This window comes from Centroberyx affinis, unplaced genomic scaffold, assembly GCF_046629955.1.
Source record: "Centroberyx affinis isolate AG114_WGS23_722 - 3 ecotype Tasmania unplaced genomic scaffold, CSIRO-AGI_Caff_v1 ptg004578l_1, whole genome shotgun sequence".
NCBI classification, from domain to species: domain Eukaryota; kingdom Metazoa; phylum Chordata; class Actinopteri; order Beryciformes; family Berycidae; genus Centroberyx; species Centroberyx affinis.
Window position 1 is genome coordinate 1 of NW_027282201.1, and position 72,089 is coordinate 72,089.

A 72,089-nucleotide genomic window follows, 5' to 3' on the forward strand; every position below is an offset into this window, starting at 1 on the left:
TAAATGAAATATAAGGCAAAGAAGTCTTTTTAAAAAGAAAGGTATGGAATTTTTACTTTATTTGAAAATGCAGCATGCATTTGAGAGAAAAAAGAGGGGATAATGATAAAAAAGTATGATGATCATGAGCCAGATTCAAAACCACACAACATCCTAAGCAGCTGATTTGAGCATTTGCCCACATTGACCCACATCTCCCGATACAATACAGTTGGAGAAGCCAGTCAAACTTCACCTGTAGTTGAATTTGCTATCCTTTGTCCAAATCAAGATGCTTTTTAGGCCCAGTATGGCTCAAACCATTTTATATCTAAACTCAGGGCTTATCCCAGGAGAAAGATATAGTTTTTTCTAGCATGAGTGATACCTGTAATATCAAGTCTTCCCTGATACTCCGCTCACTCTATCATAGTAGTCTCCTGTTCTCTAAAGCAGGACTCCACCGATCTGGATTTCTGGATTCTGGATCTTTTAGAGAACAAACTGGTTTTACAGACTGTTTTCATGCAGCTGTGGCTAGGGAGGAACCTCCGTCTTATCAGAGGTGGACGACTTGACTGACCGATATGTGATATTTAATGAAAGGCCAATATCGGCAAACCCATACATCAGTCTAACCCTACTCCTAAAGCAGTGGACTCTTTAGCATTTTCATGCTGTGACCCCAATGAGAAACTTAGACTCTAGTCCTCTAAACATGTTTCTCCTTGTGTTTTTCTTTTCTATTTCCTTTGTCTTCTCTCTGTTCTCTATCTGTCTCTCTGTTATTTTTCCATCTTTCTCTCTCTCTCTCTCTTTTTGCTGTCCTCTCTCGCCCATCCCGTCCATCCATCTCTCTCATTGCTTCTCTCCCTGAACTTTACCCTCTCCTCATCTCTCCTCTCTCATTCTCTCCTCTCATTACCACACAATGACAGGAGAGGAAATGACAGCAAAGCCTGCTAGGAGGCAGCATCAAAATTCATGACTCCTGCAGTGACCTGGTGTGTGTGTCTGTGTCTGTGTCTGTGTGTGTGTGTGTGTGTGTGTGTGTGTGTGTGTGTGTGTGTGTGCGTGCTTGTGTGTGGCCTTAAAGGCTCGCTGAGTCGAGATCCATTCATCCATCCTGAGTGACACAAAAGCAGAACACAGACAGATACCTTTTACGACAGTCTGATGAGCAGGTGCATAGATACATAGTGTGTGTGTGTGTGTGTGTGTGTGTGTGTGTGTGTGTGTGTGTGTGTGTGTGTGTGTGTGTGTGGGCCACCAGGCGTCAGAAAGCCCTGCCTGAGGAGCTTAGACTGGCTAAATCATCTAAGTCATCCTTTAAACCACTTCTCAAGCCCCATTTGTATAAAAAAGGCCCTTTCATAAATTGTCTTGCACATGACCTAAATAACTGTTTTTTTGTGCTATGTTTATTTTTTACTGCCCATTTGTTAAAGCTGCACTAGGCAGTTTTGCACGTTGGCGGCCCCAATTGGCAATGAGAGGTAACTGTTTGAATTTTGCAGAATTCAATACCCAGAAATCCTGTGCAGTGAGGTCAGTAAACGTCGCACGGCTCGCTCATGTTTCCACGTTTTTCCACACTCATGTTTTCATGTTTCCACCAGTGAACACATTTGACACCGGAATTTCATTTCTACAGCATTTTAATTTCGAGGTGATGGGATCCTCTTCTCTCTTGTAGCCACACTTTGTAATTTAGACAAATAAAACGGGTGTTATTTTACACTAAAATCTTTCCTAGTGCGGCTTTAAGCACGTTGTGGTTTCTGTTTTGTAAAGTGCTATATAAATACAGTTATTTATTGTTATTATTATGTGCCTATGTGTTAGGAATCAGGCTGAAATTGGCCCAGACTCTGACAGAAATCAGCCAGTCTGTGGTTCGGAGCAGAGTCGAGGCCCATACTGGCCGAGCTGATGACTTCAATATGGGAGACAAGAGGGTTTTAAAGAGGAGGGAAGATGAGGGAGAGTGATAGAGGGAGTTTTCTAGGGGGAAGAAAGAAAGAAAGAACGATTAAAAGTGAAAAGGGGAAAAGCAGACTCTCAGCCTGCCAACTGTGAGGTGTAATATAATAAAGAAGGCTGTTTCTACTGAAAGACTTTATTGTTATGGCTGACCGCGGAGTCCAAAGTACTGAAAGAGGTGTGTGTGTGTGTGTGTGTCTCTGCAGACTTAGACTTTATAATACACAACATTCATATAGGTTTACAAACCGGTGACCTCACTCCAGATCCTGTGGCAGAGTCGTGGTTTACAACAACACGCTCACAACTGAGGCTCGGTGTTGTTGGGGATTTTTCCACACTAGTAACAAATCTGTCACTTTGAATTTGACACCAGTTCTTAAATGACTTTATAGATCCCGCACTGAATGAAAGAACAATTTATTGTGTAACTGAGTCAATTATTTGTACATATTGTATACTTTTCTCCAGTTTTTTCTACATTTCCAGACCGCGCTCAGTTGATTTTCCTAACAGTAGATCCCCATCAACACTAGAAACTGAGATTATAGAGCCGACATACAAACAAGATTATAGAAATCAATATGTTGAAGCTTTGCATCATTTGCAATACCATTTAATAGTCAATATTGACACCAAACATCAGTGCAAAACCGATAGTTATTGCTTTCTGATACTGGACCCAGCTCACACTATCACCTAATAACACTCTATTATGCACCCATCCACTCACTCATCCATTCATCCATCCATTACACTATTGACTTTTGGCTCATTAGTGCTCAGCAATGGAGAGAGAGTGAGAGAGAGAGAGAGAGAGAGAGAGAGAGAGAGAGAGAGAGACAGAGAGAGAGAGAGAGAGAGATGAAATGAAAGAGAGGAAAGGGAGCAGCCACTCTGACTTGGCAGTGCCACAGACAGGGAGCTTGTGCTTGGCTTGGCAGTGGGCATGGCATGGCACTAATCCACTATAGCATATCTCTATCATACACACACACACACACACACACACACATCAGTGTTGACCGTGTGTGTGTTTGTGTGTGTGTGTGTGTGTGTGTGTGTTTTGGACCCTGTCCCCGGGTCTTGCTGTAATGTGAAGTGATTATAGTGTTGTTGCCATAATGGAGACTGGCATTAACACAGCCTGGCAGGGGCATCAATCTGGCTCTGACTAAATATACCTCCGACGCCAGGGGTGTGTGTGTGTGTGTGTGTGTGTGTGTCTGTGTGTGTGTGTGTGTCGCGTCCTGTCACAACAGCCCAGCTTGCTTGTTTTCTAAACCCTCTCTCTGTCTCTCTCTCTGGTTTTAGGCCTCTGTGCCCCCATGCGAAGTTCCTCTGCCATCTTGGAGCAGAGAGCTGAACCAGAACCCTGGAACCTGCCGGCAGAACGCTCCAGAACCACGGAGACCGCTACAGAGACTAGACTGACTGTTCGGCATCTGACAGGACGACTGGAAGAGACGTCAACTGGCAAGAACTGAACTCTCTGCTAAGGCAAACTGCAAGAGGGAGAATCAGTTTGGGACTTACAGAGCTGAGCTGATCCTGAATCCCTTGCCAAACAGGACTAGATCCAAACCAAACCAAGCCAGTCCAATAGGCAGGTGGATTCTGACTGGGTCCAGAATAGAGACAAGACCTGGGCCAAACTAGGCCAAGAAGAAAAAAGTTGGGTATTGGATTAGCTGAGACTAGAATAGGGCTAAAAACCACAGACAGATTTACACTAAGTAACTCCAGTCTTCAGCTGTGCCAAGATGATGACCATGATGATGATGATGGTGGCCATGATGGTCACCTGCAGCTCTCTGTTACTGCTGGGGCTGGCCGCCGCCCACGCTTCCTCCAGCGCCATGCCCCGCCCCTCCTCTTCATCTTCATCCTCCTCCTCCACCTCCACCTCTTCCTCCTCCTCCTCATCCTCATCCTCACCGCGCATGAAGCTCTCCTACAAAGGTAAGAACTGAAGCTTTGAAGAAAAGAAGTTGCAGTTTGTCTTACTGAACCAGGCGAATTTGGCGTGGTGTGTGTGTGTGTGTGTGTGTGTGTGTGTGTTGGTTTGTCCGTGTGTGTGTGTGTGTGTGTGTGTAGGTGTGTGTGTGTGTGTGTGTGTGTCTAATCCCTTTTTGCAAACAAAGTTACCCTTAAGGAAAGAGGAAAGTAATGAAATATCTTCTTCCACAGTTCCCCAAACTCTCCTCGCTCCAGCACACATAATAGCTATGAAGTTATACTGTTTTTATGTGTGTGTATGCACGTGCACACACACACACACACACACACACACACACACACACCATCTTGCTCTGCTTCATGTGATACTCAGCCATATCCTTTTCACAATAAACAGTACTGAACAGTAGCCAGCTGTAATTTGTGGTTGCTGTTATTCTTGGCTAAGTTCACAGCCACACACACACACACACACACACACACACACACACACAAAGAGGCACGCATGCAGGCGCTCAGACCAAAGGAAGCACACTTACATGCAAATATAAACACATGCAAACACACGCTCATGTACCCACACACACACACACACACACACACACACACACACACACACACAGCTTAAACACACAGCGGCAGGGTTTTTTCATGTCTTAGTACTGTAAGATATAAGATGGCAGCTCATGGCCCGACACAACCACAGAAACCGAGGATCCGTTCCATCGGCGAGAGCCAACAATTACAGCCTTAACAAACTGACCGAGGTCTTTAGGCTGAAGGCCGGCCGCCCAGCTGAGATACACTGTATGTTCCCCTTTAATTTACACAGTAGGTCATTTTAATGATTGCTTGACCCATCAATGCCCATCAAGGGACTGGTGTTGGAAATTAGCTTTGGCTATACACACGTGTACAGCACATCGGACACTGCTTCTGCAACTGTCAGTGTTTCTTTGTACTTGCGAATAAACAAATAAACTTAACTAAACATGTAACATACAGACTGGAGGGCAGGAGCAGGATATTTTAGCTTTAGATGACACTGACCAAGGACTACAGATATTCTGAACCACTGAAACATCCTTTGGCTTTTATTTAGACAGTAGGTAATGTAACATACAGAACATGGGAGACAGCAACAAGCTACTTCAGCTTTAGTTATTGATGACTGAATGCATTCTGACACATTTCTGAATAACACCACTGTTCACTGTTCACCACATATCACTCCGCAGTCAAGAAGTCCCCTCCATTTTGTCGATTTCTAATCAAATTAACGAGCGACACCTTGTGCCAAAGAGACACTTAGCTAACCGAGGATAGAAACATGGAAGACTTTTACCATATTAGGTGTTTTTCATTTATTGGGAGAGCATGAAACATTTGGTTTTTGGTCACAAAGGCTGAACAGCAATATTACCGGACTTGCTTGCCTTACTATGGTTACAGTTCTGTTACAGAGCAGCCATGGATGCTATAGCTACAGACGTTTCTATGATTGCAATCCTGCTGAAAGACGCTTGTAAATTACTTTAGCTTGTAATGAAATTATAATCAAAATTTTGAGTCAAATGATTAATGTCTTTAGTAAGCAGCCTTGGAATAAGCGGACTAATGCGAGACGTCATTATTGCAATATAAGGATCGACCGGGTGAATCAAGACCCAGACATGAAGCAAAGTGACAGATATTGTATAGTATCCATCACTTAACACTTCAAGGATTTAAGGCTCTTTCAAGGCTGTCTACTCTACTTCAAAATACATTCTTTCCCTATTATTTTGACAAAGAACCGCATGGGAGCGACACATAAGAGGAGAGACACAAGAACAAAGTGATTTAGCCTTGACCAACAGAGGAGTATATTCTGCCTTCATTTGTTAGAGAGCACATGTGTCATTTTCAACAGTTTGGGCCAAAACAGGTTTGGGTTACTTATCAAGACCACATGCTGTAGGTTAATAACAAAATTACAAAATGACCTATTGGATCCAAAATAACAGCAATAGGCGATAAAGTCTCTGATGGTTTTGGCTGGTGGATGGCGTCAGAGTCTTATTAACTTTAAAAGTGCATATTAGAACAATAGTAGACCAATAAAATCATTCTTTAAGTGAAGAGGGCCTTGGTCTTCTTGTTTTTAAGGTTCTGGTTCAAGCCAGCCCAGTTAAGGAACATGCAGTTCCTTAACTACTTTAACTTCTCAGGCCAAAGACCCTGTTTTTTCCACTGGCTTGGGGTAACACTAACTATTATAGCTTAAGTTTACAAATACAAGTTGATCTGTCCTGGGCACTGGTTCCACCAGAATTTGTTCTTGGCAGTTTGGAAACACTTCTGAAACAGCAAGGACACTCAATTTTTCCATTGAAACCAATACAGTTTCATTGCTTTTAGATGGAGTGCAGATCCTTTAGAGGAGTGACTTGTCCTGCCTGTTCACTGGTTGGCCAGTCACTGACCGTACTCAAATTAAGTGGTAATCCTCTTTTTCAAGCACATGGACTTGTTGCAGAGTCACTGTGGTGGATGTGAAGCAGAGCTTTGAATAAGATCCTTTTTTAGCATTGATACTATGATCCCAAAAGTCTTTCTTGGGCCATTTTTACTGTTATCTGTCATCTATCATTTTGACTGGAGTTACTGATAAAAGGGGGGATGGTGACTATAAAAAAGTGACAATAAAAGTTTTTTTTTTATTGTTGGCTCAGCTGCTGACAGCACAATACTGGGCAAAAGAACTATCAGCTTTTAAATCTAGCATGAAACAGCCAATAAGGGCAATTTCAGCTCATTTTTCTATACAAGAAAAGAACAGATTTTTAACATCAGTAACTTAGATTTGTCTGTTAGCCTGCAATAAAGAGGTCAAACACGGGTCGTCAGGATTAACAATCTGATTTTTATGTTCTCGTATAAACCGTGCTTTACAAACCAACTAAGCTTGGCTGGATTCTTACAAAGTTGTCTCAGTTTTAATTGAGTGTTTCTGGACATTTTCAAGACTTTTTATATGGAGATACAAACAGACACACACACACACACACACAAACACACACAAACACACACACAGACACACACACTTCAAGTCCTTTGGCCAGGCAGGCAGACAGATCCTGCTGAGTGGAAGTCCCAGTTAAGCTGGAGAAGAGCATTGTAACAGTAAAATCACCATAGAAATGCATTAACTGAAAGGGGTTGTGTGCTATTAAACTATGGGATGTCGCCTTCCGTGTCTCCCAGGTAACAGAGGAGGGACTGACAGGCGCCACCCCCTGTTTCGTTTCTGTGTGTAGTTTGTGTGTCGCGTCTTTCTCCGTGTCTGTTTGTGAACGTGTGTGTGTGTGTGTGCGTGTGCATGACTTTGTGTATGCGTCCCATGTTAGAATTGACACTTTTTAACAGTTCATCCAATCCTGTGTGTGTGTGTGTGTGTGTTGCTCCGCCTCCAGAGCTGCAGCAGTTCCACGGCGTGCGGCGGTTCGAGCTGGAGCGCTCCTGCTGCTTCAGCGCTCTGCTGCTGGACGAGGAGCGGGGCCGGCTCTTCGTCGGGGCGAGGAACTTCCTGCTCTCGCTCTCGCTGGACAACATCGCCAAGCAGGAGCACAAGGTTGGTCGGAGCCCCTGTCAATCAAAGAACCGATCGCTCAAGTCAGTAGAGGCAGTGGTGGAAGAAGTACTCAGATCTTTTACTTAAGTAGAAGTAGAAGTACCACAGTATAAAAATACTCTGTTGCAAGTAAAAGTCCTGCATTCAAAATGTTACTTAAGTAAAAGTACAAAAGTATTAGCATCAAAATATACTTAAACCAACAAAAGTAAAAGTACTCATTATGCAGAATGACCCATTTCAGAATAATACAGTATATATTATATTATTGACTTATAATTATTGATGCATTAATGTGTAAGCATCACTTTAATGTTGCAGCTGGAAAAGGTGGGGCTGATTTCCACTACTTTATATACTGCTGGGTAGCTTACAGTAATCTATAATAATACATCACAATTTATTAGTTGATTATATTTTGTATTAATAATTTGAATCTGCAAAGTAACTAGTAACTTAAGTTATCAAATAAAGGTAGTGGAGTAAAAAGTACAATATTTCCCTCTGAAATATAGTGGAGTAGAAGTATAAAGTAGCATAAAATGGCAATACTCAAGTGAAGTACAAGTACCTCAAAATTGTACTTAAGTACAGTATTTGAGTAAATGTACTTAGTTACTTTCCACCTCTGAGTAGAGGTTATAATAAGTATGAGAAAAACTATTCGTGCACAAAATCTTAAAGGGACAATAAGTACAAAGCACAAAATAACGATAATATATCCTGTGGTTCATAGATTATCTACTGCTCCTTTAAAAATGATTGAATTACATCCTTGGTGAAGCTGTCCACTGAGAGCTGCGTGCACATGTGCAGAACTATGACATAAAATTATATATGGACAAAAAAAAAATGAAGAAGTCTTGGTTTGGATCAACTTTCTATGGGAGAGCAGCTGAAAGTAGAGAGATTTATGATAAAGTGAAATAGGATGAGATATACTGAGAAAGGTATAGAGAGAGAAATATGGGAATAATAAAGAGAAAGGTAAGAAATTAAAGAGGCGGAAAGAGATGAAAAGAGAGAGGATTTATCCTAAAAAATGCTATGATGATTTTGATGGATGCCTTTGACTTTGGCTTATGGCAATATATCTGACAGCCTAAATTTAGAGTTACACACACTCACACACACTTGCACACTCCAAAACACTCTTAGTACACACAGACACACACACAAAACCATAGCTGCACAAACAAAATACACCCTGCAAACATCGAGCCGCAGCTGTGCAGAGTGAATTACGAGCTCGGTGCGTTGGATTTGATGCCTCTGTTGGTTTTAGGTATATGGGTGAGTTTGATTTATGAACTGGCTGTGCACAGTCCAGATTCACTGTTGCTGAAGATGTTTTGGCTGTTTTTTTCACTGTGGTGGAGTCACAACTTCAGTGGGGAAATGTAGAGGAGAAAAGAGAGGGGGGGGGGGGGGGGGAGGAGAGAGAATGAAGAGAAACAGGGAGGTGGGGAAGGGGGAGGAAGGTGAAGAGAGGAGGGGAAGAGAGGTATGGAGAGGCTGAAGGGAGAGGAGGTGGAGGAGGGAGGGGTAAATTAAGGAAGGGAGCGTTTGAGGAGAAAAGGAGAGAAGGGGAAATGCAAAAAAGATGTGATAAAAATGGAGGGAATCCTACTTGCGTCCATATTGCTTCTTCTCTCACAGGATATTGTGGATCTGAATCCGGTGCATGACTTGTTGCAGGTCATCCCTCTGTCACAATTTCCTGTCCAGCTCAACCAATAAGGCAAAAGAACTTAAATATACACAGTATGTTAAAAATGGATGAGAAGACGAGAAAGAATAGGGCAGGGCAAAGAGAATAAGAAGAAATTGAGAGTAGACGAGGATGAAGACGGACAGAAAACCCAGAGGGATCAAAAGTGATGGTGCTAAAAATAGGAAATGAAGTGATGAAAACAGAACAGAAGATGAGAAGGAAAGGAGGATCAACTGAGGATGAGTTTCCACAGCATGGCCATGAGGATGAAGGACAAAGTCTGTCCCACAGTCTGTTTTTTTTTTACCCCACAGACCCCTTTTTAAATCTTTATTTGCCCAAGATTATAGTAACAGAGATTCATTCCTTTCCCCACACTTTCACTCTCTTTGTTTTCCTCCTCCCTCCATCACTCTCCCTCCATCTGTCCTTCTCTCTCTGTCTTCAGTTTTTGTAAGGTTAAATTATATCTCAAGCACACTGTAAGGTATTCATATTAATCAAAGTGTGTTGTTGCTTCACATGTATTGTCTACTGGCACATCTCTATGTCCATATTGATATCTGGCAGTATGGATGATCTGACCTTTGCCCTCTGTGTTTCAGATCTACTGGCCCGCTCCTGTTGACTGGAGGGAGGAGTGCAACTGGGCCGGCAAGGACATCAACGTAAGTCGACCTCTTCTCTTCTCTTCTCTTCTCTTCTCTTCTCTTCTCTTCTCTTCTCTTCTCTTCTCTTCTCTCCTCTCCTCACTTCTTCTCTTCTCTCCCTCCTCTTCTCTTCTCTTCTCTTCTCTTCTCTTCTCTTCTCTTCTCTTCTCTTCTCTTCTCTTCTCTTCTCTTCTCTTCCTCTCCTCTCCTCTCCTCTCCTCTCCTCTTCTCTTCTCTCCTCTTCTCTTCTCTTCTCTTCTCTTCTCTTCTCTTCTCTTCTCTTCTCTTCTCTTCTCTTCTCTTCTCTTCTCTCCTCTTCTCTCCTCTCCTCTTCTCTTCTCTTCTCTTCTCTCCTCTCCTCTCCTTACACAAACACAAGACCTTTTGTCAAGACTTTAGAAACCTTTTCAAGTTGTCAAAGTACGAGTCAAAGTCAAGTCTCAAGTCTTCTCTTCATGCATCAAGTCAAGTCTCAAGCAATTAAAATTGTGACTTGAATCTGACTCGAGTCCAAGTCATGTGACTTGAGCCTGTGACCTGATGGTTGCAGGACAGTCTCTCCAACCGCAGAGCCATCCTGCCACTTGGCCCATGTGACCAAGATCTGGTCTTTTCATTGGTTGGCAAAAAGGGAGAAAAATCAGGCCATACAGGATTAAATATCAGATTTTCTATTTTGATATACAGTAACTATGCCTTTCTTTTTTAGAAAATGTTAAGTCAATACAGTATGCGATGATTATGTGTCTAAATGTGATGCTCTTCATGTGGATGGAGTCTGGCAGGGCAGAGGAGCATGGGCTCGGCTTCACTGACCTACATGTAGAGGCCACCTAAGAGCCAATAGACCACCCAGGATTACATTACACACAATTATCTATCTCTGGATATGTGCGTGTGTGTGTGTGTGTGTGTAGGTGTGTCTGTTCATGAGTGTGGACGTGTGTGTGTAAAACAGAAATCCCTCATCAGTGCATAGACGTGCACGCATAATATGTATATATGTATTTGTGCATATATGTGGGACAGAATGTGTGTGTACATTTATGTATGTGCATGTGTGTGTGTGTGTGTGTGTGTGTGTGTGTGTGTGCGTGTGTGTGTGTGTAAAACAGAAACCCTTCATCAGTGTGATTACACAGCTGTAGCAGACAGACAACGAGCTCCATTCATACCGCACAACACTGGCTCCAGTTTCACCTGACCAGGAGTCTGTCTGATTGTGTGTGTGTGTGTGTGTGTGTGTGTGTGTGTGTCAGCGTATGTGTGCTCAGGTTTCTGTGTGTATGTGCCCTATATGTGTGTGTGTGTGTGTTTGAAAGAGAGAGTAATAGTGGAGACAGGGAGTGGTGAAGAGAATTAGTGAAATTGCTCCAGCGGAAGGGAAAAAGAGAAAGAGATAAGAAAATAAAAGAAAGGTTTGGGGAGTTTTGAAGACAAATGTTACATTGAAAGGAGTTTTCTCCTGGTGGATTGCCATTTAGTGCCTTTTTGACCTTTAAAATATTTTTATACTTTGTTAAACACCCACTCCCCACTGTATTTTCTGGTTGAACACACACCCACACCCACACACAGAGAACTGAGCTGACCTCACACTATTGACCCTAATTATAGAGCAGTGTGTTTCTCTGGAGGAAGAGACTGAAATCTCTCTCTCTCTCTCTCTCTCTCTCTCTCTCTCTCTCTCCTCTTCTCTGTCTCCTTTTCTCTCTCTCCCAGTCCTCCCTTCTTCCCATGCTCTCTCTCTCTCTCTCTCTCTCTCTCTCTCGCTCTCTCTCTCTCTCTCTCTCTCATGCCTTGTGTTGTTTGCTCTCTGGGAACCAGAAGTTTCTCATGTTGTTTACGACCCCTCCATCCCTCCCTCCTCTTTCTGTCTTTGTTCGTTCCTCTCCATTTGACGTCTTTGTCTTTTTAATCTGAATACAAAGTGGCCGTCTTTCCATTTCTCTCTTTCACAGGCTGTCTGTCTCTCTTTGTCTCTGTCTCTCTCTCTCTTTCCACGTATTATAACCTCTGTACTGTTGGGTCATTGGCATCGGTTCAGCTCATTAGTCTTTTTACACCTACTGTAAACATTAAACAATCACATGAACTGCACATGTGAACACTCACTCAAAAGCATACTTATACAAGTATTGTTGGGGAAAGTTACTTTTAATAATAATTAGTTTCTTTACTTTGTCATTTACCTTAAAAAGTAACTAGGTACAAATTACTCTTTATTAAAAGTTACTACTTTTGCATTATCCACGTCAAAAACACACTGTAAAATCACATCACATTACATTACATTACATCATTTAGCAGATGCTTTTGTCCAAAGTGACTAATAAATACTTAGTATTTTCTCACCAGTTGTCAAACTGACCATATATCACAGTCTTCATCAGCTAAGCCTTCAATAGGAATAAGTAACAATAGGATTGTTATGAATGTGTTTAATAATTGTTTCAAAATGCAATGCAAGATTATTGCTCTGTTTTTCAGTTACCAGCATGTTGTCGGCATGAGATGCCAAAGGATTGTATTAAGTTTGCTCTAACAAAAAATAAACAATATGCAAGAAAAATAAAAGTAACGACATTCTACTTTTGAAAAGTAACTAATGACCGACCACAAGAACTGAAAAACGAACGCCACAAAGGAGTTATCTGATACTCTAACGTGTCACAGAGCAGCATGTTTCCCCAACGCTGCACAAATGCACACAAACACACATGATAGATGCACAGTCACTCACATAAAGACAGGTGATAAACACCTCATCTCTCACACACACACACACACACACACACACACAGACTGCAACAAAGCCACATAACACAAACACAGACACACGCATATAAACACACAGCGGCAGTGGCAGTAAACAGTTGACACTTGACCCAGACAGTCAGTCTGCGTCACTGCAGAGCTTCAGCCACATTCACTCCTCAGTGTTTTAGTTCTATAGCAATATAGAGAAAGTGATGTATTGTGTTTACACTGTCCTGGTAGCACACACATGCACACACTCAACAATGTCACTCTCACCGCTCTATTTTCAAGGTCCATTAACAAACCATCCTCTGGTAATAGTAAGTAAGTAGTAAGCAGAAAATGGTATATGACATATTATTTTCTTTGAATTATTGAGTTGAAAAAGCACATTTTTATTAAACTCTTTATGATTTAAAATAGGTCCCTTTTAAAGCCTGAATTCAGTATAAATTCAGTATAAATGTGTGGAGCTGTGTGAATGTGAAGCAGGATGTTCCTAGAAAACAGCAAGCATGATCAGGCAATTTTTCCCTGGCTAAAATTATTGTTTAGATTTTAACCATATCATCAGCGTGTGGGAATTTGTTTTTCCGGTCAAGACCTGCATTCACACACACAAACAATACACTCTACAACAATTGAGCATTTCCATCCCGTAAATCGCAGAAGGAAATCCCATTCTTCCTTGATGGATTCGTCTCTGATGTTGTTGTACAGTTTGTAGAAGGTCAGAGGCCAGATGGTTTCAGAAATCAACCCTTTTCAGATGAAATATGTCAGATAAATGTCAGTGTTGTCACATTGTTCTGTCCAACAGAAGCGATCAAAGACATTCCTGGGCTATTACACTGTGCTGTCTTGTGTATCTAATGGTTGTCTACTGTGCGCTCCCATTCAGTGTGTTCAGTTAAAAGCTCTTAGCTATTAACTTTATTAAAGGAAGTTTCCTGGATCACTGGCGCTCTTTCCTCACTCGCTGTCACACACAGTCGAGGCAGAGAAAGAAAGAAAAACAGTAGCTATGTTTCCATCCAACTGTGAAGCAAATTTTAAGCAAACTTTTGAAATGTTGCAGTAACAATCAGGTGGGTTGAAGTCAGTGGTGGAAAAAGTATTCAGATCTTTGACTTAAGTAAAAGTAGCAATACCACAGGGTAAAAATACTTTGTTACAAGTAAAAGTCCTGCATTCAAAATCTTACTTAAGTCAAAGTACAAAAGTATTAGCATCAAAATGTACTTAAAGTAGCAAAAGTAAAAGTAGTCATTATGCAAAATGGCCCATTTCAGAATCATATATATCATGTTATTGGACTATAATTATTGATGCATTAATGTGTTCATCACTTTAATGTTGCAGCTGGTAAAGGTGGAGCTAATTTTAATTACTTTATATACTGCTGGGTATCTTAACCTATAAAAATATATCATAATTTATTAGTTGATTTAAATCTGCAACGTAACTAGTAACTAAAGCTGTCAAATAAATGTAGTGGAGTAAAAAGTACAATATTTCCCTCTGAAATGTAGTGGAGTGGAAGTACAAAGTAGCATGAAATGGAAATACTCAAGTAAAGTACAAGTACCTCTAAATTGTACTTCAGTACAGTACTTGAGTAAATGCACTTAGTTACATTCCACCACTGATTGAAGTCAATAAGTAAGCTTCCTGGATGCAAAAAGAAGACACCGGTGAGAAAAATGGAAATAATGAGTATTGGGGATTTTATCCTTTAGTATCAGCTCATTTTTGACATATTTCATGTTCTCTGAATGAAATAAAAACAAAGAAATGCACTTGGCAATATTCTAATATCTAATCTAATATTTCGGGATGTCCAAAGCCACTTTTGAACCATTTTGCATCGATTCTGAACCATTTAGCGGGCCAATCATGCCAAGCCTATGTCATTATATATTCAACACATGTGTTTGCATCAAATTTATTGCATCATTTCTTCAGCGATAAAACATTTTCCAGTTCAACGGAGCGTGAAACCTTTTTGCAATATAAAGGAAATCTTATGGAAATATTTCATTTGCATTCAGCTTTTCTTATTCATCTTATACATCACAAAACAATACTTAAACCCAGCTTGTGTGATGGAAAATGAGAGAAAGGGGAGAGATGGGAGAGAGAGAGAGACAGAAAGAGGGAGGAGGATGAACAGATAAAGTGAGGGAGAAAAATGAGGGAGATTGGGTTAATCATTTTCTGGGTTGAAAAAGAGAGAGAGAGCGGGAGAGAGACATCCACACAGTAACAATACCACTATATAAGACATGAAGACCTGCAGCTCAGGCCGTGGTGAGGTCACAGCCTGCGTTTTAACTAATGAGCAAGTGGTGGGTCAAAGGTTGACTTGTGAACCCACTGACACACACACACACACACACACACACAGAGGAAAATATCTGTGAGCGCTGACACAATGCACCTCCCTCGTCTTCGTCCTCCTCCTCCTCCTCCTCCTCCTCCTCCTCCTCTCCGGATCTTTTAAAGGTCGTTCAAGCTTCTGTTCTCTCCGTACCTTTTCTTTTCCGTAGCCTCCCGCTCCCTCTCTCCTTTTTCATCCCTTTGTCACATCAAAGAGTTGACTTTGTCAGGCCACCGCTCCGCTGACTGCCTCACCTTCCTCTGCCCCCGACATGCACACACACACACACACACAAACACACACACACACACACACTAAGGGTTTAAAACACAATAGGGGTTAGATTGAGGAGGAGGGCTTGCTTGAGTACACTGGGAATCCTTAGAAAAGGGTTGATTGAAGTTGGCAAAATCTGGCACGGGTGCATTTTATCAGAGGAACATGGTGTGTTTGGAGGGGTGAAGCTGTAGGAAGAAGGGGTCAGGGTTCTGGGAGGGGGTCCAAGTTTTAGGTGGTGATAGTGTGTGTGTGTGTGTGTGTGTGTGTGTGTGTGTGTGTGTGTGTGTGTGTCCATAGGAGGTGTGCGTGTGTGTGTCAGCCTGAGGGTGGAGGCAAAATTGGGGTGTGTGCCCCCTCTTCCTTGGAAAACAGAGGTCTCCTCTGTTTTTGTCAACAGCTTAATCGGCCGGTCGATTGGTCTAACACCTTCTCACACACACACACACACCCACAGACACATACACACCCACACATGTACACAGAAACACACAGAAACACATATGTATTCACACACCAGCAACCCCAACTCTAACTCCCTGGTGGCTTTCAAAGGCTGAAAGGCAAGCCTTTGTTCTAAAGCACTGAAGGGTGTGTGTGTGTGTGTGTGTGTGTGTGTGTGTGTGTGTGTGTATGCATGTGCGTGTGTATGTGTCAGGCCTAATGAGCCAGATCTCCACTTGTGTCAGTAGTCAGTACACAAACCTGGCCTGTCTCTCTGTCTGTCACCCTGGGGTGGGGCTGAGAGAGAGAGAGAGACAGACAGACAGACAGAGGGACAGAGAGAGAGAGAGAGAGAGAGAGAGAGAGAGAGAGAGAGAGAGAGAGAGAGAGAGAGATGAAGACAGAGGGATTGGAATAAAGAAAGGAATGAAGGTGTATGAATGAGTGAAACCAGCAAACAGACTTCCATGTGCTGACATTACCACAAAAATGTTAATGAATGAAGTGAGAATAAAGAGATGACTAGAAACAAAGGGAGGAAGGTGAATATGTTCAGACACAAAGAGAGGAGAGAGATGGGGAAAACAGGCAGACTAACATGCACAAACACACACACACAAACACACACACATACGCAGGGTGGTTATGCATTATCTCTGTCTCCAGCTCAGGGTCAGATATACGTCTTTATAAACCTCTCCTCCAGTGGCCCCCAGGGGTCCGACAGTGTGTGTAACTTGAGCACTAGACAGACAGATGTTACAATGGTCTGTCTAGGGACAAACAGGCAGGAGAGAGGGAGGGATAGATTAGAGATAGGAAGAGATAGAAAAAAGAGAGAGAGAAAGTGTGTTGGCAGTGGTGTGTGAAGACAACAGTAGGCTATCTTATTGAATAGACTAACAAGATGAATTCCTGCCTATGACCCAACAGCGTAGAGAAAGAAAAGAAAACACCAAGTATTCAGACATCAAATTCATCCAAAGTTGACTAGAAAGTACTAGAAAGTAAGTAAGTAAGTTGAGTTTTTTATTATATGTCCTGTAGATTCATAATTTAAGATGGGATTATCGTTAAAAGCTGATGTAGGCAGGTAGGTTATTTCTTGAAACTATTCCAGGTGAGCAGCCATGTATCCATCCACTGCGTAGTGATTTGGTCTCCCATCACCCACCACCTTCACCTCATATAGAAACAGAGAAAGTAGTCCCTGCTAGTTCAAAACAGAATGTTATATTATTTTGTGTAAACTTTACCAATCTCCTACACAAAACTGCCAGACTTAATCGCATATCATTTAAGATTACTCACCATTTAGTTTTAAAGCTGCTTCAAGTTATTATTTTCTCACTTTTGAAACTCCCCAAAACTTCCTTGTATGTGTATTCCCTTAATATGAGGACTATAGCTGGAAAAGGACACAGAAAGTGGACAGATGTATACAGTGATACAGTCTGTTTAGTGTACAGTAAATCTCTCCTCCAGCAGTCCCTTGAGATCCAGCACACTGCAACCTGACTCCAAGATGGACAGATGTGTCAGTGGGTCAATAGTGTCTAGGGAAGGAGAGGAGGGAAGAGAGAGAGAGAGAAAGGGATTAGGATACTGACAATTTCGAGGTTAGGGAGAGAGATAAAGAGGGGATGGGAAAGTGCTGTGTTGTAGATAGAGGTATAATTAAATTGGCCTATACCACTTTTCTCTTCTTCCTGTTTCTGTTCTCCACCTCTTACTCCTCCGCTCTTGTTTGACGTCAGCTTGCTGATTAAAACAAGACTCAGTCTAAACTAAAGTGAGAGGGTCGCCCTGTAACACAAACATGATAGTGAAGCGTGGCAGTTTATGTGAAGAAGTAGTGAAAAGAAGTGGATGTGTATGTGTGTTTCTATACAGTTGCATGTGTCTTTTTCTATGTCTGTTTATGTACTGAGATTAAAGTTGGCCTTCACTACGGGTGTAATTGTTTTAAGTAGCTAGAGATAATGCACAGCAAACTAAAAAAAAAAGAATACATGATTTAGGACAGTGATTCTCAACCTTTTTCATATCAAGGACCCTAATTTAGTCCACATTAGAACCACGGACCCCCATTTGATGAGATTTTGACTGTGACCCAAATCTGAGAATATTTTTATTGTTAGATATGATTTTGTCCCGAACTCCATGACTATAAGTGTTGTAGGTAGAGAGACATCAGAGAAACTATGATCAAAATAGTCTTTAAAATAGTCTTTCTTCTACATTCTCTAACTGTGTTAACTTCTTGTAAATGAAATAATAGTGAAGTTTAACAATTCATCAGTTTGCTGGGGACCCCCTGGAACCCCCTCAAGGACCCCTGGTGCTCCCCGGACCCCATGTTGAGAACCACTGATTTAGGAGGATATAAGAACAGTCACTACACTTTTGACTGTTGTGTAGCTTCATGTGAACATTTGCTGTCCACACACACATTGCAGGCATGTGTGTGTATAGCAAGGACAAAAAGGCTGTCATAACAATGTGTTGGACTGAGTTGGGGACTCTGTAGTGTTGTCCCAGACAGACAGGGAGAGAGGAGCTATGTGAGGAATGTACATCACTAAAGAGAGAGAAGGGGGGGAGAGAGAGAGAGAGAGAGAGAGAGAGGAGGTGATAAAGTCTATGTTTTGTTAATGGAGCTTGGAAATAGGGGGGTGAGAGTGTGTGTGTGTGTAGGTGGGTGGGTGGGCGGGGGGTATATGTGTGTGTGTGTGTGTGTGTGTGTGTGTGTGTGTGTTTGTGTGTGTGTAGGTGGGTGGGTGGGCGGGGGGTATATGTGTGTGTGTGTGTGTGTGTGTGTGTGTGTGTGTGTGTTTGTGTGTGTGTGTGTATGTATGCATGCTAACAGGACGGTCCCAAAGCATATGACACATCACTTTCATCTTTGTTCCATTTTTCAGAGGGAGTTTTTTAAGAATATATACTTTTGTAGTGCTTTCTCCGAAATAAGACGATGTTTGCTGGATATACTTCATTTCTAATATATCACCCTTCATATTGGCATTCATAGGCCTGACTCTCTCTTTCGTATTTGTGTGTTTTTCAGACTGACTGTGTGAACTATGTGAAGATTGTGCACCACTATAACCGCACCCACCTGTACGCCTGTGGGACCGGGGCCTTCCACCCCACCTGTGCCTTCGTGGAGGTGGGACAGAAGATGGAGGTACTGGAGAACTGAAAAACAGGCACACACCCACTCACACACACCTCAAAACTAGGCCATTCTTGTGTCTTTGTGGAGGTGCGACAGAAGATGAAAGCAAGGAGCATACAGACACCGTGTGTACATTACATGCAAATCTCCCATGCATCAGCAAGTTATTTTGCATTAAGCGGTAGACTAACTAGTTATATGAATGTATCTAACTTTTCTCTTAGGGTACGTTCACACCAAGCATGTTTGGAGCATTTACTCCTTTAGTTCAGTTCGTTTAGCCAGGAGAGAACGATGCAATCCGACCTCTGGTGGCACCAAATAACGACATTGAGACGCCTGGAAATCCCGGTCTTGGTCCTCCTCCAACAGAGCTGCAGTGTGGTTCATTAGGAGTGAGAACGTAATCTGAACCAACTATAGGAAGTGACCCCAAAACATAAGAGTTTATGGGTAGGAGAGGGATGTTGACATCTGATAGCCAGCAGTTCCTCATGCTTGGAAAGCCTAGCATAACAAAATGAAGCGAACTGCAAACCACAGTCTCAAATGGTCTGGTATGAACACCAGAGAAGGTAAATTACAGCAAAGAGCGCAGACAAGTCCATTATGCTTAGCTGAAGTTACAGGGACGGGAATCAGATTTGTTTTGGCTTTCCCTGATGCCAGAATCTCAGGATGACAGGTTACCAAAACCCTGTCCAATAAACAAGCCACGTGTCAGTCCATGTCACTTTTATTTACAGGCACTAGTTTGTTTGTAATCGGTCAGTGTAAACCTAAACAGAGCAAATACAAAAACGCAACAAAATAAACATTTCCACCATGATTCAGACCAAAGAAAACAAACTGTAGGTATCATTACACCATTAATGCGTTTCCCCCTCTCTCTCCCCTGTCCTGCCTCTGCTTCAGGACCATGTGTTTAGGATCGACCCCTCCAAGGTGGAGGATGGGAAAGGGAAGAGTCCGTATGATCCTCGCCACCCTGCTGCCTCTGTGCTCATCGGTAACTCACACCACGCTCATAACCATGAGCCTTTCCCCCAACAACCTATATGCTTTTGATGAGATTTTGACTGCTATAAGCAATGTTACACTGTAATTGTTTCAGTGTACGCCAAAATTGGGTCTACAATGCCTCAAAAGTCAAACAATGACGTGGCATTTGTATTGTTTTTTTCTGTAACCCACTAGGTAAACAAAATAGTTTTAGACAACAATTTAAAGTACTATGAATCTTTTATCTTTTAAGATTATGTTTATGGGGTTTTAGTAATAAAATAGTTTGACAGCATAGTTGTTTTCCTGAGGTTATCTAGCATGGAATCATTTGAACTAATTTGTGGACTGTATGACAAAGGAGCTAGTCATCAGCATAGTATGTTACATGACCAATCAATCAATGATTGGTGAATTCTGTCTCCTAGGCGATGAGCTGTATGCGGGCGTGGCCACAGACCTGATGGGGCGGGACTTCACCATCTTCAGAAGTCTGGGGAGACGCCCCTCCATCCGCACCGAGCAGCACGACTCACGCTGGCTCAATGGTCCGTATGTGTGTGTGTGTGTGTGTGTGTGTGTGAGAGAGCGTTTGAGAGAGTATGTGTGTGTGTATGGGTGTGTCAGGGTACAGGTCAATTCACTTTCTATTCAATTTATTCAGGATGTTAATCTTCTTCAAAATTCAAAAGCTGGAAAACTTTTTTTTCTCCATGTAGCAAAAAAGTAAAAAATGATATTTCTCTGTGTGTATTATGCTTTCTAAAACAAGATGTGTGTGTTAGCTGTGTGTTACTACATATGTACCTGAAGCTTCACTGGTTGTGTTTTCCAGTTCATTAGAACTATCCTAAATCTGTCAATTGTATTGTTTTTTTTTAAGCAAAATTCATATCTTAAGAGTAGAAAATATAATTGATGTCCTTCCTCTTTGTTTTCATCTACTAGAGCCAAAGTTTGTCGGTTCCTTTTGGGTCCCGGAGAGTGAAAACCCTGACGATGACAAGATCTTCTTTTTCTTCCGGGAGACGGCGGTGGAGGCCCAGGGCCTGGGAAAGTCCACCTACTCCCGCATCGGACAGCTGTGCAGGGTGAGAGATTATTTGGCATTGATGTCCAAGTTTTTTAAAATAAACAGGGTGTAAAACTAACACCAGACACAAGCCAAATACTGGTCAAGTTTGTCTACTGTACCAGCCACTTTGGCAGATAATCAACCGAGGCCTTTTTCTATTCTAAAAATAATATTTGGTGAAATAGTGGCTGGTGAATTGTCTGCCCAATTTATGACACTGCTGTTGCTCCCTTCCTTCAGCCTATAAGAATTGCTATTCGTTTTCTTGTGCTCATTTTCAGTTGACCAATTCTTGATTTGTTTTTCTTTAACCAGAATGATATGGGTGGTCAGCGAAGTCTGGTGAACAAGTGGACGACCTTCCTGAAGACCCGTCTGATCTGCTCTGTCCCAGGAGCCGACGGCAGCGACACGTACTTTGACGAGCTGCGTGAGTTCACTTTATACACTCTCAGTAGAATAGAATATCTGTTCGGCAACAGTATTTACCTTATTTTTGAATGAATTACATAAATCAGCCTCAACAATTTATAAGTAAGTGGACTCATTTATAAAAACACGCTTTAAGGGGAAAACATCCTAAACACCACTTGAACTTCACAGGCAAAACCTGGTGAAAGACTTCATAGTGGACTAAAATTATTAAGGTAAAAGTGTGATGTAATGTAACTGGTGTTTGAAGAGAATGTCCTGCAGGGAGCTTCAGTGAAAGTGGTCAAAAGTGGCCTTTTGATCTTGGATTGGTGAAAGCATAGTGCCAAAATTTGTCCCAATTTGACCTCACTCTGGGCCCAGCAGATGTCCTAATACGGTTAAGGAGCGCACTTTTGTCTCAACTCAAATAGCAAAGTGGCAAAATAGGTCCAGCTTTCTTATTTTCTGACCCCACCTTGGGCTACATCTGTCCAGAACATTCCATAGTGAGATAAAGTAATCAGATTTTTCTGGAGTTGGAAAAAGCAAAACTAAGTGCTGAAATTGGGCTGATTTTCCAACCTTTCTTTGTTCTTTGGATTTTTATCGAGCAGCACGTTCCCTGATTTTGTCTCCCTCTCGACCCAGAGAAAGCACAATAAATTAACCAGGACTTCTGACCTCAATTGTAGATTACCGTTCAGCTCCACATTCCTGTAGACTTGGAAAAAGCGTGAGTAAGAGATTAATTGGTAATATTTTCTAACCAGATCTGAAGCCAGTGTTTTGGCTATGGGTTGGGATTCAAAATGAGTTCCAGGCCTGTTTCTGGTGAGTCGTCACACGACAGAACGCGCTAATGTGTTTTCATTAGACTGGGTCCAAGGGCGAGACTAAACCTCTAAAGTTTGGGCTGTGAGCAGAGGAAGTTTTATGATAAAGATAAAGAAGACATAATTTAGTTCTGAACTCGATCTGATTGATCTTCAGACTTCTGGTGCCAGTTCAGTTTATTTTGTCTACACTCATAAATACTCATAACGAAGCGATACATTTTATCTGTGTATAACTTTCTAAAACATTATTTATGCTGTAAAGAAATAGGCTTTCATCAAGGAAGCATTGCTAGTCTTAAAGAATCAGTCTGAATCTTCTATCTATGCCTCTGCTCTAATAGCACAACATATCCCCTAGTTTAATAAGGGAAACCATGTCAGACAGATCAGGAGAAAGCCTTAGTTTATCTATTGTAATAGATTTAAATACACCTGTAGGCTATAATGCAATCTGTCCATCAGATACCTTGGCCTGATAAAAGGATTTAATCCAGACTTGGAGTAATCATTATTAAATCAAGAAAAGAAAACAATTGAAATTAAATTTAGAAAAGAATGCACATATTCTTGTTCACACTAATTGTATTTTTTTTTTTTATTACACAGTGGGTTTTAAAAGGGTTCAAGGAAACTCCTGAAACTCACTCGACACATGACCATATAAAGTTTCTAAAAGGAAAACACCCAAACTGCAGTCGCTGGGTTTCTCCACAGCAGCTGCAGCAGCAGTTCAGCTCTGAAGATATTTCTAATTGATCTGTCTGACTCTATCTGTGGGCTATAATACGATCTGTCTGTGTGCTTCTGTCTTAACTCAGCGAAAGTTTAACTAAGTGGAAAAATTTGTCTACATTTCCAAACCTACCTTATATTAGGCTATATCCGTCCATCAGGTTCCCTCGTATGAACAATGAATCTTTTATCTTGACCAAGATTTTTCTGACCAACCTGAGGCAACGTCTTTCCAAAAGATCCCCCTGTAAAAATAAATCTTTTGATTTTTGGATCTAGAGAAAGCAGAATTAAGGGTTAAATTGGCCTGAATTTCTTGACCAAACCTCAAGCTTTAAGATCACAACTATTCTTGAGGAATCCACTTCATCTAGACAGGGACAGCAGAACTATGAAAAGTTGTCGTCTTTGTTTAGTAATTCAACTCTCACAAGTGTAGCAAAATCTTTTAATGAAACAAAATCTTGTTAAATTTAGTTTAGTTTATCAAAGCTCTGCTGCAGGCTATAATGGATTTTGTCCAGCGAGTTATCAGTGAAATGTCTCTTTAAAGTGGTTAGACATGGCCATAGGGCTTTGTTTATCTTTCTCTCAACCTTTGACCTCTCAACTGTCACCTCTGACCTGTGTGTGTGTGTGTGTGTGTGTGTGTGTGTGTGTGTGTGTGTGTGTGTGTGTGTCCATCCTCCAGGCGACGTGTTCCTGCTGCAGACAAGGGACAGGAAGAACCCTCTGGTCTACACAGTCTTCTCTACTTCCAGGTCAGAGTTCATTCATACGTGTATGTGCATGTGCATGCGTGTGTGTGTGTGTGTGTGTGTGTGTGTGTGTGTGTGTGTGTGTGTGTGTGTGTGTGTGTACGTGTATGCGTGTATGCATGCATGTGTGAAGAGAGAATGTGTGAGATTAGGCAATGTGCTTGTTTGGGCAATGAGCTTGCATGGGAAGTTGGATTTCTATGTGTATAGTTAGGTTGTGTGTGTGTGTGTGTGTGCGTGTGTGTGTGTGTGTATGTGTGTGTGAGAGAGAGAGACAGATTCAGAAAGAAAGGGAGAGAAACAGAACTTGAATCACTATTGAAACTGTCATTCTGCTCACCCAATCCCACGTCATCAGTGTGTTTGAAGGGTTAGCAGTGTGCAGTTGTCCTTGTGTTTTAGTGTGTGTGTGTGTGTGTGTGTGTTTGTGTGAGAGAGACATAGAAAGAGAGAGGGAGAGACAGAATGTTTGTGTGAGTTCTCTAGCTAAACCGTTAAGTTTTTGTTTTCCCTTCCTCTGCCCCTCTGTCCCCCAGCAGCAGTGTATTTAAAGGCTCAGCTGTGTGTCTCTACACCATGAATGACATCCGGAGGGCCTTCCTGGGGCCCTTCGCTCACAAAGAGGGGCCCAACTACCAGTGGGTCCCCTTCCAGGGAAAAGTGCCCTACCCCCGGCCTGGCATGGTATGTCATTGATCAATAGATTAGTGTTAAGATCAATAGAGCAGTTCTCTGATGAGCATGATAGTTTTAATGATGTAATCGTGTTCAGGGGCCTTAAAGCAGCACTAGGCAACTTCGCACTTTGGCGACCCCAAGTGGCAGCAGGAGATCACTGTTTGAAATTTTGAAAGTTTGAAGGACTTCATTACCCAGAAATCATGTAACATGATGTCAGTAAACCGCACTCTCGGACCTAAATTTTTCCGCTTAGTGTGTTAGTGGATAAAAATATTTTGCCAGCAGGTTCAGCCATCGTTGGTGAGGTCAGATTTCTCGCGGCTGTTTAGGAGACAGCTTCGTATTCCACTCTAGTTTTGATTCATCGCTTTCTGTGTGCCAAGAAAATGATCTGAAATGGAAGAAAATATCTGAAATTAAATTGGGCAAACAGGGTGACTCCAATGTGTCTCAATCAGGGCAGATGGGACGCTCTTCTCTGTTGCAGCCCCACTCAGTGATTTAGGCTGATATATATATTTTTATATCTAAGTCTTATCTAGTGCAGCTTTGAATATATGCAATGAGTGTGCAAAATATTGGGAACACCTGCTCATTCTGTGAAATTGACCAGGTGAATTCAGGTGAAATCTCGGATTATATTTGAAATCCACTTCAGACAACTGAGACATTGATTGTGCAAAACAAGGCGTTCCTGTTTTTTTTTGTACATTCAGTGTACTGTATGTGTATTTGAATCTCTCAGTCAGATGGGAGAGGTTTCTCAATGTATTATACTTGTAACAGCCACACTGTACATTCACAGTCCTCTTTACTTTACGAGACCTCAAAACCTCCACACAATCCCCCAATCCTTGTAATATTCGGTTATTAGGGTTCTTACATTCTGCTAAGCACACAAGCGTAGCGTCAGCAGGATTTGTTTTACAGTGATTTAGCTGTTGCTGCCATAGCAGAACAATCCCCATTGTATGACTGCAGAATAGTAGTTGCATTTGGCCGACAGTAAACCCTTTCTCACGCCATCGTCACCTCACTGGGCGGTAACATTAGAGGAACAAATGAAGTTACAAGAAAAGAGAAAGAAAAAATCATGCTCACAAGTGAATTATGTAAAATAAAAAAGATAAAATTTTTCAAATGCATAAAACAGTAAAGTTTAACACTATATGAGCCAACTGTTTGCTAGTGCACTGTATTCTACTGTAATATATTGCAATGTCTTATCATTGGTTCAAACCATAATCACCTCACTACGCTGTCAAATAGAAAAAATAAAAAAGTCCTAACACTATTTTAACAAAAATCTATAAATAGCTTGCATGATAGTATATTTTAGTACCATTTTAGTATCCTGGTTATAATGTCCAGGGATGGAATTTTAATTACAGAAGCTGACTGTACTTTGACCTGAAGTAAATCTCTCTCACATCCTAAGTTGTGACCCATCACACCATAATCACCTCACCATGGCCTGCTGGACTGCGGTTCAGTGCCTTGTGGCTTTGTTTACCTCAAGACAACTGAACTGTTGACAAGTCAAAGATTGTATTCCAATCTGCACGCGATGCAAACACCAAAACAAATTTACCCGTCCATTACGAGTCATTATGGGACGTTTTACTCCAAATGTGGTCAAGAGAATCTGAGAGAAGCCTGTGCTGTTTCAGTGTTGAGTCCAGTGGTGTAGCGCTGTCATAAATCCAGTACAGTAGAATTGGATTCACTGAAATTTTTTAAATTCTTTGGTCAGTGGTCTAAATCCTATTTAAAATGTAAAACGTGCATGATCACATGTTCCAGATTGTCCAGTATGGCCTAATTTGCGATCAAAATCGTTTGTCTAAATGACAATTTGGCTAAATTCAAACAATTTCATCCTATTTGTGGAATGTATTTTCAAATGTTTGCATCATTTCAGTCAATATCTCCATTTCATTAACAGGTGAATTGGGATTTCTGAGGATGGGATAAAAGATTGCATTCATTTGTGCTGTTGTGCATCAGTTTACTAAGAAGAGCACAAAATAGCATCTGCAAAATAGCTGCAAATGAAATGTGAAGTGGGACATCTAATGACAGTAAATGATATGTGATCACTCCTCTACCTCTAGGAAATGGGAAATAGAAGCAACAGTTCGCTATTTGCAAGTTTATTTTTGTACTGTATCTCTTCATATTTTATGTTTGAGTGGATAAGAAGTTTCGTTTTTATCTTCAAGTCTGTATAAACGTGGACCTAACATTGGCTAATACATTGAATTTCTCTTCATCAACCCCCATTAGTGCCCCAGCAAGACGTTCGGCAGCTTTGAGTCCACTAAGGGTTTCCCTGACGATGTGATCCAGTTCGCCCGGCACCACCCTCTGATGTTCAACCCGGTCTACCCTCTGAACCGCCGGCCCGTCTTCCTCAGAACCAACGTGGACTACAGCTTCACGCAGATCGCTGTGGACCGAGTCGGTGCTGCAGACGGACAGTATGATGTCATGTTTATTGGCACGGGTAAGGACTTCTTCTTTTTCAACTCTGATTCTCCACTTCTCAGCTACATCAGTAAATACTCAAAGCACTGTAAGAAATATGAAAATAATGAAATGAAATAGAAAAAAAAAGTTTATCTAAAGCTCTACATCTGTTATTTCAGACAAAGGAACTGTACTGAAGGTGATCAGTGTCCCCAAGGAGAGCTGGAACAACATGGAGGAACTTCTACTGGAAGAACTGGAGGTCTTCAAGGTAAGAATATTATATAGAAGAGATAAAAGTATTTTAGACATTATAAAAGTACTTCATAACATCATAATACTGCATGTCGTATGCTGTGTAATGATATGTTGTATGTTGAATGAGTTTTGTGTTCAATAATGCAAACCCATGTTCTCTATAATGTAAGGTGGTAATTGATTGGTTTTATTTCCTCTGTTCTTCAGGATGCCTCGTCTATCATCAACATGCAGATCTCCTCAAAACGGGTAAGTCTGTTTTATACTTCAAATCGCTGCTTAATCAAGAGGAAGGCCTCATGTTAAATTGGATATTGTATTTCTTGCACTGCAATGAATATTTGACCCAACATGGAAAAACAGGCACATTGTAGGAGACCGTTTTTTGTTTGTTTGTTTTGTTTGTTTGAATTATTAACTAGGAGACATTCGGAAATCGCAAACCTCTGCCAATTCTCCAACCTGCTGTTACACCCAAACACATCATTCCTGCCACTTAAATTTGTTAGTTAAATTGATTTCTTGAGCCTGCAAACATGAACCTAGGATTTGGAATCAAGTCTCTATCTCTGTCAATTTTATAGTTATGGCTTTAAAATGATAATCATCTAATGGTAGAAATCCCAAATCCGGATCATCACCAAAATCTAATCAATTGTTCCCTGGCCCAAGGCCATCCGTTCATCTGTGCGTAAATCCATTAATACGTTTTTGAGACATCCTGCTGACAGACAGGGGCACAAAAATTACCTGCTTGATGGAGGTTATTACTGAACCAATGATTTTTAATTGGATTTTGATTTTCTCTTGTAAAATGGGTCTCCTGTAAAGTTAAATGAGCCTGGGTTCATGACATTTGGACACATATACAGGGAACTACCAAACCCTTATTCCAAACCCTCTTCTAAAATTTGTCCCTCCACTCTCCCTCTGTACACAGCAACAGCTCTATGTGGGCTCAGACACAGGCATAGCCCAGGTTCCCCTCCACCGCTGCAGTGTGTATGGGAAGGCCTGCGCAGAGTGCTGCCTGGCCAGAGACCCTTACTGCGCCTGGGACGGGACGTCCTGCACACGCTACCTGCCTAACACCAAGAGGTATGGAACAAAAACACTACACACTAATGACACACCTCCGATGATAATTCATTCATTTGAAAAATACTGTATTGTGATTGCAAGGTCAACTGCTGTATTATCAACTACTTCTCACATTATTGATGTGATGGAAAATTGATGTTAACTCTAAATGACTAAACATCATTTTACAGACGTTTCCGTCGTCAGGATGTGAGGAACGGGGATCCCAACACCCTGTGTTCTGGAGGTAAGACTCTGCTGATTTTAAATACTGTAGGAAAATAATCTGCATATAAAATAGAAGTAGAAAGACATCACAGTCCAACCCACACTGTTTGATTGAAAGGGGATCTCTGGGAAGTGCAGTGCAGAAACACCACAGCAATGAGTGCACCAAAGAAATGGAATTACAAAAAGAATCTTGTGGATTGCAACTGAAATAATTATTAGTATGCACACCAAATGTCCTCTAAAGTGATATCTCAATTTGGAAGAACTTTTTTACATTTCAGCATGCACTCTCTGTAGAAGTTAAGCAACAAGAAACCTCATTAACTGACCTTTGGTTCCACAATCAACAATGGCATTCAGGATTTTTCCCCTGACTGTCAATATCAATAACTGCAAAGCTACAGAATATTTGGCAAATACTGGATCCACGGCACAGATTACAGTAAGAATACACTGTAGGGTTTTAAAATGAAAATGCAGCTTCTGATATCTCCCCGGAGCAGCCAGATTTGGTGGTTGACCGTTCATGAACTGCTGTAGAGGTATGTGCAAGAACAAAGCGTTGCTCTGCTCATGCTCTGACTCACAGAGAGACTCGGTGTCTGACATCTCACCGCTCTCTGTGCCAAAGCCAAAATCCTACTCCCTTCACCCCCGCTGACCTCCGTCCTCTCAGCCCACAATACCGGCTTTCTGTCGCTATCTGTCTTTCTGCCACATAACTGAATCAGGCTAATCGCTCAAACAGAAGGACTGCTGGGTAATAATACGATTACATCATGTGGCGGTATTGTAAAACCCGATGGAGGTCAAAGTAATTGTCTGCGACTGGTGGCATTGCCCCCAAGCACTGATCATGGGTCAGTTTGGCAATTTCCTCGCCATTGTTTCCCCAGTCATTTTTTGTAGTAGTGGTTAAAGGTAAATTTGGTCTTTTTTTGTCCAGTTTTGGTCTTAGAGCACCTCAGACATGCTTATTTGCATTAGATAATAAAAACTATTAATTCTGACTAAAATATAATGCTTGCTCATCCAGCATTGCTGAATGAATATAGGGGAAACGCTGTTGCCCACTAATGGCTAAGGTTAGGATTTGGGGCACTGAAGTCGATCCTTGGTCATTACTAAACTTCATCACTCATCAATTGTCTCACAGTATGCATAAGAGCCATTGTGACGATATACGTGACTTAGAGCGACCAAGACAATGAAGGCCCTTGTTTGATATGAAACACGCAGGCCCAACATGTTCAAATCAAACCCCCAAAGTACTGAAAACATCTTCAGTAAGACTTCCTAACAGGAAGCTGACATCACAAGTGATTGTTGTGAACTTTCCCATCAGCACCAACACAGAGGCAGTCATCAATCAGTGCTGAATAAGACTCCATTGTAGTGATAAACAAGACATACAACAAAAGGAAGCTTGCATGAAAAAGGCCTTGTTTCAAGGACGTGTTTTACAAATGTGGATTAAATCTAGTTCTTGTGATGCCAATACAAGAGATAATTTTGCTCACAAGACTGAAAATGACCTAATATTTAGTCTTTTATTAATCTTTATTAGGGAAACTGTCCCTGAGTGAACTTTGAATGTGGTTTCCTAACTGAACCTAATCATCTCAGCTCTAAATGTCTATTCTGTTCTATTCTGTTCTATATGTTCTGTTCTGTTCTATTCTGTTCTATATGTTCTGTTCTGTTGTGTTCTGTTCTGCCCTGTTCTCTTCTATATGTTATTTTCTGTTCAGTTCTGTTCTGTTCTCGTCTATTCTATTCTCTTCGATATGTTCTGTTCTGTTCTATTCTGTTCTGTTCTGTTCTCTTCTCTATGTTCTATTCTGTTCTTTTCTGTTCTCTTCTCTTCTATATGTTCTGTTCTGCTGTGTTCTGTTATGCCCTGTTCTCTTCTATATGTTATTTTCTGTTCTGTTCTTGTCTATTCTATTCTCTTCGATATGTTCTGTTCTGTTCTGTTCTCTTCTATATGTTCTATTCTGTTCTGTTCTCTTCTCTTCTATTCTATATGTTCTGTTCTGCTGTGTTCTGTTCTGCCCTGTTCTCTTCTATATGTTCTATTCTGTTCTGTTCTGTTCTGTTCTGTTCTGTTCTGTTCTGCTCTGCTCTGTTCTGTTCTGTTCTCTTCTCTTCTCTCCTCTTCTCTTCTCTTCTGTTCTGCTGTGTTCTGTTCTGCCCTGTTCTCTTCTATATGTTCTGTTCTGTTCTGTTCTGTTCTGTTTTGTTCTGTTCTGTTCTGTTCTGTTCTGTTCTGTTCTGTTCTGTTCTGTCCCTGATTCTATTCTGACACTAAGTGCAGTAGGTAGATGCTGTGTTTTACATGTCTGTGTCTCTGCTGCCCCCTGCAGATCACCACAAGCATCGTGTTGCAGAGAGGAGGCTGTATGGAGTCGAGGGAAGCAGCACTTTCTTGGAGTGTATCCCCAAATCCCTGCAGGCCAGAGTCACCTGGACCTTCCAGAAACATCCACAGAACCCCCGGGAAGAGGTGAGGGGGAGGGGAGAGAGGGGAGGAAGGGAGGGAGGGAGGATTAGAGGTGTGGGAAGTGACAAGAGACCATGGCCCAGATTCACTAAAGGTTTGCGCAGGGAAGAATGTGCGCTATATCACCAAAACAACCAAATCTGATTCACTAACGGTGTGCAATGAGTGGAAAACTACTTAATAGCACTTCTCAAAAAAATGCCTCTTTGCGCCTATCATAATTATGCATGTAAATTATATGTAACTCTAAGGCCACACAAGTCAAGTTTGCGCCTAATTGCTAACACTTTGCAACACCAATTCCCTAACTAACTGTAGCACATATAAGATCCTTTGAAAGGTGCTGTAAAGACAAGAAAAAGGATGGAAAAAGTTTTCCATCCTAGAAACTCAAATCAGATCAGAGAATGCTTCATTTATAAAGGGCACCTTAGGCCAGCCTTGACGGATTTGGTTTAAAGCAGAAGCACATAATTTACGGTTGTAGTCGGTGATGAAGGGGAATATTTGCTTGTGCAATGCTCTCTTAAAGGGCTTGTTGATGCTGCAACTTGTTTTGCTTAAATTTCTTAGTGACTAAGGACAACTCTGCACCCATGACTTTAAAATCATTGTTTGGGATCACAGCTACTGAAATGACAAAAAATAGGACTGTCATGTCAATTTATTTCAGTTTATGTCCTCTCTTACTTTTAGCTCCTTCATTTCATATCTTCTCACTTCTTGTTTCCCAGGTGCGTCTAGACGACCGCATCCTCCAGACGGACAGAGGTCTTCTGATTCGGCGCGTCCTGAAGAGAGACATCGGCGTCTACCAGTGCCACGCCATGGAGCACGGCTTCACCCAGACCTTACTAGGCATCACCCTAGAAGTCGTCCCCTCAACTTCCCCCTCCATCTCCAACTTACCCTCCGACCCCCCTGTCCGATTGGACCCCCGCAGCGGAGGCGGGCCCCCGCCGACCAATCAAAAGCTGTGGTACCGGGACTTTATGCAGCTGGTGGACCACCCCAACTTGAGCACCGTCGACCAGATATGCGAGCAAGTTTGGGCGCGCAAGACTGCCAGCGACCAACCGGATAAGAGCTCACCGGCGGCAGGGAAGCAAGCCGTGCCTCTGGGCCCTGTGGCCCGCCCCCCTAACAAGAAGTGGAAGCACCTTCAGGAGATCAGGAAGGGGAGAAACCGCCGGACCCACGACGGGAAGCCGAACCCACGGGCGCCGCGCAGCGCAGGGGAGTAACGGCAGAGACGGGAGAGACGGAGGGAGAAAACAATGACTGATACAGAGAGAAAGGAGGAGCGGAGAAAGGAGGATGACGATCGAAAGAGACTGAGAGACCAAGAACTCCTGGAGGTGTTGAAATACACATACAGATACACCCCACGCACACACACACAGACACACACACACACACATTCACACACACACACACACACACACACAGCACCTCCTCTGTTGTGTATATTTATCTACGGATGCCCCCACTATATTCTACCCAGATTCCCCCCCCAACCAACGTCACCAAATCCCCTCGATCCCCCAATCCTCGTACCACTGGCCAAGCCCCTGCATGTACTGCCTTACTGCCCATACTGATTCTGCACGACCCCTTTACTCTCTTCCACTAGTATAGTTGAGTGTATAAGCAGGTATTTGGGAATATACCCACTTCTTTCTCTGGGCATAAAGCTTACACTCACCTATCATCCCCATTGCCACTGACTAAACATGGACGGTGCGTTCACAGTCCAGGATTACCACGTCTTTCTCTGGGTGTTAAGAGTCTTCCTACATGCTAGCCCAGTTACCAGTGACACAAACTGTATGTGGATGGTGGTTCACAGTGTAAACGCCTCCTCATTGGACAACACCACTACACCCCCTGATCAAAAACTGTCCCCCAAAGTTGTATGGATGAACTCTCCCGAAGGCTTGTCTTAGCTGAAGACCTCATACCACTGTAGAACGGACCAAAATGGTGGATTCAAGTGTTGAACAAAGTGGGAAAGGATGGTGAAACATGTCAACATATCAACTGGAATATACTGGAAAGTTAATGGCCTATGACTGGAATAATGGAGTTGGATTATTATACACACACACACATGCAGTATAACTGATGAAATGGGCACACACACATATCGAACGCACAAGCATGCAGACAGACACACACACTGGATGGATTGATCCACTTTCTCTGGTACTCTATGTGCACATGTCTCCAGTATCCTCACATATCACAGGTTTTGTATGCATAATATGACACGATGCAGTCATGATGGAGGTGGAGATGCTGTCAAAGTGTGCGGCGAAGGGGAAACTTGTGGCAAAGACGAGCATGTTGCAGAACTGGTTACACAGTAGGTTTTTCTTTAAGGCACATTGAGGCGTGTTGCAGCAAAGTGAATCACACAGTACGATGCAGTCATGGTTCAAGAGCAGTCGTATCTGGCCGGATATGATTATATTGCTTTTATTGGTCCAAACCACTAGAAAAGGAGGGGGTGGAAAAACTACTGGCATTCCATGGTATGAGAGAAAGATCAGACGTTTACACAGAGAAAGGAGTAAATCTCTATGTCGTGATTGCAGAACAAATATGAACCCTAGAGTACAGTAAAACCTGCATTATTATTATATGAACATGTTTTAGTTTATAAAATGCAGTTTATGCAGTATCTTTCTGCACAAAGATAACACACAAATGTCATACTGAGAATTTGAAAAAAAAAAGAGTTTTGACATGACCCATAAAAGCACTAAAATTCACAATTTATTGGTCAACTCCCAGGCTGTGTTCTATGTTTTTCCACATTTCCATTCGGGGATATAAGGAGGGATTGTGAATATGGTGATTTGACTATGAAGCATTAACATGGTGAGGAGGAGGAGGAGGAGGAGGAGGAGGAGGAGGAGGAGGAGGAGGAGGAGGAGGAGGAAGAGAGGAAAGTGGGGGAGAGAAAGATGGGAAAGAGATGCGTCCCTTTCTCAGCAAACCCTAGTGGACTCCGAGTATGACAACCCATGCTTTTGGGCTACAGTACAGTATATTAGCATGATATTTATGAGTGAAACTATGATTTTTGTATTCTAAGCGGTACTTCTACTCCTTTGCTCTTTTACACTGTTGTTGCATATGTTGTTTGTGATAAATAGATATATGCAAATGATATTTGAGATGACCGAGCGCGTCGGTCTCACTCGCACACGGACAAGTGACTCCTCGTTCAACACGGTAAAACACACACAGACAGAAGCCTGTTCTTCTGCGCTGTTCACGATGCATTTTCACTAATTTTATACACTGTTATAATCACTCTTCATGTAGCGTTACAGTCATTTCCAGTCGAATATCATTATCATTTGCTGCTTAACAATGTCATCTCCTTCTATTGGACAATAAGGACGATAAGGTCTTCCTTCCCTCTGTCTATAGTCCCATCTCTCTCTGTGTGTATTATCTGTAAAGAAGCCCTATTTGTTGGTTCTATGTGATAACATGGTGTGTGTAGCCTGCCCCCCAGTGTCCATTGTGTGTATAGGCCCGGTTTGAAGCGCCTACCTGTGGTACGATGACGTATTCTTCATATCATAGTCTATCCAACGTGAAAGAAAACAGCTGGCTTTGTAAGATAAAACACGCCTTTACGTTTTTACATTCATGAAATTTCAATATCCCTTTTATGATGGATACAAGGCCTAGTTTGTGCTGCTGCCAGGGATTTGAATCTGAGCTGTTGTTTCTCAAAAGTATCTTGGTGTAAAAGTGATGTTTCATTTGCAAAATCGGTTTATGCAAAAAGACAGCAGGGAATACAATGACATTATCTTGGTCGTTTCAGTTTGTATATGCATTATAAGTATGATTTTCAAACTATGGATGCAAAAAAAATGATGTCAATAATGGTATTTTTGACAGCTGACATTGGTACTGGAGTGTTCATTAGCTCACACAGGGAAATGTGTGCCAAAAAAACATAAAAACTGTCTCTAAGATCATCCGGTTCTGTGATAAGATGATGGGAAATGCTAAGATACTGTTGGAAAAGCAGCGCCTGATCCCAGCAGGCAGCACACACTAGGCCCGTGAGTGGATTTTAGATGTATGGAATCATTGTCGTTGTTATTTATATACCTGCTTTATAAAGATGTAATTAACTCTTTAAACTGAACTGAACTGAACTGACTGACGTCTGTAAAAGGGAAACTCTGCAATTTGACATCACATCCAGGAATTGAGGAATCACTGCAAAAAAGATGAAAGGAAAATAGAAGCGATAATAAAAAATGAGTTTAACTGTAGGGAGATGCAGCCTAATCTACACATGCCCCATTTCCATAAGCCTTGTAAAACTACATAACTAATTGAGTTTAGACTACTAATTCACTAAAAGAGTTTACTTTTTCTTTTAATAAGAGGCCATTTTACTTTGGTAGTGATGTCAAACTTGGGTGAGTCTCCCTTTTAAGCCGGCTGTTGTTTTGTGCTCTTTTGAAATTGCATGACCAATGTTAGTGGCTATATGCGTTTGACAATGGTGCGGAGGAGAGAAAGAGCAGAGAAAAGAGAGAGAGAAAGAAAGCACAATGTTGAATATTATTATTATTCCTATGTATTTATGTGCAAAGATAAGCTGATATGTTGTGGTGGATTTTTATTTTTCTTATAAATGTAGATTTACATCTGTACCTTTCATGTTCTGCTGAGAAGGACTCATCCTCAAGACTGTTTTTGTTTTGTACATTACAACCAGTGGGGAAACACTTCCTGAATCCAGTGTCCAATTAGAGTCATTGTTGTTCACACAGCCCTCCAATCAACACTCCTGTTGTATCCCATGCCATGTGACGCACCCCTGTATGATAAGTCATAAGGAGAGGTGTGTGTGTGTGTGTGTGTGTGTGTATGTATGTGAGAGAGGGAGAGAGAGTATGTTGTTGTGCATGTGCTTGTGGATTGTGTGTGTGTTTGTGTGTGTGTGTGTGTGTGTGTGTTTTGGGGGAAAGGAGAGCTCTGTATATAATGGCTAAGGAGCGGCGGTGTGTGTGTCGAGCGGTCTGCTGGTGAAAGTTCAAAGGTCGAAGGCCAAAGTTAACGTGGTGCACTGTAATACTCCCAGAGGTCTTTGTGAATTGTCGTGTTCGGATTGTTTTTGATTAACACAATAAAAAATACCCAGTTACTTCAACACACGTTTGGGCTTCTTTCATTCTCTCTGTCGTGGTTTAAAAGTAATATTGGTAACACTTTACAATGGGGTACATTAATTAAGGGTTAGTTAATGCTTAATACGCATTAACTAACCCTTAATTAATTAACAGTTAACTAATGTGCCTGGTAATAATTTACTAATGGTGTTCATGTTAACTAAGGTATTAATTTATAGCCTACATTATTTAATAGTTTATAAAGATGACTATTAAATAATGTATAAATTAATACCTTAGTTAACATGGACACCATTAGTAAATGATTACTAGTTAACTGTTAAGGGTGTACCCTGTACCCTTATTATCAAGTGTTACTGTAATATTTCAATTTTTTTCTGTTTTCTGTCATATTTTTACATAAATAGTATTGCTTGTATGCAAGAACAAAAATACCAGCAGTCAGTGCATATTTCAGGTTTAGTTAATGTCAGTGTTTGACTGTCCATCGAGTCGAGTCACAGTGATCACGCATCAACCCACTTTCTAACAATACTGTGTCTAATAGCACAGTGTTTGTATACTTCAGTTGTAATTATGAGTCATGTATCTGTTATGGTGTTCAGAGGTAATATCTGTTATGCTGCATTTATCTGCTGAGCTTCTTCTAAATCACAGAGCAAAGTAATTCTAACATGACAGTCAGACATTTTCAAAGAATGAAGATGGTCTGCACCTAAAAAAAGATTTTGAAAATTTAAAATAAAAAAGGCTTGCTTCATTTCAATTTTTATAATTTAGACCTGTACAGAAGGAATCACATACAGAGATATATATTATATATATTTTAAAACTCTGAATTCTTCATGAATAACTGAAATAGTGTCATTTGCCTTTCAACCACATGGTGGCAGTCATGCAATAACGTAAGAACCATGATACATGAGCAGTTATTGATATGAGCAAGTATTTTTTTTTTTTCATACTACTTTCGTGACTTTGTGTATTGAAGTCCACAATGTTATTTGCAGTTTTTTTGACCATTTAACAATTTATTTCTCTCCTGCATAAAATTGTTTCAAACTGTTTCTCAACATGTATGAATAACTCTAGATTGAAGCTGAGAAATGTCCGGTCCAGAAATAATTCAAAGAATATGGTGGACTAACTTTTTCAGTATTCCTTAGGAAGACATCGGCACATTCACAGTCAGTGTGTATGACTGCTTCTTTTTTTAAGCCATATGTCAAGAGTAAAGGTTCACACACATCCTAGATCATTTGATAGATGACCTAATCATCTGTACTAGTACAGTGCCCGTTCGCGCCGCTGGTGCACAGAGCGCTGTTCACTTGTTTATTCAGAGTTTATTAATATTGAATGTGTCGCGTGTCCAAATTGCACCAAATCCGACACTGCACTTTCTTGGGTCCCCAGCAATACACTTGCCAAGTGTGAAGTCGATCGGACGAACGGTTCTCGTGATATGCGACGGACACACACACACACACAGACAGAGATTCCTTGCTTTATAGTAGGATGGACTAAAGCAGGTCAAATAAAAATGGCATCTGTTGTAGAAGTCTGTCCAAAATGCATTGTGTCTATCAAACTAAATTGCAGGACTGGACTGCTTCTGTGAGAACGAGCAACTGTTCAGCAAACATGTAAAAAGCTGGAGTTCTATGATGTCTGTATTTGAAATGAAATATTTGCTTTCTTTCTCTTTCAGTCCTATATATTTCATTAAAAGCTGAAAAGATTATATTACATTTTTTAATAGAATTTTAAGTGGAAACTTCTAATCTTCTCTCCTCTGCCCTCTCTCTCTCTTTCTCTCTCTCTCTCTCTCTCTCTCTCTCTCTGTCTTTCTCTCCTCTGTACATATCAGCGCCACCATCTGACATTTTGACCCACATTCCTCATACTAATATCATCATGACCTGCCTGTCAGCGCTGGGAACCCAGATCCACTTTTCCCAGATAAGAACATACAACATGACACACACACACACACATACACACACACACACACACACACGCACACACACACACACACAGAAACTCCTGCCCGCATAAGTGAGAGCACTTGAAATGCACCTACACATGAAAAACATTCACATATGTTTAAGCATTCAGAGACGCTGACACACACACACACACACACACACACACACACACACACACACACAAACACTGACATGCATGAATGCAGTATGCGGTCACCAGTCATAAACACATAGGAAATGAAATTGGGTCCATATTACTCAAACTGGCAACCCATTAGTTCCCCAGTGTTTCCAATGGCCTTACCCACTGGGAGGGAGGCTTACTGTGTGTGTGTGTGTGTGTGTGTGTGTGTGTGTGTGTGTGTGTATAAATGGCTCTGCACTGGTCCATGCGGTCCTAATTGAGGGCTCATTTCCGTAGGTTGATTTTACTAGGTACCAATAGCCATTGTGTGTGTGTGTGTGTGTGTGTGTGTGTGTGTGTGTGTGTGTGTGTGTGTGTGTGTGTGTATGCATGCCTGTGTGCTTGTGTGCCAGCTTACCTGTGCATTGCATATATGTGTATGTGTGTGTACATAGTATATCTTTTTCTCTGTCTGCGTACATGCGTATGTGTGTGTGTGTGTGTGTGTGTGTGCCATGCAGGTGCCTCTTCTGCCCTCCCCTTCTCCCCTGCTGAGTAAAGCGAACACACTCCCCATACAGTGCAGTTTATCATAACAGGGTTAAACGTTGCCGTGGCACACAGTGGCGTCTGTATGTAACACAACCCCACTGAGCCCCACTACACACTCTAATGCCTCCTATACATGCCAGCCTGTTTACATTCAATTCGTCACACCAGTAAATGAGAAAAGAGGAGAACGGAGTCATTCCCATGCCATTCAATACAATGTTAAACAGAGACTCAAATAACCGTTAAATGCAGCACTTTAATCTGCGTCGTTATAATAGAATTTCTGTTATAAAGACGCCATTTTGTCCAAAGAGTATGAAATATGATCACAGAATACGTCAAAATTATAAGTCATTTAGCAAATTTGGTAAACTTAAGCCCCCTTTGGCGCCATTTTCACTCTCCTTTCTTCAACTGATGTAAAATCGAGTTTAGGTTGAAGGTTAAGAAAAGGTTTCTCTAAAAGGATGAAATGTTTGTATCAAAAAGTATTGAGCCTTTGATGAGGTGGAGTAATATGCTTCCTCTGGTGTCAAAATAGGTAAATGCAAATTGTATCACAACCTCTCCGGTAAAAGTCAAACGCAAAAATCTAAATCAGACTATTTTTATGGCATATCAGCTTAATTAGACAATATTTATTGCAAACTGACTGGATAGATGGGAGAAAAAAGTGATGACGTGCAAAATAAAAGTTGTGAGCACACCATCACCCACTGACTCACCAGTATAAGTGTATGTTTACCATCCAGGCTGCAGTGGAAATGATGCCATTGAGGCCTCAACTCCATTCGCTACATGAAGTAAACAATGCATATACTACATACAAGTGTGTTTACATTGGATTTCTAAATGAGGAAACAGGAGAATGTGTATTCCTGTGATTGCCTAGCTACTCAGTACAATAAATATATAGTGTATGCTAAATGTAAAGTAGTTTAAATGAACCATTTAAATGCAGTTTGTATGTAACTTCTAGCATGCCACTGTCTCCCCTACTGACTTTATGAATTGTTATGAGTGTAATTAAACTGATTGAGCTGTGGGATGCAGGGATTGATCTCTTAAGTAAGTTGAGGTATACAGTCTATTATATACAGTATACTGTATACTAGTATATACTAATTGATTTCTGCTGTAAGTCGTTGGAGAATTACAGCCACATTGAAGCTTCAGGATTTTACTGGCATGTTTCAAACCAAACAGTGAACCATCAAATGCAGTTATGTATACAACTATGTGACTACTACCATTTAACTGCCGACTTTATGGATCATTATTAATCATTTAAAGTTTATTGATTGGGTTGTGTTGTGCAAAGACTGATCCTAAAAAAGATTACAGAATGTATTGGTTTGATGTTGACTGCTAGATAAGGATCCAAATTATACCTACTGAATTGCCATTCAAAAGGGTATTGTGTCTTTGTGTCTATTTCTCATGCACACATCATAATACATTTACAAATGCAGAGTCTTCTCAAAACATCAATATAATACAAAATAAACATTGAGACTGCATTTCCCATAAACCGCCTAAAATGCATTCCGACAAGGAAAGCTAATATGTAGTTGAAACTATTCAGTTAGAAAAGTGTAACTGGAATAAAGTTGTGTATTCCTTGCAAAGTAAAATCTCTTCCTCTTTTCTGCCATAAAGCAATCCAACAGATTTCCCTCCAAATCCGACCAGGTGGCCACGTAATGTAAAATGCAGTTTAGAGGCTGACAATCTTCCTGATGATGGTCTTGTTTATTCACAGTAATTATACTAATGCCTCAAAATATATGTGGTAATGATTTATTGATGTTTATAATATTTGTTATTCATTTTACAATGTGTAAAAGCAGGTTAAAATGTACTTCTCTCTCTGTAGGAAAGTTACTGTAGGAGTGATATCATGACAGGACCATCTGATCGGTTTTATGCATGCGTGCCATTTTGCCGTGCTTCTGTCTGGACTCACACACAAACATCTGATCTGTGCCACATGTAGAAGTGGATTTGGAAAGTCTCGCCAACTATTGGATTTAATCAGAAAATTGGATTTGGTCACTTGGCCTTGGCCTAATGTTCTGTGGAACATTATACAGAGTTGTGCCAGGGAAAACTCTTTCTCTCATTCACTTAGGCTTTTTCAATCACTCTTTTGAAATAATTGTATTTATAATTTGGTATTTGAAATATGATTAACCCCACCTTCTCTGTCTTTAAACCATCTACACACAGTAAACACACACACACACACACACACACACACACACACACACACACACACTTAGCTACCAGGCAGTGAAACGGAGTGACAGGTCTAATGATTAATGAGCCTAATTAACAGTAATTACCTCAGTGATTAGCCTCTGCGAGTTAGAAAGACTGTTGACACAAAGGAGACAGGGCTCCCTCTAACTAACCATAGTCAATCATTCACACACACACACACACACACGCACGCACGCACACACACACTTTTGACCACTTTTTGATTTGTGCTGATGGAAGCCTACCACCTTGACAACGCAAACACTCTCCTACAGAAAACTGTTTCTATAGAAAACAAAAACCTGGACACAAGAAAGAAAGAAAGAAAGAAAGAAAGAGAGAGAGAGAAAGAGAGAGAGAGAGAGAGAGAGAGAGAGAGAGAGAGAGAGAGAGAGAGAGAGAGAGAGAGGGAGAGAGAGAGAGGGTCAAAGGATTGTTTATGATCAACCGAAGTGCCGAGACAGTCTCCACCGGTATGGGAGAGTTTATAATACACTGTGGACATAAACATACCTCAAATTAGCTCCAATTACCACTAGACATTTCATTAGAGTTCCAACAACAATGGATTAAAGAGACAGAGAGAGAGACTGTAATGAACGGACTGGTGTGATGCCATGGTAAATCCTGCAGACGTCTCTCAGTCTGTTATGTCAGGTGTGTGTGCGAGCAGAGAGCAGCTCTGGTGGCAGACTGTTATTGAGCTCAATAATCTGTGCCAATAAAGCCCCCCCCCCCCCCCCCCCCCCCCCATCGCACCCCATTCACATCACCTCCTTACACTGGAAACCTGGGTTCAATGAAGTGTGTTTCATTTCAACACACTGGGCAAGCCAAAAGCAAAAATTACCTGATTCCCATAGGATAATATCTGAAGAGAACAATCATTACACTCTCTGAAATACAGCTATTTTATAACTAAGGACTCAAAATAACTAATAACTTCAGTAATCTTCAAAAGTGAGATGTGGTTTTCATGCCAGCAGTCATTTTGTCAGAGTTGAGGACACATTTTTTGGTAACAATTTATAAGTGTAGTTAATGCATGAACTAATGTTGAATTTAACTACAGCGTGAATAAATGTATTCAAGTTTACTAAACTATTAACTGATGCAAAGTAAATGCTGTAATTACATTCTGTTCATGACAAAGTTTTCCCTTTGCCAGAACAGAGCGTTTGCAGCCGGGGCCCCGAGGCTCTGGAACGATCTGCCCGAGGAAATCAGGCCGGCTGAGTCAGTGATCTCCTTTAAGTTCCTTCTTAAAACATACTTTTATCGGAGAGCCTTTCCTGATTTTACTTGAGTTTTAATTTCCTTTGAACTGTCTTTTATTTCCTTTAAAAAAATGTTTTTCTTTTCCTATTCTTATCTTTTCCTGCACTGTATTGGTTTTTATACACCAAATTGTTTTTATCTGTTTTCTTTTAAAACCTGATGATTTTATGACTTGTCTGTTTTAATTATTATTTTGCTGCCTTTGTGAAGCACTTTGTATATGTGGATTTTGAAAAGTGCTCTATAAATAGAGATTATTATATTATTACTTTTTTTTATCACTAAACCATTAACTATCATATAACATGCATCAGGTGAAAACCACATTTTGGGATGAAACTCTCATTTTGGGATAAAATCCAATCAGTTATACCTCATAAAATAATGATTGTTTTGCTTGTAAATTGAGCTGCGTAAGCCAGCAAACAGCTGGGTAAAACACGCACACACATACACACACACACACACACACACACACACAGGAAGCCGGGCCTACTGTGGACAATGCCTCGGTCAGACCGCATGAAGCTTGCAGGGAGCGTAACTTCCTTTTGGTCAAGGTGTGACAAAACCCACAGGAAGGAAGTAGCTCAATGACTACTGGGTTTCACTCAGGACACTTCCTGTGACACACACACACACACACACACACACACACACACACACACACACACACACGCACGCATCACTTCCCCCATATCTTCAGAATCAATTAACCCTGCTTACACAGAGTAAATGAGGGTTAATCCCTAATAAAACACACAGCAGGCCTAATCATTCACTGCTTTCCCACACTGCAGTGGTGTGTTTATGTGTGTGTGTGTGTGTGTGTGTGTGTGTGTGTGTGTGTGTGTGTGGTGGTCTGACACGGTGAGAGAGAGAAAATCGATTGAGCCGCTGTGTGTGTGTGTGTGTGTGTGTGTGTGTGTGTGTGAGGAAAAGTTTGTGCAAGAAGCAAAGTGACAGAGCAAGAGGCTAAGAAAGAAGGAAGAGCGAGGGATAGAGAGTGTGTTTGTGGAATTAACTGAAGGAGAGAGAGAGAGAGAGAGAGAGAGAGAGAGAGAGAGAGAGAGAGAGAGCATTAGGTGTATTGGCAGCCTTCATAAAGTGAGTATGAATAGGTTTGGTCTCAGGTGGGCAGTTGCAGAGGTGCCTGTGCTGTTCTGAGTACAGCTGCTGCAGTTATTACACACAGTTAGTACACACACACACACACACACACACACACACACACACACACATGGCCAGTCCTCTCAGGCCGGTCATTACCTCTGACAAAACCAAGGTGCCCTGGAAACGGACCAATCCTACGTCAGCGGCGTTCCTCAACAGGAAGAAAACAACCTGCGATACTTGTGTTATTGACCAGACACTTCCTATAGGAATATTCAGTTAACATTTGTGCTAGTGTGTGTGTGTGTGTGTGTGTGTGTGTGTGTGTGTGTGTTGTATGGTTCACTTCCAGCCTTAAAGAACCAGGTGTTCAGGTTCCTTTCAGTTGTTTATTCCGCTCCATGTAAAAACAGCACCCCTCTCTCTCTCTCTCTCTCTCTCTCTCTCCCTCTCTCTCTCTCTCCCCCCCCCCCCCACCCCCCTCTCCATCAGTTTACAATACCTAAAGGGTGACTCTTTCAACAATACCTCATGAAAACACATGTTCCCGTCTGCATTACAACAAACATCTGTCCGTGGCTCGGATAATGTTCTGTTATTTGCTGAAAAGGATCATGGGAATGCCAGTAAATTACAGGCCCATGCAGCATCATCTGCCCTTCCTGATGACAGGCCATGTCCTGAGTAGGATAATAACAAAACACAGTGAGTGTATCATCTGGTTGGTGTACGTAAGTTCGCGTGAACTCCAGCCGTGAATCATCATTTCATAAACGATGGCTCGGCTCCAGGAAAAAGGAGACAAAATTCGCTCAATCTGAATCCTCAGCAGACAAAGTTCACCAGTCCTGTGTTAAAGTATATTCTTCAAAACCAGTCAAACCAGGCATGTCCTGTGTGTGATTTGGCAAGATACAGCAAGTGGAAAGTAATATTTAAGTGCTATACTTAAATCTACCAGGTAACTTTGCATGCTGGTGGCTCCAAATGGCAGCAAGAGGCAACTGTTTTAACATTTTTCCCATGGTGCAGCCGAGGGCATCACAAGCCAAATTCAGGTCAGTCAGTCAGTCAGTCAGTCAGTCAGGTAACGCTTAGTGAGATGACGCACTTCATCAGATGGCCTCTAGAGGGCGTTTTTGACTGTGAGATGTTTCCCATACAGCGGCGCAAAATCAAAGTGTATAATCAGTGTATATAAATGGATCTAAATGGATCTCTAATGTGCCTGATGTCGCATCACGTCATGCCTGCAGAGGTGGAAAGTAACAAATTACAATCACTCTTGTTACAGTAACTGAGTAGCTTTTTTGTGTACTTGTACTTTTTTGAATAATGTTTTAAATCAGTAATTTTACTTTTACTTAAGTATATTTTGTTTGAAGTAATGTACTTAGCTACATTTTAAATCGCTTCCATTACAGAGTAAAAGAAATCCAAAGTTTCCCCAAGTTTTCTATGAACTGCGCGCCAGAAACTGTCCAATCTATTGGCCCTGGATAACTGCAGCGCCAGAAGGTGAACGACGGTCAGTCAGACAGCGACGAGAATACGTTGGCGCTTAATAACGGAGGAGGAGACGGATGTGTTAGAAAAAACTTCTGCAGACCTAAATCAAACTGAAACCCCATCGGATTTGGTTGGAGTTGAGGATGAACTTGAGGAAAATGAGGTGAATCCCTGGCCATATTTAAGGGACTTCTCCGACTTCAAGTGCAAGAACGGCAACAGCTTTGTTATGCAGTGTTGAATTGACATGTTTGACTCTGTTTATGCACTTTATTTTGCAAAGGTGTTCTTTAATAAAAAAAAAAGAATCTAGTTTGAGCTTTATATATGTTTTTGTACTTTTTTATTGCATGGGAGAGATGATATAAGCCGCCCTCCACCCCCACCCCAATGTGAACTCAATCCACAGAGTCTCCCGGTGTGAAAACAAAAGTGAAATTTAACATTCCACAGTCAATAACGGGGATTTGCAGACAGTAACTCGTCTGCCATACAGACTTTAATGCTGGGTGACGTTACCTTGTGGTATTTAAGTAACGTTAATTTAACCCTGTTGCAGTGCTTCAGTGCATAGAATTGAACACGCGCCGTGGGTCTGAACAGGATCTGTGCTTGTTAACTTCAACACCCAGAAATCCACACAGTCTGATAAAAATGTGTGAAATGAGCGCAAACTCTGAAACCCAGATTACCTGTTCTGGACACAAATAATTTGAGGAATATGTTCCTCCACCAGTAAGGCATTATGTTACAACAGCACAAATCAGGACACAACATTTCCATGTGTTCTTCATGTGAAAAGGTTAGCTGTTGGTTAAGTTTAGGCAAAGTAAAACAATTTCAGTTAAGGTTAGGGTTAGGTTTTTGCAACTAAAACAGTTTGGTTAATGTTAGGTTAAGGTTTTGGTCATGGTTAAATAAGAAAAACTTTCACTGAAAATGAGAACTTCACTCACAGTAGCGACTGAGTACTCAGTTATACTGGTGTTTTCCCTTTAAAGACAGATTTCCCTGAGCTGTACTTAACTGTTTCTGGTCTTGGGGCGTTAATAGTTTTTTTCTCCTCTATATTTTAAAGCTAAGATCCCACTTTGTTGCTCCACTACATTTGTGTAACACCTGCAGTTACTAGTAACTCTTGAGGAGAAAAAAAGGATTTCCATGCAAAACATGTGATTAATCCCTGAAAGAATGATGCAGTTGGTGACTTTGAGCCAGCCAACACAATTAGGGAAGGACCAGAGAGCAGCTGGGCCGCTTTCAACTGGATGATTTACAGTCAAAAGAAGCTTAGGTTAGTTTTTTTTTTTTTGTCAGTATCATGTGGGTTTCACATTACAAGATGAAAGAAACAGAAGAATAGGGCATTTATGAGCAAAAAAGATAAACTCATTGCCCCTTGCTCCTATGAACAGGAGCCAGTGAATGATGACAGCTCAGTCTGTCCTGTAGTCTGATCAGACCTCCGGTGTTTGTGACGCTCACCGCTCAGCCTCCAGAGAGCAAAATGACGTAAAATACTAAATCTTTTAGTTTGGTGGTGGTTGTTTTTTGCAACAAAAATGTGCAAGTAATTTATCTCAGATGTTTCTCTCTGTTTAGCTCAGATGTTTTTGAGTATACAGCATACACAGAGTTTTGTGTTATATTATCCCGTATTGTATATTAGAATATGTGAAAATGTATAGACAGCTGAGTCTGTAGGAGATATGCAGGATTGATGCAGGTTTGAAGTCTTCTACTGCAGTGATTCTCAACCTTTTTCATATCAAGGACCCTGATTTAGTCCACAATAGAGCCATAGACCCCCATTTGATGAGATTTTGTCTCTCAGACTCATATCTGACAATATCTTTGTTGTTAGATATGATTTTGTTCAGATTTCTATGACTATCTGTACTGTAGGTAGAGAGAGAGACACTCTTTCTATTCATCAGTGGAATCACTCTTTAATAGAGATTTTATCTATGGAGCTTTCTGTTGCTAGGATGAACGGGGCAGGCCAGGTTATGCTCAAGGCTAGGAAGGAGGCACTCAACGCAGCTAGAACCATGATATACATTTTTATTTTTTTTATTTTGCAACATACTGTTGTGGAATTTAGAGAAAGACCCATGGGGATGGGGTAGGTCAGGGTTAAGGAGCGACCAAAGGTGCAGGTGTATGCTTTCTGTTACTTTTCTGTATCTTGTACTGTCTTAGTTATAATTGCATTGCTTTAGTGCGATATAGGTATACCTATATGTTATGTTATTGACAGAGATCACTCGTTGATCTACACCTGCAAACCTTGTGGAAAGTAAAATAAAAAAAATAAAAAAAATTGGTCAAAAAAATAAAATAAAAAAAATAGTCATTCTTCTACAGTCTCTAATTGTGTTAACTGCTTCTAAATGAAATAATGCTGAAGTTTAACAATTCATCAATTTGCTGGGGACCCCCTGGAACCCCCTCAAGGTCCCCTGGTGGTCCCCAGACCCCACGTTGAGAACCACTGTTCCACTGTAGGACTGTGGACTACAATGCTAAAAAAAAACTTGCTAATCTTTTTAAATGTGCATATCAATCCTGACTATATACAGTGTATGTCTGTTTGTACAGTAAGTGAGATGCTGTTGTCCTCCTGTCGGGTGTCAATACTCTTCCCGTACGTTTATTGTACTTGGTGATAAAATCGATTCTAATTCTGATTTTACAGCTGCCTTGTCTGTCTCCATTATGAGGAATTGTAAGAGGAATTGTTTCTTTTGTGATCGTCACTAAACATCCTCAAGAGAGCCAGAAAACACAAAACAGGACAGCGTTTGGCTTTGCGGTTGTGTTTTTACGCAAGAAATATGGATTTTATCTGAGATTTCTTTGTCAGCGAGAAGCTGTTATGACTTTGGGGAAACAAATGATGTCAAGCAGGAAATCTTTTGGCAATAGAAATGTATTTTTCATGGCAAATGTTACAACAATATATCTACTTCCATTAAAGGGTGAGGTTTTGAATGGCAGGGAAGCATTTGCAGGAAATCATTTTGCTGTTACGATTAAATAAATAAAATCTGCCTGCAGAATGAGTCACTATTCATTAATTGGAAATGAGGTCTAATGTTTGGGATCAGCTGATGACAGGCTAATCCTCCTAGCTGGTGGAAGTGGATGTGATTATGCAGATGCTTTTTATGGCAAAAGTTACAATATTCTTTTTCCACTTTCCATGTTACTGTCACTTGAGATTTAGGGGGGGGGCACATAATAAATCTTTTAACAAATCTTCTTTTATTTCCTTTTTTTATCTTATAACAAATATATTTTTGGCCACTTTTGTCTTTTACTGTTGACAGATGACATCTCCCACATAGGAAATCTTTCACAACCCCGGAACAAAGCCAGATTTTGTACTGGAGTACAAAATGTTCAGATTTCATGGGCATGGATGGGGGTAAATTACCCGTTTTTTCTCAATTATTTGAAAGAAACGAATTATATAGACAGTAAATTACAATATAGATGTATTTCATGGTAAAAATTACAATAAATCCAGTTTCTGTATTGACGTCAGTGGTAAATTACATTACATTTTGGGCATCTAGCTGACATTCTTATCCAGAGTGACTTATGATGCATGAGCAGGCTGGGGTTCAGTGTCTTGCTTAAGGACACTTCAACTGGATCCATGACTGACACATTAGCTATTGTGGGGATCAGTTAGTGTAAGGGAGATGGTCACTAACAATGAGGAGCTGAACCCAGTGTGACTTGATAGATATGAGTGGAAATCTGAAGGTCTGAGGGAGTTGATGACAGTCTAAACCTCTTGCTGTAACTCTGCATTCACACTGCGAGATCAACAAGTCACTGGAAGTCCATTAATTTCCTATAGAGCTGAGCAGAATTCAGACAAAGTGTTGACAGTCAACAAACTTGTCAGCTGAGAAAAGTTGGCCACAGCTGAACTCCCTTTGTCAGTCATCGGCCGCCGACAGCCAATCAGATGTCTGCACTTCATTGCTTCCCTCTGTGTGATTTTGTTTCAAAAGTGTAAAATGGAGGAGAAGTTGATTCCAGCCATTCAAAGCTTCCAAGTTTTCTACAACTTTTACGTGAAAGATGACAGGAATAAGCATCTCAAAAATGACACTTGGAGAACAGTCATAGGGGTTCATGTTAAAGGAATAGTTCACCCAAAAATGAAAATTCAGTCATCATCTACTCACCCCGATGCCAGTAGAAAATCAGGTAAAGTTTGTTAGTCCATACAACAGTCCCAGAGATCCCCGGAAGAAGTACATTGCAGCTTTCTCTAAAACAAATGAAGTTGCCAGAGACCGTTAAAAAATAACGGAAAATAACCATAAAATGGCTCCATGCAGCTCTCCCAGCATACTCCAAGTCTCTTGAAGCCAACAGATCCCAAAGTGACTTGAAAAGACTGACATTTATACCATTATTTAGCTGAAATCGCCATTTTATAGTTATTTTCTGTTATTTTATGAAGTCTGAAGACAGGTCTCCAGCTTCAGTTGTTTTGGAGAAAGCTGCATTGTACTTCTTCCGGGGATCTTTAATTTTCTATTAACTAGTGCAGTGCCCGTTCAAAACATGCCTGTTCGGAACGGGCCGATTGCTTGGCCTCCGGTATTGCTGCTTGCATCTTTCTCAAGAACCGCTCATCCAAACAACTTCACACTCGACACTGCTCGTCCTTGGGTCCCCAGCAATACACCCGCCAAGTGTGAAGTAGATCGGACGAACGGTTCTCGAGATATGCGAAGGACACACAGACAGAGATTCCTTCCTTTATAGTATGATGCTACCTTATTACTGCTTGCTAGCTAGCATTGTTAACTCATCAAAACAATATAACGTTATGAAAGGCAATGCCAAAGCTGCAAAAAACACAGGATTTGCCTGTTCAAAACTTAGCTGCCGACCGCTGCAGGGATGCAATGAGCCTCTGACATCGCGGCCACAATCAGTCAGAATAAAACAACACATCAACCAAGATGCTGCACTGTGAACATTGTGTAACTGTCAGGAAGCACAGAATTTATCAGCTGGTTCTTCTCACTGTATCAACACAGTGGAGCCAAAGTATACTAAGAAGTGAAACATAAGTAGGGGTCTGATTCTGTCTGATGGCGATAGATTCAACCACACTGTCGCTGTCTCATTGCACTGTATAATTTTGTTGCTATAAGAAAATTTTGTAATCTTATATTGTTATGGGACCCACTTGAAAACAAGATGATACATTGTTCATGCCATCTCAAAGGGGTTATCCTGTTAATAAATCAATAAAGTGCCGCTCCCTTTTTGAGAAAAGTCAGGTTGTTATATTATATGCTGGTTTAAAAAAAAAAACAACAATGCAAATTTCTCCAAAGCATTTGAATGAATTCAGATTTGAAGCTGCAGTGAAAGCGAGGCGTCTGTGGTTTCCATGACCAGACCTTCAGCATGATGAAGACGCAGAGCGAGGTTTCTGTGGTTATGAGTAACATCAAGGGCTGAGGACTGATAAATGGTGCTGGTCTGAATAATGACAGATAATAATACACATATTCATGCTGAAAGTGGGTCATGTAGTGTTTGAGTTTGTGTGTGTGTGTGTGTGTGTGTTTGTGTGTGTGAGGGCGAAACCATGAACATTGTGTGTGTGTGTGTGTTCTGTATGTCATGTAAGATAATAACAGAGAAATGAGTTGTAATATTGAGATTGCAGTAGATGCCTGAAACAGCCGCACTTCAGTTTCCTAAATAGTTTGTGACAGAATGAAAAACTTGTTCTTTCTCTCATGGGATGAGTGGTGCCGAACATCTATATTAGATTAATGACCACACACACACACACACACACACACACACATTTATCTGAATCTCATCCATCCCTAAGCCTCCCATATCTCCAATATCCCCAATCCTTCCTTCATTTCCCCTCAACTTCCTCTTTCTCTCCCTCCATCTCTCTATTCTACATTTTTCACTCCACTCTTTAATTTCCCTGCTTTCCATCTGTCCTCTTTCTTTCCACTTTTCCTTTCCCTCTATCCCTTTCATACATTTCTTTCTCCCCCTTCCTCTGCCTTATTTATCTCCTCAATTCTATATATACCACCTCTCTCACCCTCCACCTCTCATTATTTCTATCCATCTCTTCTTGCTCTCCTCCCTCCATGCCTCCACCTATTCGTTCGCCACTCTGTAGATTAAAGGTGCTACATATAGAATTTTTAAACATCAATAAATCAGTGTTACGCACTTATGCACTGCTGTACTTCTTTTAAAATGTTGTATTTTTCTTTTAAAATGTTGTATTTTACTTGATTTTATGCATTCTATGTACTCTATTTTTTAACTTTATTTGTTTTCAATGGGTTTTATTTTCCATCTTATGTTATGCATTCCTCGTTTTTATCTTATTTTTACTATTATTATCAAGTGGGTTTTATTCTCCATCTTATTTTACATTAATTATGGCATTCTATCCCTGTTTCTATGCTCATTCTATGTCTATTTTCATGTGAAGATGCATTCTATGTATTCTATTCTCATCTTTATCTTATTTTCGCTATTATTATCAAGTTTTATGTGAAGCACTTGGTGCATGTAATTTCTTTGTTGTAAAGCACTTTGAGCGGCATTTCTTGTATGAAAGGTGCTATACAAATAAAGTTTATTATTATTAAATTCATTGTGATACCTCGGTATAATTACCATAAACAAATGAGACCATGGCTGAGATGATTGGTAGCCTCTATCTCACACCAGTATTATTATTAGTGCTAGTCTCAAAAGTAAGAGCACATTTTCCATAAACCCCAGTGCTTCCTTTCACAAAGACGATCTTCACTTCTCCAGTCAAAGGTTTTTTTTCCCATCGGTCTTTCTCTCCTTCCGTCATCTGCTGTTAGGAGAAACTCTGAAAGCTTTAGCTCCGTTTGCTCAGGAAGAAAAGCATCCACTTGCTGTTTTGTGCTGTAAAGCAATCACACACATAAAGCAGATTTCCCACAAAATCCAACTTGATGGTTCACAATGTAAAATGCAGTGTTTTTTTTTTATGACCAATGTTTTATTGATTCATTCATACATGACTTTGGCTGCTATCGTTCCCCTTCCCCATTCCCCCTCTCAGGCTTCTTCTTCTTCTTCAAAAAAAAATTAAATAAAATAAAAAAATAAAAAAATTAATTTAGATGTACAAGTTTTGTGTATGTGAGTGTCAAGCTATCAATAGTATAACATTGTTTGGCCTATTATCTATAAAACATCTAGTACGTTAATGAAAACATTTACATAATTAGGCTGAGTTAATTAAGTAGTAAATGTATAACTGTAGTACATAGTCCATGGGAATAGATATTGGAAACTTATTAAGATCGTCCTAGGTATTACTTATTGACAGAATGTAATGATTAATTGATGATAAAATGCCACACATTGCACTCTTAGTAACGTCCTTTAATTCATTTTACTATGTGTAAAAGCAGGTCAAAATGTACTTCTCTCTCGGGGAAGTTACTGTAGGAGTGATATCATGACCGGACCATCTGATCGGTTTTATGCATGGGTGCCATTTAGCCGCGCTTCTGTCTGGACACACAAACATCTGATCTGTGCCACATGTAGAAGTGGATTTGGAAAGCCTCGCTAACTATCGGATTTAATCAGAAAATTGGATTTGGTCACTTGGCCTGCTGGTAAACCTAGCCTTAATTTCTCTGCTTTAGTCACAGTGCAGCGGTGGAACATTGAACAGAGCTGTGCCAGGGAAAACTCTCTCTCTCTCACTCACTTGGTCTTTTGCTTCAGTCTCAGTGACGCCTCTGTATTAAAACAAGATGCAACGTCATGATCAAGATGAACAAACAACTAATAAAGAAGATCTCCAATGAAATATAGTTACTTTGACAGATTTAGAACAATTTGTCTGCAGCACATCAACAGAAGTTCAGAAGCGATTAACTCGAGATCGGCTGTCACTCCCGGCATTCATACTTTTTTTTCCTTGGCTCTCAATATCTATAATTGCAAAGTCAATATTATTTCTCGAAAAACATGATCCATGGTGACAGAATGAAATAATGTCACCCCGCTCTACTTTTCCTTTTTTTGCTAGAAAAATGATTTTCAGACTTGTTTTTCAAAAGCGGAGCTGACTTCAGGTCCCCAGAGCGCACAGTTTTAGTTGTTGACCGCTGGTGATTTCCTTTTGAGGAAAAGCTCTACAAAAATGGAAATGTTCTACCGAAGTGAAATATCACTTTAACATCTCTCCATCCCAGCCACCCCACCGCCCCGCCCCCCCCTCCCTGCAGATTAATCTTCATCAGTCAAAGTGGAGCCGCTACATCTACAGCCGGCTCCCTCTGGATCGCTCAGTCATGCCTGTCCTGCACACACACACACACACACACACACACACACACACACACAGCTCATTATTTCCCCAGTCACATTCGGCTGGTAGTGATAAAAGTCCTCCAACCAGAGAACTGATCTTCTGATTTCTGCCCAGATTGTGGCCACTTCTCTCACTTAAAACCGACAAAAATCAAGTTAAATCTACTTATAATGCACCTTTAACGAGCTGCGTTCAACATGAGTTTCCTTACCAAGTAACAAAGGAACACAAACATAATTTACACAGCACAAGTAAAGGAAAAAAGTGTCTTTTTCTAGAGCGGTTGTATTCAAAACTTGGCTCAGGGCCCAAAAAGTGAGTTGCAGGATGATTAAGATGGTAATTTTTTATCAAATCATCCTGCAGAAATTGGTATCTACAGTTACTAGCTTTTTAACCTGCAGCTCTGAGGCCTCCAAGTCCCTGCAATGTCAGATATGCTGAATAAAATATAGCATGGCTTAAAGGTTAGTGTTCCAAAAATGCAGCAAATTTATTAAGATGTCTTGCACAAAAAAATAACAAATAGGATCTGGGTTATAATGAAATGTTTGAAAAATATGGATCCCAAAGATCAAGTTTGAAAACCTCAGTTAAAGTAAATCTAATCTGAGCACAGTCCTGCAGCCATGATGGAAGAGAGCTGACAGCAAATCCAAAAGATCCTGAAACCAGGTGTGCAGGAAGGTTATATAATAATATTGAAAGAGTTGCAGTGGAAAAACACGTTATGTATCTACAAACAATGATCCAGTCATAAAAACACAGAATTACTGAATCATTTTCTTTTAGAGGAGTGTTGCACTAGTCTTGTGCCAACTGTAGGCCTGAAAAAAAACCAGCTTGACTAAACAAATACAGTACTGTAATAATTGGAACGGAAAGTGAAAGAGCAGAAATTAGCTGTAAATGGCAACAGCAGAAAATGTTTCCTGACTGTCTGGTGTTGGGCGGATCTGTTTGAAGTGCCGTGTTGAATCAGACTGAGACAGAGCTGAAGAGCTAGACACTAGATCAGATGTCGGTCCCTGGTCTCAACCTGCTTTACAACTGTCAACACTTTGTTCAGTTTTTGATTTTAGATTTGAAAAGTTGCAGATTTTTCTCCTTAATCACCATGTTCTGATGTCTGAGCCATTAGAGCAGGGCCAGGAATATTAAAGCGGTGACACGCGACAGTGCTGTGCTGTTTCTGCACTGGAATTCCCAGAGATTACCTGTCAATCAAACGGAGCGGGGGGGGGGGGGGGGGGCGGAGCTTGGATTTTCTGTTGATGCAGTTTGAGTTTCTCTTTTCTCTCTGGTGGCTATCACTGCTCATGCTAACTACCCAGTTCTTCTTCTGCTGTTTATTCCAAACAAACCGCTGTTGCTGCTGCAGGAAATGCAAAACGCATCACTTCCTGTGCAGCAGAGGATTTTTCCTGGAAAACAGCTACCAGACGCTGGATGTTTAGAACACAAAATGTAAAAGACTTTCATGAACTGGGTATGGATTTAATCACTATTGTGTCATATCAATGAGTGATAGAGAGCAGGAAAACATTAATTTATTTATATGAAAATGATGCCAATTATGACTTTAACAAAAACTGAAACTGAACAATATAAAAATAAAATAAATAAAAAAATAAAATTACCGTATTTCCTCTAATATTGGCCCGGGCCTTTATTTACCTCAGCTGCAGAAGGTACCAGGCCTTTATTGGAAGCAGGCTTATATTAGAGACAGACCTTTATTTCTAATTCCCTCTGTATGATAAGTATATTTGCTCATATTTTAGTCTTTACAAATGTCCCCACCCTTTGGCGGCATATAGCCACTCAGTGTGTGTACGTGGTCGCAGCTATCGCAAATTCACGGCTATTTGGGGCCGGCCTTTATTTGTTCGTGTCGACCACGCCCCCGGCCATTATCGGAGACCCAGCTTTTAATTGACTACCGGCCACTATTAGAGGAAAATACGGTATGTCTAGAGATTGGCGTGTGATTACACCCCACTGGCCTCAGACTGAATCTGCCACTTCTTTCTCTCCCGTGTTTCCTCGACTCTTTTCTTTCCCAAATTCCCCCCTTTTCCCTGCCTAACATAAGACTTAAAAACTACTAAAACATATGTGGACTGCCCACTCTCCTTAAAAATAAGCGACCCAAAACCAGCAAGTACCATCCAAAAACTAACCAAAACTGAATAAAGAATCAAAGTTGAAAATTAAACAAACGTAACAGAAATTATAACACTGTAACACCTCCAGTTCAGGGCAGCGCCTGCAGTCAGTCAGAGTGAGGCTGACGCTTTCCAGCACCCAGACATAAAAAGACAACTTCATGCCTCCAATCAGGATCAATGGGTTCAGCAGACCGCTCCAGTGGGTACGATCACAGCCAGAACAAAGGTGGCTCTGCAGGATCCAAAGGCGAGAGGAAACTTGTTTTTAGTCAACCAGAAATCAAGTAGACCGACAGAGGCCAGCAGGCAGACTGGGAAACCTGCTTCAGAGGCAATTATACTGCTGTGAGGTGATGTAATTACCCTAAACCAGGGGTTATAAAGCTGTTTCACATTTGTGAGTGTAAGAATTATTTGAATAAATTTAATCTCACGCTGGAGCCCAGGATCATGTACTCTGAGTCTTGGGGATCCAACCTGAAACAGGCCCACAACTTATTTTTGGTGTGTTTTTGGCCTGTAGTTAAAGAAACACCAGCCTGAGCGAAAGGCTGTGAATTATCATCTGAAAAGCATAAAACATAACACATTCTGTCTCTACTTCTTCACTTTCACCACCTTCCAAAGACATTTATCATCCTCTGTCTGGACAACCAACTTGAAACATTCACCTAATTAGTGCATAAATATAAACATGTCGTATTCCACATTATTCAATAAACTATGTTTTCCTCCTCTCTACTAATCCTTGTCAGGCTTTCTGCTGGAAAAATCCCAAATTGCATTAAATGGTAAATAATCAATATGGCACTTAATTAAAGTTATTTAAGTCCATTAAATTGGGCCATTAAGTGCATTAAATTTGTCCAAATGGACTCATTTAGTTCATTACAACTATAAACAAAAGAGTTATTCTGATAGATCTTTGGCTGTTATTTACAGTGGTACAGATGATCTGATTGTTAAGATCTTCTCGTAGCTGTATAAACAGGGAAATTAGATGCCATATGGTTTCTAGCTATGTAGACAGACACAAGAAGAATGCACATTACCACCAAGAGTAAAAAATCAGATGTTATATGCCTGAGACATATAGTCCCCATAGAGCTTCATTAATCAATTAAGATCCAAACAAATCTGCAGTGGAAGCATTGCTGATATGCGATCCCAAACAAAGTCAGTAACATATGAGACAGAACTAACAAAGATCTGGCACGCATACTTCATCACTGCTATATGTTTTGGCCCAGTATTTTATCATCTTTCAGCTTTCGGACATATGGAAATTGTAGCACACAAAGCTGATTGTATTCTTCAGATACCAAAACAATCAAATCCGATTATATAATCCTTTAACTGTATAAAGTCATGGCAACTATTTTATATCCTTCAAAAATCCTCATGAGCTATGAATCATGCAAACTAAAGAACATCAATAAAGTACATTTCATCAAAGTCTGTTAGGATTTCAGAAGGGTGATAGAGACATGGAGACATGCAGCAATATTCTATTATGAATATCTTGACCCTGATGGATCCAAAAGGGGTTTCCCACTAGGTGAAGTCCTGCAGAAAGCAGTGAGTCATAACGGAGCAATAAGTCAGACTGCCTAAAACTAATCCCTTCATTACCGTGTCAAGATACAGTATATCATGTGGAGGGCCGCAGTCTCTCAGAAGCAGAGGATCTGGTCTTTCCAGCCCGGCCCAGTCCCAGTTCAACATCTCAAACATATAGAGTATTTACAACCATAATAAAGTTGTGGTTTGGTTACATATCACATGTCACATGCTCCTATGTAGAAATAATGGGTTCTCTGTCCAGCCGCGATAAGCCCAGAAAGAGGCGTATTGTTGGACTGAAGTATCTGAGAGAGCTGTTGAGTAATTCAACTACATGCTGTGGCTGTATATCATTTAAAGGTGACGTTTATATAAACTGCACTACAGGCAAGAGTTTTATGTAAAAATACACCCGTCTTGAAATAAATCACAAATCGCGACTGCAACAGAGAAGAGTGTCACATTCCCCCGAATCGAGACACCGTAGACTCGTTCTATTTGCCCAAATTAAATTCTGGTGTCAGGTATGGTCACTGGTGGGAAATCTGCTCTGCCCACAGGAGGTGATGAATCAAAATTTAACAGCAAAATCCAAACTGTCTCCTAAACAGCAGTGAGCAGCGCTCCGTCCAGAGAAACCACCAATGTTAGATCTTCTCCTCTCGTCTCTTTGGTTTCCTTTGGTGTAAAGCATCACAGACCGGCTGGGCTGGTAAACATGTGCGAGCTGTGTGACGTTTACTGACATCACATTACAGGATTTATAGGTATTGAATTCTGCAAAATTCAAATAGTTACCTCTCGTTCCCATGTGAAGCCACCAACAAGTTGCCCAGTGCAGCTTTAAACTGAAAGCTTGGTTGGTTAAATTTGGAAACTTGGTTTCTCTTTATTTATAAAGCCCTTAATGGCAACTTGCCATCATATATTACTTCTGAATTTGGGAAAACTGCCTTTAGTTTCTGTGCTGCACACACCTGGAACACTTTGCAACATACATTGAAACTGAAACATTTGGGTCAATTTAAAACCATAATTGCAAACTGCCCCACTCATGAATGTAACTGTGTTTGGCTGTGTTCTGTTGTTGTTTGTTTATTTGTTTTCTCATTGGTTGTTTTTTCTGTACTCTCGGCATCATTGTAAATGAGGGTATACCCTCAATGATCTCAGAGATCTGAATAAAGGTTGAATGAATGAATGAATGAATGAATGAAAGGCCACCTGTTCACTGCTCTGCTGCACCATCTCATTGTAAAACCCACAACACCTAATTACAAACTTTCTATTGACACAGCATTGTTAAACTGTCAGGAGCTTCTGCAGACATTTGGGAGGCACAGGCTCATTTTGAGGAGAACCTAAAACCAAAAACTATTTACTGCTTTTTCCTCAAACGATCTCCTGCGTGGTTGAATTGACGCAATAGAGGAGATGATAAATTCTAAAAACAAAAAATACCCAATGGAAAAAATTCTGAGAGAGGAGGTTGAACCCAATCTGCTCTCCTACATGAACTTCAACATGAAGTAACGTATCCCATCACAAAGCTTCACAGCGGTTATAATGGCTGACAGTAAAAACTGAGTCGAAGATGAGATCTTTCCCAACCTTGGCATCCCGGGCTTCGTGAATTAATTATAGCTTTATGATCATGTACAATGATAGAGGGAAGTTTATTAGTCTGAAGTAAAGTTTACCCTGAGGTTGAAGCGCACATAAAAACGCAAGTAAAAGCAACCACAAGCATACGAAAAGCAAGCTAAACAACTGCAGGGTGTGTTTGCCTGTAACACTGCAACAAGCAATTAAGTGTGTGTAAAAGGGTTGTTTAATGTGACTGTGTGTGTGTCTGAAAAGTAAATGCACGTCTATGTGTGTATATATAAATGTCTTACAGAGCTGAGGTTTGTGAGATAGCACTTGTGTATTTTATGCCTGCCAGGTGCTGGTGGTTGTGTTTGGGATTTATCAAAAAGAAAGATCTTTGTCTATACAGTTTGTGCTGTTGCATCTGGTATGTGTTGCAACACATTATCTGTTTTTCATGCATTGAGGTGGAGGTGTAGTGATAGGGTGACAAAAGTATGAAGTATGAAAGTATGAAATAAGCACAAATACAAATAAAATGTGTGAAGTGGATAAACAAAGAATGTCAGCCTTAAAATATCACCTGCACTTCCACATTACCTGTGCTTTAATGCTGTGTCAATATTCACTCTAAAAAGTGAAATATACCTTTCTCCAAGAGTGAGAATGTGAACTAGTCTGTTGTTTTGACATCCCTTGTGTAAAAAGGAGTGAATTTTTTCCTTTTAGAAATAAAGAGAGAGAGAGAGAGAGGGAGAGACATTCCTAAAAAAAAGTTAAATATTCATTTAGAAATAAAGAGAGGAAGAGAGAAGAGAGGAAGAAAGAGGAGTTAAGAGGGAGAGACAAAAGAGAGAAAGAAGAGACATCAAGAAAGAAAGAAAGAAAGAAAGAAAGAAAGAAAGTGAGAGACAAAAAAGAAAAAAGAGAGAGAGCAGCGACCTAGACACCTGTTGAAGCTGAGGCCTGCTGCTGCCTAATGAGGTGTGACCGTAACACACACACACACACACACACACACACACACACACACACACACACACACACACACACACACACACACACCTACACACACACATACACACACACACACACACACACACACACAATCACTGGACCACACCAACCATTAGAAGAAAAGCCAAGGGTCTTTGTGCATTAGCGCAGTTCAGTGAGGCTGCTGGGTTAAATGAGCAGATGTAGACTGTAACCAGGCTCAGCAGTCAGACCAGTACAACAGGACCAGTATGGACACAGTCTGAACCCACTGTTCCCAGCACAGTGACATGAGTTCAGCAGAGTTAGTTCAGTTCACTTTTCAGTTCAGTGTAGTTCAGTTCACGTTTCTTATGTTACATTTAGTTTAGTTTAGTTTAGTTTCATTTAGTTTTGTTTCGTTTTGTTTCGTTCAGTTTTCAGTTCAGTTGTTTAGTTCAGTTCAGTTTAGTTCAGGTCCAATTTGTTTAGTCCAGTTCACTTTTCAGTTCTGTTTAATTTAATTTGGTTGAATTCGGTTTAGTTTAGTTCAATTCTCACTTCAGTTAATTTCATTTTACTTCAGTTCAGTTCACTTTAGTTCAGTTGAGTTTTCACTTTAGTTCGGTTCAGTGTTTACTTCAACTCGTCAGTGTTAAAACCTGAGTGATATCACTACAACAGCTGGGTTTCCCATCAACCCCTGCTGCGTGGCTAACATGGAGGCTTATAGGGATACATTCCAACTGTTAGTTGTTAGGGTTAGGGTTAGGGTTATGTGTGTATGTGTGTATCCGTGCGTGTGCGTGTGCATGTACATGTGTGCATGTGTGTGCACATCTTTGTGTGGATCCCTGGAGTTTTGTATCTAGCCATCCTACATGATTGTGTGTGAAGGTATGCACTGAAAAAAAATATCCATCTTCATAAATCATTAAATCGAGCACAATTTAGCCCAAAATAAAGTAAATCTGCCATTTGGGTGAGATAATTTCACTTGTTTCCAATGCAAATCAACTTGTTTCAAGGATTTTGTCAATAATTTTCTCATGGGGTGAGAAAATTCCTGAAACAATGAAACTGGGTTATCTCACCCCATTGACAGAATGTTTCTCTTTTGTTTTGGTAAAATAAGATTTTAAAAATGAAAATGACATGGACATATTTTGCAGTGTGTGTGAGTTAATTTGTAAATTAATATGTCTTTGTCTGCCTTTGGACCCGAGTGTATGTGTACAGGTGTATGTGTGTGTGACTAACAGGGACACTTATGTGGATTTTGGTCCTTTGGGCCCTCTGCTATGGTTGATGTTAGAACTGGTTTCCACAGGCTTGACCCATACTTAACTGTGGACAGTATAAACACTGTGGCCACTGTAATGCCTTTTATACAGCAGAGACTGACGTCAGAGATGGCATTCTGGAGTTTTATAGAGAGGAGAGTGTGTGAAAATAGTAGTGTGTATGAACTTTTGCATGTGTGTGTGTGTGTGTGTGTGTGTGTGTGTGGAGGGGGGGTTACATGTATTCTTGCATCTGGCAGTGTCTTTGTGCTTATATGCATGTCTTTGCATATGTGGATGTGTGTGCAAGAATGTGTGTGTATATGCATTCTGTAAGGTGTCTGTATGTGTGTGTGTGTGTTTATGTGGTTGCAGTAATTTGCAGGGTGTGAGGCTGTTTAGTGGGTTTGGTAGTAGGTTTGGGTTTTATGAAGCGGTGTCTGTTTGCTGAAGCGACAAGCAGCCATTGTTCCTGTGCTTTTCCACAGATGTTGCAGCCCAATTACCCTACAATCACACGCATGGTCAGGCTCACTAACAGGGGTGATGGAGGGGACTCGCCCACGCTGGCTCTGTAAATCTAGACACACACACACACACACACGCAGGTATACAAACACATATACTCCTGCAAATGTGTAGCCTGGTCCTAAACAGACTCTTTGACTCTTTGACCCAAAGACAGACACAGGCAAGTCACACACACACAAACACACATGCGGGCACACACACGTTTGTATTGCTATACTTGTGAGGACCTTCACTGACCACATTCATTCCCTTAACCCTAACCCTAACCCTAATTCTAATCTTAACCCTAAATCCAACTCCTAACCCTAAAATAACCCCTTAAAGAGCAAAAAGTCTCCACTTTGGACAATTTTCCTCACCTTTCTTTCCTTCTAAGGGCATTTGGTCCTCCTAAGTATAGAAATACAAACTCACACACGCTCCCACACGTTTGCAAATTAAAATAAAAGAAAGCAGACATGGGAAAGAGTGTGTTTCTATTCCAATTTAAGATAAAATGCCAAATAGCCTTGTTGCAGGTGTTCAGTCTGCATGTTGTTGATTCGACGTTAAATAGAGCGTGTCTCGGTTGCAGCGTAGTAAAGGCGATGGTTTATAGAAGTGGCTCATTTCAGGGCAATGGTGTTTGTCTCTGTTTATGTCACTGGTGCCATTCGTCTTGTCCTGCCAAAACACCGAGCAGGAGAATGCTTTTTCCAATCCTTTCTTCAATCAGACTTTCAAAAACACAGTCAGAAATCCCTCTTATGTTAGAAAAACAAACATTAATTTTAATCTTGTTAAACAGCATACAAGTACACAGCATGCATGTAGGAAAGACGTTTAAATAAAACATAAATACACATTTAAATTAGGCTCTTCCTGTGAGAGACCCCACAACCAGTACAGCTTTACAGTACAAGAAAGGGACAGTTCACCAAGTTATGTTGATTTTTAATCTAAAAGTCCTTACACATTTCAGCCTGGTACCTATATTGAGTAAATGTTTGTTTTGCTTTTGGACCCAGGCTTGTTGAAACATAATAGTAATCTTCTTTATAAAGTGACCCACCGGAAACTGTTTGTGGATCATACTGGATCCCAAGCCATAGTTTAAAAAATGTTTTAATCCACCACACGTCTAATCAAACCCACAGCTGAAGAGTGTTGCATTATGATAAATTTCAGATCAATTATCAACCAAAAGATAGTAGAGATGAAAGCCACCCGGACATCCTTGACTTTCACATAGTTCAACAAAAACACACTACAAAAGATACACCTGTACAAAGAGTGGACTTTAATACAGCATTTATCAACAGCAGGTTGTACTTTTAGTTACACAAACATTTCTCGGAGGCAGATACTCTTAAATCAGAAATAATCTCATTGGTTGAGTTAAACCTTGATGGGCGGAGCCAAAAAATTGCCGCTTTGCTGGCTAAGTAACGTTGGACTGAAGCCCAGTGAAAAAGGTAAGAGGTAAGAGAGGAGGAAGCTAATATTATGAAGCTTAGCGCTCTGCTACTAACTGAAAAAAATGCAGTCCAGCCACACTAAGTTATCTAGGTTAGCTAGTTAGCCTAGCTGACCTTCTAAATTCAAACTAGCCAAACTAGCCTATAGCTAGGTAAGCTAGTTAGCTAGCTGCTGACCTTCCAACATCATGAATGCCATGGTAATGAAGGAATGAAAAAGACAAGTTATTGCCATTTATATTTGTAGAGACTTGCTTCTTTGCCTTTAAAGTTTGCCAATTAGCTAACTTGAAAACACTGAAAAATTGTGGTTTTTGGCTCCGCCCATTGATGTTTAACTCAACCAATGAGATTATTTCAGCATCCAGAGCAGCTCTGCCTCTAAGAAATGTTTGTAACTAAAACTCCTCTGGTTCTCATAGAAAGATGTATCTCAATTTATGCACCTGATCCATTGATGAGTGTTTTATTTAATCTTTCCCAAAGAATGGATTGACCCCTTTTCAAATAACACAAAATAATACACACAGTATTACAGTTGGACACTACCCCAGGCCATTGCTGTAAATTTAGATTGTGTTTTTAGTCAGCTTGTAAGTAATAAGAGTTAAAAGTACAAAACAAGACTGAACACGACTATATATGGTGGACTGCATCTGAATAAATCTAAAATATGAGAAGCAATACTGTATACACTCTGTACACACATTCTGTCACCGGTACTGAACTGAAACGCATGTGAATGCTTTTCAGGAAGATCCACAAAGTCTATACACAAACCCCTCCACCTTGAATCCATGCTGCATTAACACTGCACTTTCCAAACAATTCTACTTGAGATGTTCTAGCAAGCATGCAAAAACTGACAACTGACATTTTATATTATCACTAACAGCACGTTTCCCGTCTGCGACTTGTAATTACATGTTTACATGTGTACAGTAATACACAAACCAGAACTTCTCTCATACTAAAGTGTGACTTTTGTTTCATATGCTGTATCTCTCTGCAGTATTAGCGTTGCATTAGTCTCAGGACACTGCCTAGCAAAAGCAGGGCCAGTGTTTAAAGTAGCTATGAGATTGTATTTAGAGATACAGTAGTTGCTGTAAATTGGAGGATTTTGTATATCTTAGATGATATTACACACTATATACAGTTACAGCCCCAGCTACCAGTTACACCAGTGACGATAATCCAACATCATACAGAGATATTTTCCATAGGCATTAGCTCAAGCACAAAAATGATATCACCGCATCAAAAAATTATATTAGTATTTTTTATTTGGTAAGGCATAGTGTCCTTGTTTAGGTAGAATCTCTCTTTTTTTGGACATACTGCCCTGGTTTAGGTGAAAATGATGATGGGCCAAATTAATACAAATTAATTTGTGACTGAGCACAGTACCTGACCAATTAATTATTTGTCTGTTTCCACCAAATTCTTACAATAGAATGATATAAAATTGTCAGAAACAAAAGAACCATTGGGGAAAAATGAAAAATAATCTTCTGTCAATTATTTTCTAGATAAGCCAAGTTTTGCAACTCTCTGTCTTGCTTCACCAACTATCTCTCTCTCTCATACACACCATCCTCCTTTCTCATTCTATCACTCTCTGTCCAGATAGACATCATAAGCAATATTTGTAGAGAAAACACTCCAAGTGGAGTCGCAATAATCGCTCTCACTATCCTCAAACTAAGAAAATAAACTGTGCGTGAGTCAAACATGTGCTTAAGTATGCTGCTGCCATTGTAAAAAGGGGTGAAAAATGTGCCACATTTCAAAATAGTTACTTCATACTGATGGATTGTGGGAAAATGTTTCAGTGGAGATTCAATCATCTTTTGTGAGTTCAGCATTCACAAGACCTCTGTTATTTTTTGCTTTAGTACCTTTATTTTTCTTCTTCATTGGTATCTCCTCCCCTCTCCCCATCTTCACTCCTACTCCCCTTTCTTTCCTCCTTTAAGAAGCAATTCACACGCCGTGAAGGCCACCAAGAAGTCAATGAGTTCACTGGAGTAAGCTTTGCCTCCTGACTATTTTTAAACAATGGGAATCCCAGAATAGAATAATAATAAAACCGTCTCCCATATATAGACCTAATAGAGGGCTTTCACATGACGCAACACAGCTCTGGCGGCCATATTGGAGGTCCACAGCTCATAGACAACTATGGCTGTGAACCAAACGTTCAACCCTCAACAGAATTCATAGACACGGTTAATGTTTGCACTGTTTTTGACTGGGAACTGATCACTTCACCACTGACACCCTGATCCATTTTGTGTTTAGATAAGCTTGATAGTTACCCAACCATAGAATCTGTTTAGCTAACTATCACTGTGTTGCTAACACAAATAACTTGCACACTAGCTAACATAATTAGTAGAAGTTAGTAGTGTCTAGTAGCAGTTAGCAGTTGCTATCAGTTGAAAATACAGGGTTTAAGTTAACTGAGCTGACTCTTTTCCAGCTGCAACTCGTACAGCTTTGGAGTATTGACTGGGACCAGAGGGGCAAGAGCTAAAGACAAGATGGGATCCTGTGGCATACAACCTAAATTTGAAAATAAATCTTCCTATCAGACTTTTACTTATAACATCACTGAATTGACCTACACCCACACCACAACAATCTTTTTTCAGGTATATCTCTTTTGTTACATAATTTAGCCATCAACTGCACACAACCGATTCTCCACTGGACTGACATGGTGCCAGATGTGGTTGTTAGATTTGTGATGCAACTGCAAAACCTTTACTGTTTGTATTAATTCTAACTGTTACATATGTGATACACTTGATATCAACTCTTAATCTCGAGACTTATTTCACCCTAAGGTGAGTGTTTCTATTCACATAAACAAATTCCCCTAAAATTCAGTTCATTCCATTTGAATGACGCCTTCTGTGCCCCTATTCTTTACTTTAGATCCAAAATGTCTCACTCCCCTCCACCCATAACCCTCGGTCACTCCCTTTTCTCTCTGTTGACAAACCCAGGCTTGACATCCACCCCCAGCCTATTTTTCCTGACCTCTGTTCTTGCTGTTTTTCCATATATAAACCCAAGTTTGACCCCAAGTTACAATACTTTATCTCGCCTAATTCAACGCCTATCTTTTCTGTATCTCCCCTGTCCCTTTATTCCCCACCCTCAACCCCTTTCCAGTCTCCACTGTTAATTATCCTCAGTAACCGTAAAAGTTATATTTTAACAACAGAGTTAAAGACAATAAAGATGTGGATAATTCTGTGTTCAAACCATGAACCGTTTTAAAACCAGTGTTGACAAAGCACACAGAGCAGAACAGTCGAACATTGCAGTTGACCCCTTCTATTGTTCCCTCTATTGTCAGTGGAGGACTACAGTACACAGAGAGACTGTGGGAAAATTAGTTTTAGTGGCTGATGGTGTGAGGTGAGGTTGCCACAGACATTGAGCGAGGTCAGGTTATCTAATTTCCCCTCTCACTTTTTGGAAAGTGAAACTTCCTAACAGTGTAATAGGTTGAACAGTGAACCTCAGATATTAACTTCTCTGGGAATCCATTGTCACTATGAGAATTCAGGCATGTAACATTAATTATCAAAGAAGGGCAACAGAGCAAAATTATATTGCCTGGGTCTACCTCTCTGTATTTGTGTCAATGAGTTTGTGTTTTCAGTGAGTGGAGTTGCCTGAAGCCAAGGCAGCCAATATTGGTGGCAGACTGTGACCACCTAAAACATGAAAATACCCCTCTGTGAAATATCCCTTTAAGGGTAGGAGAGGGGGGAAGTTGATCTCTAGCTAGTGTTTAATGGAAACTTCAACCCAGAGCAATAAAAATAAAGCAATGTGCCTTTAATCTGTTGAACCATCAACAATCGTCTCATGGTAAGTTCCAGTTTGAGCTAGTCAGGCATATGTTCTGTGTTCAGTGCGATGGGTGAGTGGGATTTAAGTTTATGTAGTATTGTGTGTGTGTGTGTGTGTGTGTGTGTGTGTGTGCGTGTAGGTGTGTGCATGTGCACTGGTGTGTGCATGTGTCTGCATGTGTGTCTATGCATGCCTGTATGCTTCATTGATTGGGTATGCATGTCTGTGACTGCAGGATTCCATGTCACTGATAATCTTGTAAATAGAGCCAGTTATGTCATTCCTTTTGTCTTGTAAAAGATAAAGTACTTGAGCCGAAATAACACATGAGCATTCTGTAACAAAGCCAAGTGCAGGGCAAGAGACATGGACCACGGAATATGAGGTGGGAAGGAAATGAGTCCAGTGATTGCAATGTGTGTGAAATGTGTTTGTGTCAAAGTTGGTCGTGAGAAAAAGAAATGGAATGTGAATGTGTTAAAGCCGCACTAGGCAAATTCGCACTTTGGCGACCCCAAGTGGCATCAGGTGATAACGGTTTCATTTTTTCGAACGTTTGAAGGACTTCATTACCCAGAAATAATGGAGCGTTATGTTAATAAACTGCCCATTCCTCTGACCTAAACTTCTTCTTCTTATAGGGACTGGTAGGGTAGGAGATGGTGGGAAATATCTTTTTGCAGCAGGTTCAATCATCGTCGGTGAGTCAAGATTTCTCTGGACAAAGCGTTCGCTCAGTGCTGTTGGGGAGACAGTTTTGTATTTCACTCTTAAGTTTCAATTCGTTACTTTCTGTACGCCAAGAAGATTTCCCACCAATGTCGATACCCGAAACCTAAAATAAATTTGGGAAAATCTACACAGTCTCAATTAGTAGGAATGTTATGCTCTTCTCTGTTGTAGCCCTAATTTGCAATTTAGATATATTTTTGCATACAAATCTTGCCAAGTGCAGCTTTAAGTGATAAAAGACAATTTACACTACAATATGGGCCAACTTATACTGTTCATCAAATAGTCAATTAGGCTGGGATAGCTTGTGTCTATAATGGGAACAGGTTCTACTGTTGCTAAAGTCCATCCACAAGCATGCACAAGTTCTCTAAATCTTTGTTAAGTTTGCTAAGTTTTTCTCAGTAGAAGAAGAAAGAAGAAAGCCCCGTGTTGTTATGTGAAATATGACACACAAATGAAAGCAGTATGAGTAGCAGTAAAATGTGAGGGTAAAGGTGTGAGAGGAAGAAAGGGTCCTTTATAACCAAGAGTTTGAAAGCATCCTCATAGTGTTACAGGGGAAAAGGTTGTCCCCCGTTTTGAGTCTCTGTCTCCTCTTCTTCTTCATCATCAACAACAACAACAATCTGTATCAGTTCAGTTCAAGAGCAGGCTCTTTTTGTGCCGTCTCTCCACACAAGCAACCCACTTTTGTCTTTTTTGGGCCACATCCAGAAACAACCCCTAGCACCTGTCCTATAGGCACACATGTTGATTTTACAGAATCCAGTGAAGGAGTGTATCAAGTGGGATGAAAATTCCATTAAGCTTAATGACAGGCTGAAACAGATATTCTGTTCACGTCTACCTAATTCTCACAAATCCAAGTGCCAAAGTTTCAAAGTCTAGGAGTTAATGCTGGACATGACCCTTTCCTCTGCCTCATTCATCTTCTCCTATACTGTAATCGTTGTCCCTTCTTTCCTCTTATGCCCATGCTCTTCCACTTTCTCCTTTGTTTTCCCCTCCTCTCTCTCTCTCGCTCTGTCTCGTTTGTTACTCCTCCCATCTGCTCAGATCCCGCGGCGTCCTGTTGCGTTCCCCGGAGCTCTTGCTGCGAGCCTTCCTGGCGCTCTCCTGCGCCTGCCGGTATTTCTCCAGCATGCTCTTGTGTTTCCTCCTCAGCTTGTCGTTGCACCACATCCTCTCGCAGTACTCCTCCACGTGCGGCAGGTTGGACGGCCCGATCAGCTGCATGATATCCTTGAACCATGAACGCGACTGGCCGATCTGGCCCGCCGACCCGCCCCTGCCGTAGGCGCTGCAAGGCAGCCAGGCCCGGTAACTTCCCGTTGACCGCTCTTTGAAGGAGTCGGAGAGACCAGCGTCGTCCCGTGCCAGCAGCTCGCCCAGTGTCTCCCCCTGGAGGACGTCGAGGGTGAGGCGGGCCAGGGTCTGCGTGAAGCCGTGCTCTCGGGAGCGGCAGATGTAAACGCCTTCGTCCTGACGGAAGAGGCGGCGAAACAGGAGGCCCTGCTCCGTGCGCATCACACGGTCATCCAGCTTCACCTGGAGGTGGAGGGGGAGAATGTGTTTTTATGCATAATTTACATATATTACATATGACAGGATATATTATTACATATAATGACAGGATGCAGGGAAAAGGTAACCTGACTTGCCACATGGTTTGTTACACAGAACCATCTGGGAAGTCGTCATTGGAAACTGTTTGGAAAAGGGCAGGCACTTTCAAAAAATACTTGGCAGGTGATTGGATGAACCATCTGTCTATCACCGTCTATCACGGGCTAACTTCAACCAATCAGATCAACGAACCATATAAACAAACTCTTGCTGAAGCCGGTCAGGAGAAGAGCGAAAACATCTTTTCCATCCAGAAAAGCCTTCCGTGCCGTTCTTTGCTCTTCTTTCAGTGAAGAAATGCTCTCCAGTTCAGAAATAACTGATGTTACAGCAGCATCTACGCTAGCCTCTTTAGGAGCCGCCATTGTTGTGAACGAACAGTCGCTTCTCGCTGTCGCCACGCCTAAGCCCCGCCCCCAGCTGCCCTCACAGGACGCTGATTGGTCCGCACCACTGTGGTTCGGCCACAAACGCATAACTTGAAGCCTGGCAATATGGATTCTCGCGTGATCGTGATCTCGCGAATCCAGCTGCCTCGCAAGGTAAGGGAAAAGGAGGATTAAGGAAAAGGAAAAGGAGAGAGGATGATTGCAGAGAGGATACTGGCCTTGACAAATTTGTTATTTGCAGTAGAAATTATAGTTTTGTGTTTCAGGGCCTTTTGACAAATGCACCAGTCAAGTTTGAGGAGAAAGCAGAAGGAAAGAAGGCAGAGCCAGATGAGAAAGAGTACGGGTGCACCCAGTAAGTACTGGTCAAGACCACAGGTATCCGATTCTTGCTCCAGTTCCTCCTCTATAACCACATATGCCTTGGGATTGATTTGTACCAGAACATTCACCTCGTAGTTTCCCATACTCTGTAAATCAGCCTTATTCCTGCCTTATCCACGAGAAGAAAAAAAAAAAACCTCAAGACATGAATTTGAGAAAAACTAGGGGAGAAGGAGCAAGGAATGAAGAAAAACAATGGAAATTTGGGTGAATTGTAGCTATGAAACCACTGGATAGCATGAGAGGAGTGAGTTGGAGAATGGAAGTGATAATGAGGAGGCAAAGTTGAGTATTTGTGCTGTTTTCTCAACTTGGGTGGCTACTGGAAAAATGTAGCATGAAATCCAGTCACTGTTTTTTTTTTCTCCTTCTTTCTCTGCCTCCCCTTTCTCTCATTCTCTCTTTCCTTCCTAGCCTACCTCCACCCAAGTCTCTCCTTCCCTCTCTATTTCATTCTCCCTCTCTTTCCCTATCTACCTCCAACCCCCCCTCTCTCTCTCAGTCCCTCCCTCTACTTCTCTCGCTGTCTTTCGGTGCCAACACAAACATGGCAGCCTTGTCAGTTAGAGTGGCAGCCAAATGTTTATTTGCAGGGAAGTGGAGAGGGGTGGTAATGCCTTAATACTTACACGGCTGACTGAGGCACTCGGTTAAGCTTAGAGCAACATCTAACCTCAAAACAGATGAAAAATTATTGTGGGAGTGGGCACCCACAATAACATGCTGAATTTTGTGCTTGAAAAATGGCATTGCAACGCTGTGTTTAAGTCGCACGGGCCGGTAGAAAATGAGTGACACTTTAGCATCAAGTGGGGTCAAGGTTTGCAAGGAATTCACTGCTTACCCAAGAGAAAGAGCGATTGTGCATTTTACTTTGAAATATAGCTGTATAATTTCAACCATATGTCAAATGGTTGTCAAACATGTCAGCCACATGCCAAATATACATCCAAATTTCTGTTGTAGACCTGGTTCCACAGGCCACAGTGATCATTCCTCCCTTCACCTCTCTCCCCCCCAAACCTCCCCACTTTGCTCCCTTCGTCGTACCTCTTCCTTGCGGTCGTCCCGTTGGACGAGCCAGGTGACAGTAGCTTGTGGAGAGCGAGGAACGCACTCCAGGAAGGTGCTGTTGTTCTCTGTCCCATACACCACCCGGTCCTCTGTCCCGTCAAGGTCTTCCCCTGAAAACAGAGAGAGAGGGAGGGAGAGGGGAAATGAGGGAAACTGAAGACTCTTGATTACTTCACTGCTCTTGAGCTCTTGTTTGCAAGGATTCCCGTGTGGCTCATTTGATAGAGCATAGCACTCGCACTGCCAAGGTTAAGGGTTTAATTTGAACTCGGGGTTTGATTCCCCTAGGGGCCACCTATGCTTAAAATTTATGTAAGCATCCGCCAAATAGTATATCAGACCTTGTAACTCCAATCTTGCTGATTTTGATGTTTTAACTCAAGTTCAAGGATTACATCTATGGGTTGAGAAAATTCTATCATCCTTGAGCTTATGAAATCCTTTGTAAACCCATTGGATAAACTCTAAAATGCTTGGTTTTCAAGTTAAAAACACACTGTTAGCTCATGAACAGTTGACATTTTGTATGAGGTTTTCACTGGACAGAGACGGTATGTTCTTAAAGTGAGGCTGAATTTAGAATTGAAGGGTTTCTTTCCAAAACATACCCATTTTTAGCAAAAGCTGTCATCTGAAAGTCATGCCTCAAAAATACAGATGATATTTTAGTTTTTGGAGACACAGGTGGTAAGACAGTAATTTCAATTCTATTCCATAAAGAGATTTATTTTCATGTCAGTCTTCATTTAAAATAGATGTCATTTTAAACAAATGCTGGATATCTGAATTTGGAATGAATCTCAGTAAAGAAAACAACTTTCTCCAGGAATTTTGGCATAACTGCGACTTGACACCTCAACACCAAGAAACCTTGAATCCCTTGGGGTCATGCAGAGGTCTAAAGAGAGAGACACCTTTCATCACCTCAGCTCCATACCTCTATTCAGGTAAGCAAACACACCTCCAACACACACACACACACACACACCCTTTCTCTATTGCCTCTCTACAACCTTGTTTTTCTCTTTCTCAACTTTTTTCACCCTTTCTTTCTTTCTTTCTTTCTTT

The 72,089-nt window shown here is 41.0% G+C and overlaps 2 protein-coding genes across 2 annotated transcripts in view; one reads left to right on the plus strand and one right to left on the minus strand.

The window, feature by feature from the left end:
- Positions 1-3,564: 3,564 nt before the first annotated feature.
- On the plus strand, positions 3,565-36,158 carry sema3b (sema domain, immunoglobulin domain (Ig), short basic domain, secreted, (semaphorin) 3B). The gene is made up of 17 exons (XM_071544447.1): positions 3,565-3,924; positions 7,377-7,534; positions 9,854-9,916; positions 18,826-18,945; positions 19,852-19,945; positions 20,367-20,486; positions 20,887-21,029; positions 21,329-21,443; positions 23,687-23,756; positions 24,293-24,437; positions 26,721-26,940; positions 27,083-27,174; positions 27,369-27,410; positions 28,102-28,259; positions 28,433-28,488; positions 30,839-30,978; positions 31,710-36,158. Exons 1-17 carry the CDS (start codon positions 3,726-3,728, stop codon positions 32,217-32,219), a joined length of 2,445 nt encoding a protein of 814 aa, XP_071400548.1. The 5' UTR covers positions 3,565-3,725; the 3' UTR covers positions 32,220-36,158.
- Positions 36,159-68,320: 32,162 nt separating this feature from the next.
- LOC139665436 (semaphorin-3G-like) overlaps positions 68,321-72,089 on the minus strand; it is a gene marked incomplete at its 5' end in the record, with an annotated part of 7,112 nt that continues 3,343 nt past the window's right edge. The window contains 2 exons of the mRNA XM_071544445.1: positions 68,321-69,096; positions 70,998-71,131. Coding sequence (XP_071400546.1) covers positions 68,584-69,096; positions 70,998-71,131 — 647 coding nt within the window. The remainder of the gene's footprint in view (positions 69,097-70,997; positions 71,132-72,089) is intronic.

Bases quoted from the DNA above. Each gene is read 5' to 3' on its own strand.
- sema3b (XM_071544447.1), top strand. From the start codon at position 3,726: ATGATGACCATGATGATGATGATGGTGGCCATGATGGTCACCTGCAGC. The intron at 19,946-20,366 runs GTAACTCACACC...TCTGTCTCCTAG, and splicing joins TGCTGCCTCTGTGCTCATCG to GCGATGAGCTGTATGCGGGC. The intron at 28,489-30,838 runs GTAAGACTCTGC...TGCCCCCTGCAG, and splicing joins CAACACCCTGTGTTCTGGAG to ATCACCACAAGCATCGTGTT.